General features: G+C 33.2%; 5 protein-coding genes, 2 long non-coding RNA genes and 1 pseudogene across 12 annotated transcripts in view; 6 read left to right on the top strand and 2 right to left on the bottom strand.

Annotated features, from left to right (window-relative positions):
- The window catches only part of LOC112797014 (probable pyridoxal 5'-phosphate synthase subunit PDX2), a 3845-nt gene extending 3609 nt beyond the window's left edge, over nt 1-236 (top strand). Inside the window, exon 7 of the mRNA XM_025839742.3 lies at nt 1-236. This exon is cut by the window's left edge and continues 125 nt beyond it. The gene's annotated coding sequence lies outside the window, so the exon portion shown is untranslated.
- Nucleotides 237-3900: 3664 nt separating this feature from the next.
- On the bottom strand, nt 3901-7775 carry LOC112797013 (HMG1/2-like protein). Of its 2 annotated transcripts, none has more exons than XM_025839740.3 (8): nt 7345-7775; nt 5919-6005; nt 5584-5700; nt 5433-5490; nt 5297-5341; nt 4957-5037; nt 4788-4871; nt 3901-4186 (listed from the first exon to the last, which is right to left on the bottom strand). In XM_025839740.3, exons 2-8 carry the CDS (start codon nt 5978-5980, stop codon nt 4112-4114), a joined length of 522 nt encoding a protein of 173 aa, XP_025695525.1. In that variant the 5' UTR covers nt 5981-6005; nt 7345-7775; the 3' UTR covers nt 3901-4111. The 2 variants fall into 2 exon arrangements, with proteins under 2 accessions (XP_025695525.1, XP_025695526.1); XM_025839741.3 differs by having other exon boundaries at nt 5919-6025; nt 7345-7763.
- An 11571-nt stretch (nt 7776-19346) lies between these two features.
- Nucleotides 19347-25790, top strand: LOC112797012 (uncharacterized). Of its 5 annotated transcripts, none has more exons than XM_025839735.3 (6): nt 19347-19541; nt 21258-21624; nt 23814-24018; nt 24106-24178; nt 24538-24703; nt 25358-25790. In XM_025839735.3, the coding sequence occupies exons 3-6, from the start codon at nt 23853-23855 to the stop codon at nt 25460-25462; spliced, it is 510 nt and encodes a 169-aa protein (XP_025695520.1). In that variant the 5' UTR covers nt 19347-19541; nt 21258-21624; nt 23814-23852; the 3' UTR covers nt 25463-25790. The 5 variants fall into 5 exon arrangements, with proteins under 5 accessions (XP_025695520.1, XP_025695524.1, XP_025695523.1 ...); XM_025839739.3 differs by having other exon boundaries at nt 19354-19541; nt 24538-24731; XM_025839736.3 differs by having other exon boundaries at nt 19378-19541; nt 21209-21624.
- Nucleotides 25791-28773: 2983 nt separating this feature from the next.
- On the top strand, nt 28774-32181 carry LOC112797011 (protein yippee-like). The gene is made up of 5 exons (XM_025839734.3): nt 28774-28895; nt 30477-30520; nt 30913-31021; nt 31361-31416; nt 31821-32181. The coding sequence occupies exons 1-5, from the start codon at nt 28800-28802 to the stop codon at nt 31903-31905; spliced, it is 390 nt and encodes a 129-aa protein (XP_025695519.1). The 5' UTR covers nt 28774-28799; the 3' UTR covers nt 31906-32181.
- Nucleotides 32182-44011: 11830 nt separating this feature from the next.
- Nucleotides 44012-47920, top strand: LOC112797008 (uncharacterized). Its single transcript, XM_025839731.3, has 5 exons — nt 44012-44585; nt 44678-44789; nt 45620-45734; nt 45927-46889; nt 47372-47920. The coding sequence occupies exons 1-5, from the start codon at nt 44459-44461 to the stop codon at nt 47576-47578; spliced, it is 1524 nt and encodes a 507-aa protein (XP_025695516.1). The 5' UTR covers nt 44012-44458; the 3' UTR covers nt 47579-47920.
- Nucleotides 47921-48781: 861 nt separating this feature from the next.
- Nucleotides 48782-51538, top strand: LOC112797009 (homeobox-leucine zipper protein HOX32-like; annotated as a pseudogene).
- A 548-nt stretch (nt 51539-52086) lies between these two features.
- Nucleotides 52087-53427, bottom strand: LOC140184452 (uncharacterized). The gene is made up of 2 exons (XR_011881267.1): nt 52993-53427; nt 52087-52499 (listed from the first exon to the last, which is right to left on the bottom strand). It is a non-coding gene; the product is annotated as an uncharacterized lncRNA (long non-coding RNA).
- Nucleotides 53428-62319: 8892 nt separating this feature from the next.
- Nucleotides 62320-66613, top strand: LOC140184330 (uncharacterized). Its single transcript, XR_011880776.1, has 3 exons — nt 62320-63252; nt 63362-63475; nt 65952-66613. It is a non-coding gene; the product is annotated as an uncharacterized lncRNA (long non-coding RNA).
- The last annotated feature ends 5259 nt before the right edge of the window (nt 66614-71872 follow it).

Below are 71872 nucleotides of genomic sequence, written 5' to 3'. Positions count from 1 at the left end.
GGCAATGATCAAGCTTATCATGGCAACTATGGATGAATATTTGTTTATTTAGTGATGTGCAATTTCCTTTGAAAATGACGTTGGATAAGTTTTATAGTCATGGGATGTCTAATGATTTTTTTAGGCTGTGAATAGCTAAATAATTAGTCTTTAGTCATTTTTTTTTCTTTTTGTTTTTAGACCTATTTGTCTCTTTCTTACCTCTAAAGGATTCACGAAAACTCTCTTTTTACCAAGTTTTTTTTTTTTTAATAAAGTGACAAATAAACTTACACTTCGAATAGATTAGTCCCTTAAAAAAAATACTAATAAAGTTTTTCACGATAACAAATGTGGACACACTATCTTTAAATTAGTCTTTATGATTAGGATAGAAAGTCTTAATTTGAACCAACTTGTTCACATTTGTTATTCTGGAGAATTTTATTGGTATTTTTTTTTAAGGATTAATATGTCTGAAGTGTAAATTTTTAGGGGAATTATTTGTCACTTTACTTTTCTTTTATTATTTTCTTTTATCGGTGGATGTATTGTTAATTTTTTAACTTTTTAATTTATTTATTTTTTATTTTTTTTCATATTGAGTATTGACCATTCATTTACATATATGCGATCACATTTAGAAATGACAACACTATTCAAATTTGCGAGTACCTATCCTATCTCTACCCACTCGGGCAAGTAATTACTTGTCTCGGTGCCGGACGGGATCTTATACCCAATCCTGTCTTACTTTGGTATATATATAATTTTAATATATAATGTATGTAAAATAATTAATAATATTGGATCAATTTTTTAGTTTTTATTTTAATTTATGTTATGTATGTGATGATGATTATATAAATTTTAAAATTTTATTTTATTTTTTTGGATTTTAATAATTATAAGAGACATGTAGAGACAGGGTGGGTTTCATTTTTATCACTTGCAGGTAAGAACAAGATAGGTTCTATGCAAGTTTTTGTAGGGTGAAGCAAAATCGGATATGGTAAAAACCCGTCCCTACATGTCTATTGTTGCCCTTAATCACATCCTAAGACAATGTTAAACAACTTGCAAGTGAAAATATTATAAAATGGCCCAAAGATATAAAAAAAATGTGTCTTAAATTTTATAATATTACATTTAGCAGTATTCGTATAAAAATTAGACAAATTCTAGAGTATTTAAGAATACTCTACATGGTTTTAGAATATTTCTAAAAATCCTAGAAGATCTTAGAAGATTCTAGAAGGTCATAGAATATTTTAGAAAAACGTAAATATATATAAAAACACAGAGTGATTTATAAGAATCTAAAAGAGTTAAGATAAATATAAAAAGTAAGACATTTGTAATGAAGGTTTTAGACACTTGATCTAGACCATTGATTAGATTTAATTCTAATCGTCCATTTAGGAGGAGGATGACTATAAATAAAAGTGAGAGTTTTGGTTTAGACTGTGTAAACTATTTATATAAACACTTGTGTAACGAAGTGTTATTTCTACCAGAGTTTTATTTCTCGTGTTCTCTTGTATTCTTATCTTGTTAAATATTATGGGTTGGACTGACTTGGTCTTAACTCAAGAGGTTGAGTGAGTTTAAATACGTATAGTAGCGTTGGAGTGTATCGAAGGCCTTGACAATTTGGCATTAGAGTAAAGTTTGAGATGGAGCAAGTGGTTTGTGAATATGGCTTCTAGTGTAACCATGAAGCATGTTAAAACTCAAAGAGAAAGAGATATTATTTCTTTTCAATGAAAAAGTAAGAAGGTGCGTTCTTCAAGTGAACAAAAAGGTAAATACTAACTTCTCAAAAAAGAGAGTTTTTTTGTTGGAGAATGTTTTTATCCATTGGGATGTTCACTTCTAAAAGATAGAACATGATAAGAAGATCTTAGAGGCTCATGTGTTGGAAAAATTAGATACTTTTAAGATTGATTTTCTCTTATAATTGTCGGTCGAGATTTTGCCTCTTCAAACCAAACTTGAGTCTTCTCAAATAGGTTCAAGACATTCTCAAATTTCTCTTCTATTTGATACATGCTTTCTTTGAAAGTATCTAATTCTCCCACTACATGAGCCTCTAAGGTTTTCTTATTATGTTCTATCTTTTGGAAGCGGACATTCATATTTGATAGAACATTTTCTAATAAGAAAACTCTCTCTTCTAAGAAGTTAGAGTCTTTACCTCTTGGTTCAATTGTAAATGCACATTCTTACTTCTCCATTGAGAATGAATAACATCTTTTTCCTTTTAGGTCTTAGCATACTCCATAGTCACACCAAAAGTCATTTCCACAAATCACTTGTGTTTCCTCTCAAATATTACTCTTATATCAAATTGTCATGATGTTGGGCACATTCCAATGCAAATAGGTCGGCACTTGGATTCACTCAACCTCTTAAATTAAGACCAAGTCAGCTTAATTCTCAATATTTAACCAAAAAAGCTAAGAACACAAGATAAAGAAAGCTTTATTGAAAATAACACTTTACTAACACAAGTGTTTTTTTACAAATGGTTAACACACCCAAATTCTAACCGTTATCTCCTTTTGTAGTCATCCATCTTTTAAATGGACGATTAAAATTAAATCTAATCAATGGTTTAGATTGAATGTCCAGAATCTTAGTTACAATATCTTACTTATTATATTATCTAAACTCGTCTAGAGTCTTCTAAACTACTTGATATTCTTATATACATGCTCACGTTCTTTTAGAATATTCTATTACCTTCTAAAATTTTCTAAAACCTTCAAAAGTCTCCTGGAACTTTCCGGAATGTTTTAGAACATTTTGAAACTAAAGGATTCGCAAACATTTGTTCAAGGTTGAAACAACGGACAAACAAAGTGATTCCTAATGAAAATAAAAGGATTTTTTTCTTTGTTCGAAAATGCAAGAGAACAATCCAAAATGGCACATAATAGACACTTAACATATCTACATATTTAGGGTGCGTTTGGTTTGCGTTTTTATTTTTAGTGGTTTTTGTTTTCTTAATTTTGTGAAAAAAAATAAAAATAGTGAAAATAATAAAAAAAATTTCTGTTTTTATTTCCTGTTTTCACTTTTTCTTTCATAAAATCTAAAAAATACAAAATACTGAAAATAAAAACAGAAAATGAAAATACAACCTTAATAATCGACATGAATACTTCTCGTTAGGCTTGAATCGAGGGACTGGCTTATCTCAACAGTTTCAGCCTTTAATGACCTCGCAACTAACCAAAAATAAAATGTACAAACTCAAAAGATTAACTTATCTGATATCAAAATCATTGGTGATGCATTTGGGGAGTTTATTCAGTGATTTATTTTAATTTTACTTAAATACAACTAGCTTTTAAAAACATCAGCCACTTGCTGGTAAAGCATTTAAGATTGACTTGTAACATAAAATATTAACTTAAACGTTCGGACAAGGAAGTCTTATTTTTCTCGCTCGTCTCCTTTTTCATGACAAATTCAAACGAGAACAAAGTTTCGTCCTTTGCGGGTATCACGTAACATTAGGTTTTGCTGATAGCTTATGTGCTCCAATAATAATAATGAGCAATACAAGATATAATTCTATCAGCACAAAATGATCATTTTAGTAAATAGAATCCAAGATCCCAGTTAAGATCAATAACCACAAAATCCATGTTTTTCTAAGAATTTTGGTCAAAAAGAGAAAGAAAAACTGATTCTAAGGATGTATTGATGAGTTTGCATTTTAGAAAATTTAGTGAAGGGAAGAAAATCATTCTCCTTTTAAATCAAAACTTAACACAAAACACCATAATCCAATTTGACTCGGACCTTTTCTTAAATCCAAGCACTTCATTAAACAACTAGGGAGACAAGATGGTAAATTTATTCTTAAGTTCGTGGTGAACTCGCTACATACAATTAAGCCAATGGTACTGATCCAAAAGACATTCGTATTACTAAGTCCAGAACAGTTAAGGCTACAATGCACAAAGGTGAACTACAGTACAATAACTAACAACAAGGGAAGCTCAAGTAGCTGGTCCAGCATAAACCAAAAGTAGCCTATCTTATGCACAGTCAACATATTAATTATATAGGCCTCCCCTACCAATGAAATATCACATTTCAAGTCTGCACGCCAATTTCAGTCGTCGTCATCGTCATTCTCATCTTCCCCCTCGTCGTCATCGTCATCCTCATCCTCCTCTTGATGGTCCTCCTGGACAGAGAATAAAATGATTCAAAACCACCTTTCAAATTTTGGAGCTTGTAATCTAGTAAAGGATATACAATCCATGCCAACGGTTAGTTTAACAAAGACATGTAGAGGCTATTAATAGAAAGGGAAAACTAAACTAGCTTCTCCTGAGGTTTTTGAAATTCATTGTTGCTCCCTTCCTTCCTTGAGATTCAGGTAAGTTAACCCGTTACCTTTGTAAAACGTGGCACTAACATCCTTATAAATATAATTCTAACCTCCCTTAAAAGATGAGAGGTGTGGACCAATAGAGGGGATTTTTAGTAAATTTTACCGAACCTTAATATAATTTTCCCTAATGAAAAAGAATCAAACATATTTCAAAGGCAAGAAACAAGACCATATGTCATTTATCCCTTGCGAGAATTTTCCTTCTCATTTTACATTTCAGAATTAGCAGTATAAGCCAAAGAAGCGAAAGCAACTCTATCGAGATTATTATTTATATTCCAAACCCTTCTAATAAAATTATCCTGCTCCCAATCCTACTTAACGGTTCAGAGAATACAAGCCAGTTAACATGATGAAAATTAAAAGAAAAGGACAAAGGGCATAAAACTACCTCTGCACTGCCTTCTTCCTCGTCATCATGCACTTCAGATTTGGACTTGTCTGATTCCTCATCTCCATCATCTGCTGAACTTGCCTGGAAACATTATAGAAAGTGAAGCATGAAAATAGGACCATTAAAAGCGCACACAGAACAGTAAAAAAAATAACGGCATACTCACCTGCTTTTTATTATAAGCATTCATTTGTTTTTCATAATCAGCCTTCCTTTTTTGAGCCTTGGCTTCATAAGTAGCTTTTTCCTTTTCTCCATTCCGATCATAAGTGTTAGAATATTAAACAAAATAAATCCAATATTCAATACAATGATGTCATTACAATAATACGGGTACTTGATATGGTGGATTCAATAGAAGTCGTATTTCTATAGATGACACACCACTACTCACAGAATTACTATTCAAATTATCTCTGAAAGCATCTATAGACATTGCAAATAGTAAACTATTTAACAAGAGTAAGTATTTGCCATTATGTATTGAAAAAGATTGAATCCCTTACAGCTGGACTCATGGACTTCCATTTTTCTCCTCCAGCTTTACCAACCTTCAATCAAAAGAATGCCAAAAAAACTTAGATGCTAATTCAGAAAAGAAACAGCAGCATACAAAATGATGGATTTTAACAAGTAACTTACAGCTGATACAGCCTTCACATGAGGATTTTCTGCCTTGAACGTCTTTCTGAACTCCTCACTATCACAAAGTAGGAGATAAGTCAGATGGTTCTCTAAAGGAGCTATGAGCTACAACTTGAAGTAACAGAGACTCAAAGATTTGGATACAAACAGGAACACAAAGAAAGCACTTGGCGGCCTTTTGGGTTTGTTGGGATCTTTCTTTGCCTTCTTTGACCGTGCGCTACTCTTGTCAGGCTTGGCAGCGGCTTTTCGCTTTCCTACCTTTCTATAAACAACAGAGATATATGTTCCATCACTACACTATTCCTGTAACAGCTGTTTCCACCATGAATTATGCATAATCAGATATTAATGGAGATTTTAAATATAGAAGCAAGTCCCCAGAAAGACCACCCTCATGCACATACACATATATAGAAAGTTATATGAAACATCAAAATACTCCAACAATCCACATTAAACGCGATGGCCACAAGAACTAACCGGTCATCGACAGCCTTCAACACTTCCTTTGGGATCCTCACGGTCCCCTTGCCCTTCGTCATCTTCTAAGTCCTGTACTAAGATGGTCTACAGTCGAAGAGTAAACACTAAACAGAATCAAGAAATACCCAACGAAAAAATTAGCCAAATCCATGGTACAATATGGCTTACAAAGTTTGGTAAATGCATCCAGGAGATGTGTTTGGTTGGGGGATAAAAATGGAACAAAATTTTCACATATAGCTTCGTAATTTTACACGCCAAACTCATTTATGAAAATTTACATCTCACTTTTACCCTCTAACCCACACATACCCTCTCATGGACATGTGTGGTTAGAAGAATATTTTTACATTCTTGAGAATTTTACACCAAAAATATCTTTAAAAATACTATTTGTACACTAAGATTTGGTTTGGTAAAGTTTTTACTTTTTAAAAGTAGCTTATAAAAATTAGCTTTTAAAAGATATAGCATCTATGTTTGGTAAATTAAATTAAAAATGACTTTTAATAAACACAAGCAACAAGAAGTGTGTTTGGTAAAATAACATTTAAAATTTTAAAAATACTATAATAGACATTAATGTAAGAATTAAATTTGGATATTAATTAATGTATGAGGTTATATTTATATTAGACTTTTTAATTTTCATAAGCAAAAGCCAACTTCAAAAAGTTCCTCCTTAGGTGCTTTCAAAATACTCCTAACTTTTAAAAGCTGCAATTCCAAGGACATGAGTTTTTTAATTTACTAAACACAATGAGGTGCTTGTGCTTTTGAAAAGTACATGCACCTCTTCGAAAAGCTTTATTAAACCTAAAATTAGCCACCCAAATCAGCAATCATATATTTTCATACAAATACATGTGTTAGTTTAGCTCATTTTCGATGTGTATTTTGTATTTCAATATATATTCTATACTAATGGCTGATTTTAGTGACTAATTTCAGTATATATGTAGCATAGTTGAAAAATCTTATATTGGAGTAATTTTACGAGGTAAGATTCCAGAAATTTGAAAAAATTTCAGGAACCACATGCCTTCCAAGGGTCATATATGATATATCCACCCTAGCTGCCCACCACACACATCAATTTTACATGTAAAGTGTTTGTAGCCACAGCATAATTCATACAAATACAGAGTCAAACAATTTCAGATAGCTTTCCATTTAAAATTCATACATCAGATATCAGGGTAATCATCATGAAAATTAGGTATGGAAATTAACATCAAAAGCGGATAAACATCATATAATTCTGAATTCATATATATCCTAACTCAAAAATATCTCCTTTTCAAGTCCAAAAATACATAATTGTACCAAAAAAGTTGGGAAAATCATCTGATTTTTCGTTTTCTGAAGTCTGAACTACCAAACAGATATTAAGCAAAGAAAAAAACAAGAAAAAGGGGTTTACCTCACAAGGACCAAATAGATGAACTTCAACACGCGAAGCAGAACCGAACACACAAGCTGAGAATCAAAGCGAGAAAGGCTAAGAACAAAGGAAGAAGGTAAACAAGTACAACCGAGTAATGACCGGAACAGCCGGTGACGGGCAGAGAGAGACTTGCAAGTTTTAGTAACTTGACATGAGTCAACTCATTTGTGGAACCTGCAATAGCCGGTTGTGAAAGGAGGAAGATATTTATGATGAATGAATATCATTAATTATTGTTGTGACTGCTTTTCCAATATTAGTTTAATAATTTTGTAAGACACGACCAGAGTTTGCAGGCACTTGGCATCAGTGTGAGTGGGGGAATAGAGAATAGGAATCCAAATACTGTGGATCCAATGATCCGTGTGAAGTTATGGGTAATGGGAATTCAATCCAATGATCAATGTGAAGTCCAAGATCATAATAAGAGGGAGAGAAACGACAAAGCCATGCAGTGTGGCGGGTCCATTTGAGTTACTACGTTTACCCATAATAATAAAGGATACTGAGTAAGGATTTGACATATCAAATCAACGTTTACATCCAATTTAGATAAATAATTTAATTAAATTATTTAAAAAAAATAATTTAAATAATAAATAATTATATTAAAAATAAATTATAAATAAATTATTTTATAGAAATGTAATAAAAATAGTAGTATTATGAGAGAAATTATTTTTTTATTTTTTATAAATTTTTAAATAATTTTTTAAAAAATTATAATTTAAATTTAAAAATTACACCAGACATTAATACTACTATTTTCTATAATAAAAACTCAAAAAAATATTTTAAAACTTTCTAAACAGACCTTAACATAACAAAAATATTTGGAGCCAACTTAGTCTCATACGTGGTTATAATTTTTTTTCTTATTTTTATTTGTCTTTATTATTTTTTACTAAAACAAATATATAATATAAGATGTAATATATATATATATATATATATAATTATATATATATATAATTATAAATATTAAGTTAAATAAGACAATTTTGAATTATTGTCTTTCTAAAATTATTCTAACCGAATAAATAAGTAAAAATTAAAATAGGTTCTTTTCTTATTTTGTTATATCAAAATTGAAAAGAAAATTATAAAGATTAAAGTACAAAGTAATTATTTTATAAAGAACAAAACTCTATTTAAATCTCTGGTTATAAAATAAAAAAATTTGTAACATAACTTAAGAGAAGTATAACATTATTTTTATCCATTATTCATACTTTAATATTTTTATCGGTTAACAAATCAAATAAATGAATAAAAATGTTAAATAATTTGGTATTATTATTATAGAAATAATTGTTTATATTCTATTTACAAAAATAATGTAACAAACAAGAATTACAGTAAAAATCAATACTAAAAGAAGATATCAATAACAGAAAGTTGCAAAGCCCAAAAAATAATCATAAATTGAATGAGATGTAACGCAAATTGAGAGAAAACGATGAATTGGAGGAGAGGTCGATGAGAGAAGGAGATGATCGAGGAATTCAAGAAGCGGTCGGCGACAGTAGGTATTTGCCTCGTCCCTTCGACTTGGTATGAGGTGGATTTTTGGCGGGACGCGGTCTTTGGCGGGTGGAGTTAGATTTAGGGAATACGCGCCGCGGTATATATATAATTTTAACATACAATATATAATATTCGTAATATATGTAAAACAATTAGTAAACTGATTAATAATGTTGTATTATTTTTAAGGTTTTTTTTTTAAACAAATGAGCTCAACACAATAAAGTGAAGCGAAAAGAAGAACAAAATCACAAAAAAATAACACCCAATGTAACATAAAATAAAAAGTATCCCCCAATGTTATCTCCGATATTGCCATCAATAACAAAAGTGATCCACACTACTCCACGCTTTATAACTGGTAACTGATCTATGAAAAACTTTTTTACATAAAACAGATCAATGCAAATGGGGTCCTGGGAATGTAAATGGGGTCTTGGGCATGGTACTTTGGCTGTTAGGCATGGCACTTGGTGTCTAGGAGTGTAACGCAGCGTTTGGGCCCTCTCCCAAGGTGTTACACGCTAGTTCTGGGCGTGGTACTCCATGCCTATTTTCGCTGTTTTCCAAGCTGAATAGGTGAGCGTCATTCGTGGCCCAAACTAAAAGTCCACTATGGACATATGCATATTGTTTCGAAACTCTAGATGCTAGCTTTCCAATGCCACTAGAACTGCCTCATTTGGACCTACCTAGCTTAAGTTATGATCACTTAAGTATGAAGATGTTAGGATTGATAACATTTATAAATTTGCTCCCAGTGACTTGCCTTCCTTTAAGCGTGACACGCTAGCTTCATAAAGTGGCACGCTAACCCCTTATTTCTTCATGGGCATGGCACGCCTTGCTCTAGGAGTTGCACGCCAGCCTCCGAATGTACCAAGGGCATTTCACACCTACACCATAGTGTGGCATGTCCTGCCTTCTTCCTCCAAGGTTGCTTAGGCGTTACATGCCCCCTACCACGCTTGCCTCACTCTCCAATGCAGGGCATTTCACACCCTATGTATGGTGTTGCACGCCCCTGCTCTTGTGTCCAAGGCGTTTCACACCCTCCTCTGGCATGGCACGCCAGCTCCATTTGACTCCAAGGTGTGGCACGCCCTACCTTCTTCTCTCCAAGGTGTTGCACGCCAGCTTCTTGCATGGCTTGCATGGTTTTGATATTCACGTACTTGTTTTGGCTCTTCTTGCAATGCTTGCCTCTTCATTCATCCTCTCTTTGCCACTTGATTTTTATCTCTTTAATCTTGTATTTCTTTGAAAACACTTTAAAAATACTTAGCAGCAAATGACACCAAAAAGTAACGAGATTAGTGAAAGATTGAGTAATTAAACATATGGAAATAAGAGAAAAACCTAAGAAAAACATGATAAAAACTACTAAAGATGCGAATGCATCAGTGGTCCACCTCTAAATTTAGTATCCTCAACTATTAATGGGCAATGATATAAGAAACCTTTAAATCCACCTTTCAGTCTAATCTCCGGAAACTCCTCAATCCATTACATACTCAATATAACTCTATCAATACGATTGTAAGATCGGCCTCTGAACCATGTAAACATCTGATCATTCAATGGCAAGTCTACTAACTGCATATCTTGAATCCAAAACTTAAAATATTTTGCACCTATCCTGACCTTTCCTCTCTTCCACCTGTACTACCTCATTAAAATCACCTATATAATATACCGAGACCTGACATAAGTCAGCTATATAACTCAATTCCTCCCATACAGCAAGTTTTTCTACTCTAGTATGAGCACCATATAAACAAAAAGCACAATTGAACTTAGTTTTTAGTAAAACTCTTTCAACACATAACCATCTCTCACCTTTGTAGCAATTATTCATTCTAAACAGCATATCATCCTACATTAATAACAGACTCCCAGACGCACCTTCTAATCCTACATACTCCCATTCCATAGCATCATTCCCCCAAATGCGTACTACGTCAAACTTAGTCACAACCTACATCTTAGATCCAATCAATCCTAACATGTTCAATTTATTTTTCTATTTCATGTCTTTCACCATACTCAATTTTTTAGCACCGTGTAACCTCTGACATTCTAAGAGCTAAAAATCATTTTAAAATTTTACAACACATCTTTTTATGATTTTTGGGTCTGCATCTTCGTGTTTTCTCTTTCTGCTTTGCCAATCTCATTTTTTTTATTAATTTCTATATTTTGTGCTTGGAGAATAGCCATTTTTGTCTTCTTCATTATACTGCACCGCTCTTGACTCAACTGCCAATTTCTATGTTCTCCTATTTTCAAGCATTTGATCCTTTCTCTTCCAATGCCTTCTCATCTCTAGTTCTCTATTTTACATCCTCAATATCCACGCCAACCTTTGAGTCAATCTCAACATTTCCATCATCAAATCCTTCATCATCCGAGACCATACAATCTCCATTGATTGCTTTATTTTCACCATCAACAGATCCGACCCTGCAGACTAAGTTATTTTTTTTAGGCTCTGAACAACTCACTTTCGGATCAGTATCAGACCCATCGTCCCTAGAAAAACTGAACCCCTCCATCACCAACGAAGCAAGGTGATCAATTTCAGTCTCAAGCTTCTGATGTTGGCACTCCGTCAGATGTGTTTCCTGTCCAGTGGTAGAGAAGACAACGTCGCCGTCGCCGTCGCCATAAGCACTTTTCTTGAACGCCGGCTCGTTGGTCCATCTCATTGCTATCTTGCACGCCGCCACTTCCTTCTTGCTTCCCATCATGCTTTCCCTGGAGACAACTGCAGAACCCATTATTTAGAATGGAATCAACCCGATCCAGAATCTCGACGCCCAACCCACATGTTGTACTCACTTCTGCATGGTCTGGGCCTTTGGTTAATGTGATGAGGCCCAATTTATTTTCCCTAGTACCGTTGGCACATCCCATATTATTGGGCCAAGCAATAAGTCTATTTGTGTTTATATTTTTTTTGCCTCAAGACCCCTTTGTTCAACTCATTATTCCACCTCAATAATCCCAACTAACAGTTTTTTTCATATTCCACCTTATTCATATCTTTATAACCCACAAAATCTACACTTTTCTCTAAATCTTTCTGATACGTTACCCTATGATTTTTCTTCTGATTTGAATTTCAATTAATCCATTTATTCAAAATATATTCTAGAATTACCAATCTACCCTTATCCGCATCTTCCTCCCTTGGCCTCACCATCACCAACTCAACCGCCAGATCACTGCCCACTATTGTGGAACTATGGATCTTTTACCGCTAACAACCAAATTCTCTGGTGCTCTTGTAAGACTCAATTTCACCTTCCTCTTCCAGCTTGCAATCCAATTTGTAACTCTCATTGCCAACCTCTTTTACTAGAACATCGAATCTACTTTTGCCTATTGTGATGTGGATCTACTCGTTGATTATGTCCATAACACAAGTATTAATTTGTACACGTCCCACACTGAATGATATGCATGATTCTGTGGCTTCGTCACACCCAATTACTTCTCCCTACTTGCCTCCTTTCATCTTGAATGTCTCCGTTAACCACGTATGCAAAAGAACACCAACACACTTTAGCCACACCTTCGAGTTTCACTTTGTTTCTCCTCTTTCCATCTCCACACACTATAGAAAAATTGCAAAAGGCTGTTCAATTTGAATGTGAAGGCTTCTTCTGCATTCAATAAACTATTAAAAGTCAAAAGTGCTTTGTACGCTCCTAGTTTTTGTACTTGCACAACTTGAGAAAAATTCTTCCCAATCATGGCCTTTAAAGAATTATAATCAATGGCCTTCCTCGTATCGTCTATTAAACTCCTTTGTAACCAGCAGTCTAAGTTCTTTTTTGTAATGGGTACTTCTATCTTCTTTGTCCACCCATTGCCATGCGAATCTTCTTCTTTTTTCTCTTTTCTCAGATCTTTCACATTCATCCCTGAATTTCTTTGAGTCTTTCCTTGTTGAGAATGATGCTTTACAATGTTTGGAACTCCATGAACCTCATGATACCTCTTTATATTCTTTACTTCATTCGTTTGTCGATACTTAACTTCTCCTACTGAAACAACCTTTTCTCACAATCACATTCTATCCATTTTCGCAATAGTCTTCATAGCTCCACCCTTCGCAGTATATCGTATGAAAGTAAAAATATAAATATTACCATTTTTTATTTTCGTGATAGATATATATCATTTATACGTTCAGTCTAGTTGAACAAGTGGTACAATTTCTTCTTCGATATATCTTCAGAGAGATAATCTACAAAAATAAAGAATGACTCATTTTCCAGACGACAATACTCATCTCGGTTCCAAACCTTAGGATCTCTATTATGCTACCTAGTTCTACCCCCACCCTATTTTTCTTTTTCTCATCTCTTTGTGTTATATTTCTTCGTTCTTTCCTATTCTTTTTTTTCTCTGTTTTTGTTCTCTTTTTTATTTTCTATTAATAGATGTTGTGATTTTTCCATTTTTGTTCTATTTTTTAAATGGATCATGTGATTTTGATGTTGAGATCATTTTAGGCATGATTGAATTTGAATGTGTTTTGGTATTTTTGTGTTTGTATTCATTGATGTAATTCTAGAAATATTAAAATTGCTTTGTGTTTACGAAAAATTACAATGAGTGTTATAGAGAGAGGGAGAGAGAAGGAGGAAAATAAAGGAGAGAGAGACAAAGAAGAAAGAGAAAATTATTGTTAGTAAAGAATAGGAAAGAATTTGTCATGTCACACTTTTTGTTTGCCACCTCAACGTTTTTTGTTAACAAGAACAGGAGAAATTGATGTCTAGTTACTTTTGTCAAATTTTATAATTTTTTAAGAACTATTTTGTGGTTAACATCTTTTAAGGTCCTTTTTATCAGCACTTGAATATTTAGGGTACCAATTTGGTAGTTACTTCAAAAATATAAATTGCGGCTTTTAGAAAAAAAATTCCAGTGCTTTTACTTTTATTCATAGTTATCAAAACTAAATCGATAATTAAACTGGTTAAAACATTGGATTACTGGGTCAATAGTTTAATTGTTGGATTACTAGTTGAATAGGTTGATCTAATATAATTAACTAATTGTATAAAATTTTATTATTTTTTCTAATTATATAACATTTTATTATTTTTTTCTTTATTATAAGTATTTTCATTTTATTTTTATATTAAAATAACTATTATTTTTAAATTTTAATAATTTATTAATTAATTTATACCTATCATATTATTATACACTATAAATATTTGTTGAAAAATAATATTGATAGATATCATATAATCATGAAAGGAAAAGAAAAAGTAAATTGTGATTAATAAAAAATTTATGTTTATTTTTTAATTTATAAATATTTAATAAAATTTATAGTTAAATAAAAATATATTTAATTTTAAGAATGAGTGAACTTAAAATTAAAATAAATTAAATAAGTATAAACTATCTACTAAAATGTTTATGTATAGAATATAATTAAAACATATAGCATCAAAGAGCTGCATAGCCTAATGGTAGTTAGGGGTAGCAAACGGGTTAGTCCGCCCTGTCCTGCCTAGTGAGGCGACCGCAAATTTCTAACCCACCCCACTTAATGACGGATTGGTGGGCCAAGCCCAGTAATTTTTGTTTTTAACCATTAAATATTAAAAAATATATAATTTCACAAACATTTCAATAAACTTATAATTTCTAAAGACAAAAAAAATATAATTTTTAAATTCACAAACACTAAAGTCTTTATAATTCTAAATATCTAATAAATATAATCATTAACCAAAATTTTTGAAGCGAAATCATAGAATGACGGGCCCCACAGGTAAGCCCGCCTTGTCCCATCGAAATCTGCCAAAACTCGTGGATTAGGCGGTGTGAGTTAAGCGGGATTTTTTATTATGACGGTCTCAAATTTTTAGCCCGGTTTGCCTTTTTTGGCGAGTTACGTAGGTTGGCCTGTTAAATTTCTGCGCATTTTCCACCTCTAATAATAATGCAGGCATGTAGCAAAGCTGAAGACATAGGTTCGAACCAAAAGCAAGAGGTTGGAGTACACATGGACATATGGACTGCTAGAGCACGATAGTTTTTCTCTGTACACAGTGCTGGGTCATGGCCTTAGACCGGATTAGTTTAGGATTTGTTTCTATATATAATATAATTAGGACATATAGTATTAAAGAGCTACATAGTCTAGTTGTAGTGCAGGCATGTAGCAATGCTGAAGACACAGGTTCGAACTAAAAGCAAGGCGTTGGAGTACACGTAGACATGCAGACTACTGGAGCACGATAGTTTTTTGCAGTACACAGTGCTAGACCAGGTGAACACGCGAGCCGATTAAGTTTGACCAGTTTGTACTGATTCTCACTGGTTCTTTAGCAAAAACGGACATGGTCTTGGATCGAATTGTTTTAGGATACGGTTCATTATTTTTCGGTTGAATTGACCGGTCCAAAAAAATTAATTTTTATTAAAATATTTATAATATAATTTTTATTATATAAATTAATTTTACTAAAAAATAAAAAATATATAATAAAATTAATTGAATTTCTAAAATCTTCTAACCTGATACTCTAATGAAACACAACAGACTTTTCCTTTTTCTCTTCTCTGTGCCTCCACTGATGCCACCTTCCTTTTCCACTCTACCTTACTTCTCCAATTATCTTCTCCACACACATAGTCCCAACTCCTCCTTTTCAGTCTTTACTTTGCCACCTTCTTTTTCAAGCTATTAAAAATTGTGTATGATTGACTTGTATTTTGGAAACTTGAGCAAATAATATTGACTGAGAAAATAAAGACAGTGAAAGATTCAAAGTTGGCACTGTATGGAGAAGGAAAAGGGCAAGACAGCTGTAGTTTAGTTGTGCTATAATGCCCAATTTTTTTCTATAAATAGGATCTTCATGAAGCATTAGTTCCTTGTCTAAAAATATAAACAATTAATAGTTTTTGTGAAATAAAGTCTCTTGTAGTGTGTAATATTGTAGAGAGTGTGTAATGTAAAATTGGAGTATTATAAGAAATACATACTTAATTTTAGGTGGACTCTCTAGTACTCATTAGTTATTATAAATTGTGGTATAAGAGTGTCCCATTGTGATTACACTATATTGTAATTATGATTGAATATAGTAGATATTTTTTGTAGTTTGACCTGTGATTTTTTTCCAACATTGTATGGATTTTCCATGTTAAATTGAGGGTGTTTTTCTGTTGCTGACATAGTACGTATTTTACTATTCAATATACAGGTACTATTCACTGTATAGTACTATTTATGGTTAAGTACTTTTGTCGTCTCTAAAGTCTGAAGTTAAAATCAAAATGGTCTCCAACCTTTTTTTTCTTATTAAAATCACCATCAATGTTAAAAAGTGTTATAAAATCGTCCTTTTGTCTATAAATAACATTTTTCAGACAATTTTGATCTTAAACCAAAATAAAAAGAAAACCTGCCCCACCCTTACCACTAACCCCCTGCATCATCAGTCATCGCCACCACCATCACACTACTCTTCATCCATCAATCTAAACCCATCACAACACCATTCCTTCATCTAAACAACACCAACAATGGCAACAACAACTCAATTTTGAAGTGAGAAGAGAGGAAAAAAGCTTAGCAACAACTCAATGGCAACAATAACTTAAAAGTTATATTTTTCATTCCATATTCATAAAAAACACACCAATATCTCATCTCTAGAAAATAACTAGTACTTATCTCTAGTTTTTTTGTCACTTTCAACAAATTTAATTGTAATTTAAAGATCTCAAAATAAAAAATCAAAACTTTTTTATAAAATAATAATAATTCTACAAAAAAACTGATGTATATATTCTTAAAAAAAAGGAAGAACGAAGAATATAATAAGAACATCGAATAAGGAAAGAGAGCAAGGAAAAAAAAGGAACAGGAAACTTGAGGCTGTGAAAAGTGTGGCTGAGTTGGTCTGTCGGTGGAGTAGGAGAACCAAGTCGAGATTCAACTTCAAAATGAGATCTTTGAGCTTGACACTGAAGTAGGAGACCCGAATCGGCAGCCTGAGCTGAAACGACGCTGTTGATGTCGATGCCGATATGATTGTCGTTGAGGTCTAAGGAGGGGCCGAGATCACCGAGGGAGAGGTCGTCATGAGAGATGAAGAAGGTGAGGTCAACGCCAATGGAAGAAGGGTTGAGGTTGGTAATGGAGCGGGAGAAGAAGGTGGTAGAGAAGGAGGCAGCGGCGAAGGTGTTAGGGTGGCAGAAAGGGAGAGAAGAAAAATTGGGAGGGGGGAGTGGGAGGAAGTTCGAAGAGAGACTAGTCGAAGGAAGGGGATAGGGTGGGAAGAGAGTGAAGAAATACCGGGGGTAGGGGTTGTTTTTTTTAATATTATTTTTATTATTGTTAAAGGTAATTTTTTGTCAAAAAATTAAAATTAAGGTAGAAAAATGACGATTTCATAACATTTTTGTAACATTGAGAATGATTTTAATAAGAAACAAAATCGGGGGGCGATTTTGATTTTGACATCAGACCTTAGGGACGAAAAGAGTACTTAACCCTACTATTTACTTATGCGGTTATTGTTCACCTGTACAAAATTACATCACTTATATTTTTGTTTGCTGTATTTACTAGTGATATTCTACATCATTTTTTGGTGCGCTTCCACTTACGCTCATAGTATTTAATATGCTAAGAGTGTACCCGACTCTGATTACCCCTAACACGAGCTGCGTAACTACTCTGCTCCTCTTCAGTCTACCTCCTTCTGCTTCTCGATCTCCTCGATCATCTCCTCTCTCTTGGACCTCTCCTCCAATTCGCTGTTTCTCGTCGATTTCTCCATATCTCATCCTTCTCACCGTTGCTTCTCGGGCTTTGCAACCTTCTGTCGTCGATCTCTTCTCCTAGTACTGGTTTCTGATGTACTTATTGTTTATTATTTTGTTTTTGTTGATGCTATTTAAAGTTTAACACTTCTTGTTGCTGTGTCTTGCATTTTAAACCCTTGTTTACTACATTGTTATTGCTACTGCTGTTTCTTACATAGTACTATTAGTTTTGCAGCTGCAATTTTTTAAACAGCCATTGGTGTTATTGATGCTGTGAAAACCCTCATTGTTGATTCTATTTTATTATTTGCAAAATGATGAAGTTTTACCAATGTTTTGAAAACTAGTTCGAACCGGTCCGATCGGTCAAATTAGAAACCAACATGCATATCGGTTCGGCTAGTAAGCATAATCGCCAGTGTAAAAAACCATTGGACCTCTGAATCGGTTGAAAATTGCCCGGTTTCAACTTTGACATAAAGTGGCGCCATTTCATCATATAATTAATTAAGAAAAACCTAACGTAAACCTAATTTCCCTAACATGCATCTCCTCCTTTTCGAGCTCTCCGCTCCTCCTTCACTCCCTCGGCAAAAGAAAAATAAAAAATCACATCACTTGCTCCGTCCAGCCACTGCCGCCATCGCATATGCTCGAAGCGGACATCCCCACTGCGCTCGTCTTTGCCACTGCTTGAAGCTTCCGTCCCACTGTTCCTCCGTTGCGCAGCCGCTGTTTCACCGCATCGGCTCTATTCCACTGGGCTCCAGCCCTTCTTTGCTCCAATTTTGCTGTGTCAAGCCCTTCGTGCTCCCTAACCTCTGTACTCTAGAAGCTATTTTTTTTACTGTCATTGTTGTTTTAATTGGTTTATGATTATTAATCTGTGATTTTTCTTCTTCAATTATTGTTGTTACTGCGATTTAGGATTGTTGATCATGCTCTTGATTCTGTTATATTGTCATTGTCCTGCTTTTTTATTTTTTTATTTTTACTGATTTTCAGTTTTTGAACTTGTTAAGTTGATAATTTGCTAAATTTTTGGGCTGATGTTGTTTTACTTTGCTAAATTGTTGAGATTCTTGAGATTGAGATTGTCCTTGTTTCTTGTTATTGGGTTGCTTGAATTTTATTCAGGCCTTGTTCTTGTATTTAGACGAGATTATAACATTGTGGTAGATGTGATACTTTTAATTTGGATGATATTTTAAAATTTATGTATTCCTAAAAATCGGACTGGATTGTCCGGTTGAACCAATCTGACCGAAACCAGTGCAAATATTGGTTCGGTCTAATGAGAAAAACCATCCATGGAAAAAGCGTTTCAAAATTGCTGAATTGGCCAGTTCCTGGCCGGTCGAACCGATCCAGGTTCCGACTGGTCGAATCGAATCTAGACTCGACCGGTCGAACCGAACCAGGACCCAGCCGGTTACTCTAAATGACACCGTTTGTTATTAAAAAAAACCAAAAAAGAAAAAGGATTCTGAATTGAGAAACCATTCTCTCTAGCATGGTTCTAAAAATCGGACCGGACCGGCTAGTCGAACCGATAACCGCTCAAAGAAAAACCACTAAAAAACCGTCAAACCGGTTGGATCGGGCCGGTAACCGGCTGGTACCCCCCCCCCCCCCCCAAACAAAAAAAATCATTCATTCATTTAATCATTTGTAATGGAGATTGGAGAACTCTAGCGAAGGAACCCTAACCCTCCATCGCCGCCGCCGTTCCCAGATCGTCAGCGCCGCCGCCGTACCCAGGTCGTCGAACCCTAACCCAGTAACTCGGCTGGTACTCTTCATCTTCGCTGGCTTCTCGGCCCGGAACCCAGGTTAGTGGCTCGTCTTCATCTTCGGTCTTCTTCTTCAATTTTGTTCCATTTTTCTTCAATTCTTCTTCGGCCTTGGTTTGAACTTTGAAGTTTGGTTCTTTAATTCTTCTTCTTCGGTCTTCCGTCTTGGTTTCCAGTTTGGTATTCCCTTGTATTTGCTGGTGGTTAATGGTGGAAATTTTACAAATTTGCAAATTTGTATGTATGGTTCTGATTGCTTTGTCTTGTATTCACTATACTCTGATTGCTCTGTTAGTCAGTAATACTTACTCTGATGGCTCTGATAGTGTTTTACTGGTTTACCAGTTGCTGATGGCTCCTAATTTGTTTGTTGCAATATTGTTGAATGCTGTAGACTGATGGCTCTTAATTTTTTTTTTTGTTCAAATTTACTGATGGCTTTGTTTGTAGTTGCTGGTTTTGCTGGGTGAAGGTTTAGTGTTTTGGAATGTTTCATAATGTGCTAATGTTTGTAATTGCTGGGTGAAGGTTTAGTGTTTTGTGGTTATTGGTTAATGTTTTGGTTTAGTGTTCTCTCTTTTCCAGATTTCCCTTTTCCCTGTATTTCTGCATGTTGCTGAATTGGTAATTAATGAATTTGCCTTTTTGCTGTAAATTGGGACTTTACTAGGATTTGTTAAATTTGTTGCTGTAACTTGAATTTGTTGCTGAATTTGTTGCTTCCCGGTCACAGAATCAGAACAGAATGCTCAGTCAGTGCTTGATTGATTGGCTTTGCTCACTGATTGTATTTGATGATAACTTTTAAATTTTAAATTTGCACTGCCTATGTTACTGATTCACTGTTCTTTTAGTGCTTTTTGTTGTTGTTAATCATTGTGATGAGCTTTGTTAAAATTTGCATTGCCTATATTACTGAGTGTTCCTTCAGCGCTTTTTGTTGTTGTTAATCATTGTGATAAACTTTGTTAAAATTTCCCCTGCCTATGTGACTGATTCACGGATTCATCCCCTCGTCATTATCATTGGCATGAACTCCGAACCAAAACCCCAACTCTCTGGATAAAATTGTAATAATAGCTGATTGGGACATTTTCTTCTACTTAAGGTATGAATCAGAATGATGAGGCCAAGTTGTGAATACACAAGTCTCAACAGACTATAATATATATTGAGTTTGTGACATTAGAAGGGTGTAATAATAACAATAATGGAGTCATGTTATTTGAATATTGAGGTTTAACATTTAAACTCTCAGCTTGTCAGCCCTGTTTGATTCTTCATCTCAGGTAATTGAATCGAATCAACCAGGCCTTCCTTTTCTTTTTCTTTTAGTTGATTCTTAATTTTTCTAATATATGTAGCTATCTGAATCAAGTGGATCAGATTATGTAGTTTTCTTGATTTGGGATATTTTCGGAGACGCATTAGAAGAGCTATTTTATTATTATGTTTGCTATAATAATATTCACATGTTCTGTATGCTTGTGATTGTTTCGGTGTTTACATTTTCTTTCCAAGTCACTTGTTGTGGCTGTTCTTTGAGTTAAGGCTTTGTATGTGTGTGTGAGAATATGTGATAATGTTGAATGCTGTTGCATCTAATAGGAGTTCTTGGAGTACCCTCATCTTTGGTCCTTTATAATTTATTTATTATTTTATTCTAAAACGGTTTTTCCGGTTGAACAACCGATTGGACCGGTTAGACCAATAAACCAATAACTAAAGCGGTTCAATGACCGGTCCGGTTTTCAGAACCTTGCTTTCTAGTCTCCCCTTTCAAGTTCACTGCAGAGCGGCAGAGGTTGTGCCAAAGCTCTTCCCATTCTTCCTTGAAAACCCTAGCTTTCATCGCGCCGCCGGTGGCCTCACCGTCGCCGCCTGGTTCATCGTGGTTGTTCGCCATTCCTCCTGGTTCATCTTGCTCGAAGGCCCTCCCGTTCGACCAACGCCAACGTCTCCAGGTTCTGCTCTGCCGTCTTCCGTCCGTCGTGTTCATCGCCAGCTCGCCAGCATTCGTGGCCAGCTCCCCGTCGTTCGTCGCCAGCTCACCAGTGTTTGTCGCCAGCTTCCCGTCGTCCGTCGCTCTCCCGCAAATCTCTGGTCACTGCCCTCGCCGAAGGTAATGCCTCGGATGCTCAGTTAGTGTTCACTGCTTCTTGATAAATTTCAATTCTGTTACTGGCTTACTAGCTTGTTCTTGCTTGTTCTAGGTTGGTTAACTCTGTTATATTGATGATAAATTGATGCTGATAAATTGTTACTACCTTGTTCTTGCTTTTCTTTTCTGTTGTTAAATTTTGTTAAAATTTCTTGGTGATAAATTTTGTGCTCATTGCCTCATTCAGTATTTTTTCTGTTGTTAATCATTATGCTGAGATTGTTAAAAATTGGGTTAAAAACTTTGTTAATCTTTGTTAAAGCATGTTAATTTTTGTGTTAAAAATTAGAAATCATGGATAACAACATCATAGTAAAACAAAAAAATGGGTATTGAAATGAACTCGCAAGTTATGGCAGGTTCTTGATATTGATGTTTTGGTTATTGCAAGTACTGTGTAATGGATTGTCCCTGCTTTGTCAAGTTGAGTTTCTATGAACTACTTATAAACCAAAAAACAAAACAAATGCCTCCTAAAGGAATACTTGTAATTTAATCACAAAATATAACAAATTGTGTATTGAAATAAACTCTAATTATCGTCTTAATGATATTTTAGCAACTATGTTTTACTGTTTTAGCCATCAGAAACTAGGTAATTATCATCTCTGTCTGTATTAATACCATTGAATACAGAAAAACACAGAAATGATATGTGATTAATCACTATTATGTCAACTTGAAACTTGAAAGTAACTGTGTGTAAAGTTTGAATATTGTTAGTTTTACTTTATTGGTTAAGAAATCACCGTCTAGAATCTTTGGGATTTCATACTTTAAAACTAAACTTGATTAGCCAAACAAAGTGGCAACAAACACACAAAACATGAGCGTATGTATCCTTTGATAGTACATATTGCCATAAGTTGGTGCTTAATACTCTTACTATATCACAAAGCTCTTAAACTTATAATTGAAGAAGTTAACACTTCATTTTTTGTCTGATCTATGCTCTTAGCTAAAGTAACAATAGATACCTTGTTTTAAACTTATAACCAGAAAAGTTAAGATTTTGGTTGATGATATTTTATGTAGATTTGAATGACATTTTAAAGTTTATGTTAGACTATAATTATGTTCTAGTGTGTTTGTTTATATTTTATTTATTATTTTATTATGAAACGGTTATTCTGGTTGAACCATGGTTGAACCGGTTGGTCCAGTGGACCAGTGACTTGAGCAGTTCGATGACCAGTCCGATTTTCAGAACTTTGTAATTATGTTTTAGTGTGTTTATTTATATTTTATTTTTTATTTTAATACAAAACGGTTGAACTGGTTGAATCAATAAACCAGTGAATCAGTAGTTAGAGCAGTTCAATGACTGGTTCAGTATTCAGAACCTCGAATTTTACTAAATGTTTATTTGTTACTTTTTACTCTCCTACTTTATATAAATAAGAATGTACAAGGCTTTTTTCGAATCTTATATATACTGTGTATCATGCTTTTATTATTTTATGTATTATCTATAAATAATAAATGATGTGTTATAAGAGAGGGTGCTTCTGCTCCCAAACTTAATGTTAAGGCTTACTTAGATGTCTTGAGAATACAGAATGAAGATTAATGTTGATGAAAAATTAAATCATGTGGTCAATATTTGTAGTTAAGAAATGTCATTAATGAATAAGCCTCAGCTAGACCTGTTAGATTCTTTAATTTAATTTGTTTTGTTAAGTAAGTATGTTTTAAAGCACTTTGGATTACTGTTCTAGCTTGATTGTATCAGCAATATATTGGAAAGAGGAAATTACTTTTTGTTCTTGGCTTTATCTTTTCAAAATTCCTTAATTAATTAGGCAAACTAGATGTTATATTATTAGAGTTTGTGGATGTTTAGGGCTTGGTGGGGTCTTAATAAATGAGAAGGCTTATAACATGATGAAGTTTTTATTTACAAATTTTTTCATTTCACATATCCACACTCCATTGACAACGGAGAACTAGTTTCATCTGTTTTGCATAAAAGTTTATGTTATTTTTTGTTCTTTTATTTTTTCTTAAAAATTGTAACAGCTTTGCACTAAAAAATCATAAAAAGGAAAATTTTGACTGACTAATGCAATTTATTTAAATGAATGTGCTTTTATCCTTTTACATTCCTCTATTCCCCTGTTCTCATTGCTATTTCGGGAAGTTGGTTGCAGATGGTTTTCATACATTTGGCATAACATGCACTTGAACAAATGGGATCAAGCAGCTTTCTGTGGAATTTTACCAAAAAGTTTGTCACATTTGGGATCATTACTGTTACTGTATCTGATCGTTATGTAACAGTGGTTCCAGTTCGGGGTGGCTCTATGTCTCCCACACTTAATCCAAAAACCAGCTCTTCTGCAGGAAACTTCTCTGGTAATATTCTTGCCAAAGGGGGTTCATAAGAAACATGGTATTTTGGGATTGCAGATTTTGTTATTTGACCATTTGGTTATGCTGCAGATGATTATGTCTTGGTTGAGAAGTTTTGCGTTGACAAATACAGATTTTCACATGGAGATGTTGTGGTCTTCAGGTAATACATTTGTTTCACTCTTGAATATATGTTTGCATTTATATGCCATATTTTACATTGGTATATGATGTCTAGAGAAGTTAAACAACATAGTTACGGAAAATAACCACCTTGGACCCTGTGATTGTTTGACTTCACAAAGGATTTTTTCTTGGACTAATGTTGCACTTCTGTTCAAGTTATTGGTAGTGACTGGTGAATGATTATGCTATTATATTCAACTACTAAGATAATTCATGTTTTATTAGAATGTAGATTAGATCTTAGTTGCTTATTTTGAAATTCTTAATTGGTGATTTTATTTATTTATTTATTTATTTTTTTAAGACTTTAATTAGTGCATCCCAAACCTTTTGTAGCTCTCCATTGAATCACAAGGAGAGACACATAAAGAGAATAGTTGCATTATCTGGTGAATGGTTTGGTAGTCGTCAGAACTATGATGTGTTGAAGGTTCCAGAAGGACATTGTTGGGTTGAGGGAGATAATGCGGCTTTTAGCATGGATTCAAAGTCATTTGGACCTGTAAGGTTCTCTTATCACTTAGTTTAAGGTGTGGTTACTTATATAATATATTGCAAAACTTGACCAGCCAGGCTTCTATTGCCACAAAAAAAGCAATTTATTATCTGTCAATGTCAATTTTGTTGACATCTTTAAAGATAATAGTGTATATGAGCTTTTTTGTTTAATCTAGTAACCTTATGTTCCATGCGTAATGTATTCAATCAAAGTGCTATCCATTGTGGTTTTACAGCTACAGCTGAGCCATCTTACTGATTTATATTTCACATGAATGCTTGCATACATTAATATATCAGTCGTTTAACAAGACTCCTTTTTTGAGTTTTGTATATTGATTTTCATGTGCATTGATGTTGAGATAGATAATAAGGTACCATGCTGTTAGCCTTGACCGAAAATTTTTATTGATTTGGATTTTCATTGTTGTAGACTTTGTCTGTGTTCTTTTCCTTTTATTTTTGGTCATTATCACACACACACACACAAGGGGGAGAGGGGAAAGGATCGATTCCGAGAATCGAACCAGGGTGTGGTTGCTCACGAGTCAAGTGAGTTGCCATTGCGCCAAGGCCTCAGACCACGCGTCATCAGACCACGCGTCATCTATGGTTGCAACCTTTTAACATCTTGGTAACATGTAAATTGTGTTTGCAGATTCCCTTGGGCCTCATACGAGGAAGGGTGACCCATGTTGTGTGGCCTCCACAAAGAATAGGCGCCATCCAGAGTCCTCCACGAGAAAGATTATCTTCTTTATAGTTGGATCCTGATGATGCTGTTGCCAGGCCTCCTCAGTGCAGAATTTTGTGAGTAGAATCCTTCCTGGAGTATTCTTTTCTCTTCCCTAATGTTGTTTTAATCGGACACAGAAACCATTCTTTGCTCCATTTGTTTCGCTTTGCGGAGGAGAATTACTATAATTCATTTGTTAATTGGATTATAGTATAACCGTTTAACCCTTCAATTTTTTTATATTTATTTTTCCCGGAACCGAGCAATTAATCAAAATAGAAATGAGATGCATGATATGTTGCTCGTTTTTTAGCAGAAGAGATTAAGATGGTAATATTCAAAATTGATACTTCTAGTCTCCTTGTCCAAAATTTTCTCCTTGCTCTCTTTTTAGAGATGATTTGGGACATGTATTTAATTAATTTAATATCAAATACGTGAATAACGTATATTTTAGAACCCTTGTACTTTTAGTTGGTGAACCAAATAGGCAAATGTTGGATTTCCGATTTTCACAACCTTGCTTTTCACATGGTCAGTTAATTTGAAATACATTTTATTTATATTTCTTTGTCTGTTGGAGCAATAAAACCATAATAATAAAAAAAACTTGAATAACCATAATACCCATTGAAAAAATATTTATAAAGTAAGGAGATTGATAGTGATAAACTGGAAAATTAATCACTATGAGAAAATATAGGTAACTAACTCTATATGCAGTTAACTGGTTAATCTAAGAGCTAATTTTTCAAAAAAAAAAAAAGGATTTTAAAATTTTGAAAACCTAGGATTGTGCTAAGAAAATATGCACCTTCCCATTCCAGTTTTTCACACTCCAATTCCTCACACTACGATCTCTCCTTTGAATTTCTTTCGCTGCGATGCTGCACCCTCCCCCTCCAACTCTTCTCATTGTGCCGCCGCGCCTTTCCTGGCAAACTCCTTTCGCCGCACCGGCGCGCCCTCTGCATGCAACTCCTCTCGCGGCGACGCCTTTCAATCCTTCAGCGTCCCTCTTCTCTCCTCCAACAACTTGTATACTATTTATTAGATATATTTAATATTCATCATTTAAATTAAGATTTAGTTAACATGTGTTCTAAAGACACATGATAAGTTTATTATTAGTAAAAAATTTTAAATATTTTCATTCAATGAATGAAAATAAATGTATTAAAAATTTAAATTTTTTATATTTTTAATAAAAAATTTTTAATTTATAAACTTAATATGTCTTAAAACATAAGATAAACAAAATTTTTAAATTAATTCAATAACTATAAATACATTCTCATATTTTTATATAAAAATATCATTCTTTGCAGTGATATTATTCGTGCTATTATTAATAGTACAATTTTGGCGTTGTGTTTTGGCTCCCCATATAGTTATAGGGATTAAGTTATCTTCATCAATTAATTTGTATTTAATTGAAAATTAATAATTTTGCATATGTAAATATGTGTATTATATATATTAATAAGGACTCATAATATTACTACGTGATTATTATATATGGTGCCTTATTATTTTATTATTTGTGTTATATATAAATATTTGATTTTGTTACATGAGGAAATTAGTAATAATATAATACCTATTTATTTTATAAAATTTAACTTTATAATAAATTGATTAAATATTATACTACTAAAATAATATTTTTTTGTAAAAATTAATTTATTTTAAAATATAAAAAATATAGTAATATATAATTTATGCGAATATTAGTCAGCCCAAATAGTATATATTTGACTGAATTACATGCTTATATTTACGGTGACTGGGTGATTAAGAATGAATCAATACTTATTATTTATGCGGATAATAATCGGTCTAAAAAAATTTTTTTGTTTGACCAAATAATAATCATTGAATCTTATATTTATTTTCTATTTAATTATGCAGCTACTAATCGGTCTAAAAGAATGTTAGCATTTGACCAATTAATAGAAAATATATACAATAATAAATAGATATAATTCTCAAATTTTCATGGAAATAATGAGTCAATCTAAAGATAAACTTATTATTTGACAGAATTTTTTTGAGAATATTTAGTAAATCGTACTAAATGAATTTATGTGTACGTAATTTATGCGGGTATAGATTAATACAAAAAAAGTTCTGTATTTAGTCAAATTACATACACATATATGATAATAAATATGTGATAATTATTTAGTTTGATGTGAATAATAAATTTGTCCAAAGTTAATTTCTGTAGAAAAAATACCAATAAATAAATAATATTCTTTTAAATCTTAACTGATTATATAATAATTTAATATAATGGGATTAAATTTAATTATTTAATAGAGCCAAATAAATATTATTTTTATGTATTACTAAAAAATATTTTAAATTATAATAAGAGCACTTGTCCTCACAAGTTATAAGTTTTCAAGTAAATTTGTCCCTAGATTTATATATAATGGTTTTTTATTTATTGTAATAATTGCTGAATAAATTATTATTATATATAAAATTTAAAGTTTAATAAATGATATATTTAAATATAAATAATAACTTAAAATTTTTAATTTCTAGCACATCAAAATTACTTCTGTGTGTTTTTTAATTAAAAGAATTATGATTTAGTCTTATTAAAAATACACATAAGACTTTAATAAGGGAAGATAAAAAAAAACTACATTCTTTTTAGTTTTATGCTCTCAAATCTCAATTAAATCGGCGAATTCAGGCGCATTTTCGTATATTCAGTTATATTTTTTAATAATTTAATACGAATGGTTATGCGAAGGAACCGTGGAAGTTGTAACATTTTCAACCTTGTTTAAGGGTTATATTCTGAATTGAGTCTCTAAGAGTGGCTTGCATAACAAGTTATGTTAGGAGCAATCCGGCGCCTTACACAGAAAAAAGACAGAGAGAAGGGTGACATGACATGTATGCATAGAAACAAGGAACGGCAAACTTTTTATTGATTATCATCATCACTCCCACACGCCCCTTCGATTTCATTTCGCGATTCACATTCACATTCTAATTTCCAATTAACAAAACAAACCCACTCCAAATTTCACTTTCACAGAACCCATTCCAATTCCATTCATCACATTCACAATGCGCTACCATTCTGTCTTCTCTCACTGATATAACTCTCTATCTTCTTCATCTTTTCTCGGTAATCATTCTCTCATTAACATTATTATTCCCAGCATTTTCACCGAATTGGTATTTTCCCATTTACATGGCATTATTTTATTCTATTTTTAATTTGTCGTACGGTTCTTTTTGGCTTTCTGATTTCCTTTTCTGTGTTTGTGATTTTTCCTTTTCCTTCTTTCTATGGCTGTGTTTCAAGTTGATAGATTGGTGTTAAGGTAAGGGAGAAGACATGGGAAGGCTATTTTTGGTTAGTCTTGAAGGGAACTTCTATAGCTGCAAGCACTGCCAAACACATTTTGCCCTTGCTCATGATATCATTTCCAAGGTTTATTTTTAATTGTTTATTGTGTTGTTATTATTTTCCTTTTCTTTTTCCTCTCATACATTTGTGTGATGATATCTTTATGCCTGAATGGCTGAATGTACAATTTGATGATATCTTAATGTCTGGGTTTTTGTTGGAGAATTATGTGATATAATAATGCCTTTTGTGATGATCGTTTAAAATAGTGGGTATATTTGCTTTTGTGATTACTGTGATTACCATTAATTGTGCAAGAGTGTTGCTAAGGCAGCAAAATCGTTGTCTATGGTTGCAAACACAATTTTAACCATCATGCCCCATTACTGGTTGATCATGATGATGGGAATCTGATTAACCCAGAGGGGCCAAATAGAATATAGGATCGACATGAAGTGAGAAATTGATGGAGCTTAAGAGGAATTGTTTCTGGAACACATACATATATGAAGCAGTGGCATTTTTAGATAGGATCGTGTTTGGGTTAAACATGTCGATACTAACTTGTGGACTCTACATGATGTTCAACTATTATTGATATTTTGTTTTGGTTGTTAAATGTATAAGATTTTGAATTTCTGTGTGCTGCTATATTTTTGGTGTCAAGTCATTCATACCTCCATAGTTGTGTTTCACTTTTTCGCATTGACATTCTATTCACTATAATTACGTAATTCCTTGGAAAGGTTTTGGACTAGTTACAAATGTGTATGGGAGCACTAAAGTATGGCTTCCTCATTTTTTTTAAGCCATGTTGTAGGCATTGTGGTTCTGTTATATTCACATTGAGTACCTAGTGTTTCTAAGCAAAAATGTTTCTCATCCTGGTGATTCTCTCAATTCAATGACTATATTTTTTTTTAATTCCTGAGACAGATTGTAATGGGGATAGGCATATAAGTAGTGGTGTAGAATATGCATATACAGGACATGGCATTATCCCAATAAGTAAATAAATCAGAAAGTAAAATGGTCCAGTTTGGAGATGAAGTGTTTGAAAGATTTGTTCAAATAGAATATACGTCTTAACAGACTTAAAAAGATGTTTTTTTTCCTTATCAAATTTTATAATTAAAATTTCATCCAGATTTAAATATGCCCACTTCTGGTTAGCTCTGCGAAGCCATTTATGCCTGATGAATTTGTTTGAGAGATCTAAACATAAATGGGTTGACTTTAGAAATAATCCATGACTTGACGCAATGACATCGTTTGATTCATATAGCCAACTCCACCTAGTGAAACAAGACTTTGTTGTTGTTGTATGGGTTTTATCTCTAAAATTGGATTCAAATGTCATCAATATTGAGTCTGTTGGGCCATATTATCTTGATTGGTTATATACTTATATATGAACAAAGCAACATAAAATGTCCTCACTGGAAACTTGTTGACCACTAAAAGTTGGAAGTTTTCTATTCCTTGATCATGGCACCTGATTGACATCAGGTTGGCTATTTTGACATTGACGTGGTTATGTGTTACTAAATAAATAGAGAATTTTGAGTATGATTACCTTCCCTGTGTTGCATTTTGCATATGCATCTTAATTGTACAGTGCAATCTAAACTAACCCGGTTTTCTTGTTTATTATTTATTTTTTAGTCTTTCCAGTCCAGGCATGGGAAAGCTTATCTCTTTGATAAAGTGTAAGTTTCATTTGACCTTCTCATTACAAAATTAAAATAAGCATCTCTAGTGCCATTGCAGAATTTTTTGATACTGTTGCATAAATATTTAACTAAATTAACAATAAACATCAGAATAAAAATAATAATTGTCAAATATATAGCCTAGTACATATCATGCAATTGAGTAAGTTCACTCTTCTAGGTCTAATACAAATTTTCATATCTATCAACGAGTACATTCCTTTAAAAGTGGTGATTTCACAGAGAATAACTTACACTTCAATGCTTTCAATATCTTGAATGCTTTAGTAATGCACTTGGTACTGGATGAAAAATCATGATGAGTACAAGACTTTGTTGTGTAATAGCATTCAGTAATTGAAATAACTTGTTATTCCATCTTATGACAGTGTAAATGTTACCGTTGGAGAGAAAGAAGAACGAAATCTGATTACTGGAGTGCACACTGTTGTTGACATATTCTGTGTTGCATGTGGATCCATTGTTGGATGGAAATATGTAAGGACCAATTTTTATGGCCTGTTGCTCGCGATTTAGTTGTTTAGATGCTGTTGACATTTGCAAATGCTGTTTATAACATAGACTCATCAGATAACACTACTGCTTTTTGCAAGTTGAAAATCACATTGCCTACTTTTTTCTTTATCTGTTTAGATAACTTATTACTCCTCAAAAAGAACCTTTTAAAACATTCAAAGTAAGTACTTCTATTAGTCATCAGTCAGCATTTAAATATAGAATTACTTATTGATATGTTACTTTCTAGAAGTTTCTTTACGAAGGCTTATATAAGTTATTCTTCAAAATAGACTAACTTTCTATCTCATTTCACTTCAGGAGTCTGCTTGTGAGAAATCTCAACAGTATAAAGAAGGAAAGTTTATCCTTGAAAGGTGACTAGTTAGTTAATCTGCATTTATAGCTTTTATGTTTTATCTTTATATTCAGGGTAAATTTCAATAACCTCTCTTGTGCTTAGGCAGTGTTACAGATAACAACTGCTCTATTCATAGAAGTGTACACTAAACTCCTTGAAATTTGGGTTATATTGACACTTGGCACCCTTATAGTGTATAAAATGTGACACTAACCTCCCTTATAAACATGAGAAGAGGTCAATGTCTGCATGACATATCAAGGGATGCCGGGAGTAGAACCACTTAATTTCAGTGGAGATTAATGTAATTTACCATTTAGTTTATTTGTTTTTCAAACGAGAATAAGTGGCAGTGAGGATCTGGTAATGGTCGGTGGCCAGTATTTTTTAACGAGATTTGCGATTTGTTATTGTGAGTAGGTTTAAGGTGTTGGGACCTGATGGCAGCCTCTACATGGAAGCTCCAGAACCAAATGCTGTTGGAAGTGATGTTGATGATGTTTGATTTGCTCATTTAGGATCTAATCTCATTTTGAAACTGTACATTCTCTATGCTTCTTCCTGTTAAAATATGTTATACTTCAGCTATTAGTATACACTTACAATGCACTAAAGGTTACAATAGTTCCCTTATTACAATGCATTAAAGGTTACAATAGTTCCCTTACCCTTAATTCAAAATCAACTAGGCCAAAATGTTGGAATTGTATGAAACTAGTGAACTATTTATATGATTTGATTAATCAGATTCGGTATAGAAAGTAAGCCTTAGTGCAAACACTAACGATGTTTTTCCCTTGAAAAGCCAAAGCTTGAAGTTTCCAATTTTGTTGTAATGCATTTATCAAAGAAAAATATTTGAAATATGTTAGCACAAGCTTTATATTATATTCGGTTTTGCTAAGACACCAACTTATTTTTAACAAAATATTAGCCAACAAAGTAGTGAATGAGCAAGATTAAGAGAAAGAAAAGGAAAGGATGTTGGTTGTCAATCTTTTTCCGTATTCTATAGTCTCTGGTTTTCATGGAGAGGTAATTTTAATGTCCTGGATTGCTACTATAAATGCTAGTTAATATTAAATAATCACTGTTGGATTACAACAAAAACTAGTAGTAATTTTGTAGATTGACAGCAGAGAGAGGATGCAGAAGAAAGTTGTGGTTTATCATTTCCATTTCAAACACAAAACTTGTTCATCACTAGTTGTCTTTTGTCCTTACACCAAACAATTATGATGACGATTTTTCCCTTTTCCTCTAATGATTTTCTTGGAGAAAATATACGCTTCTAGCGTATTACGATAGTTAGAATTGAGCTCTACATAGTTCATCCATCTTCCTTATTTGTGACATAATGCAAAGCACAGAAGATAAACCCAACGCCAGAAAAAGAATAAAAACGAAACATTGGTTGACAGGACCAAGAGCCATTCTCCCTCCAAGAATGTCCGTAGGTAGTTTCTTTTTAGCATGATGACATGGCCATGTGCAAATAAACAGGGGCACATTTTGTATTTTTGTCATTTTAAGCCGGGGCATATTCAATAAAAATAAATATACAGTTAACATTACAGATTACATCAAATTTAATTTTGATGTTCTGATAGTGTAAATTATTTTACATGTATATTTAATTACATAATGACACATCAGTAAAATAATTATATTTTACATTGCAAAAAATACTCTACAACCAAGTGATTTACTCAACCAAGTCCAACTAAGTTGTATAACAGTTTATCGTATTCACACGCACTTCTTCTTCTTGTTCTGTACACTGCTGCTTCGTCTTCTTTTTCTTCTTCTTCCTGTTCTGTACACCGTTACTTCGTCTTCTTCTTTTTCTCTTTTTTTTTTTCATCTTTCTCTTTCATTATCATCGTTGTTGTCACTACCGCCGTTGTCGCCACCTCCTCCTCTTCCTCCTCCTTCCTTTTCCTCCTCCTCCATCATCATTATGTTAGAGAGTAAAATAAAAAGAATTATGAAAAATAAAATAAGAAAAAGATAAAGAAAAAAAGATGAAAAAGAAGAAGTAAGAGCAGAAGATAAGGAGGAGGAAGAGAAAGAGTTTTGAATTATGCATAATTTATCAGAAAAATAACACCAAAATTTCTTAACAATAACATATATATATCTTAGTTTTGACACCGAAGTTTCGATATCTCTTTAAATAAATTTCAATGTTATTTTTATTTCTAGCAAGAATTTAATTCAATAAGTGTGAATCTATTTTCATTCAACTAAATAAGATTATAATACATGTTTATTTAACTCTAATATGAGAAGCAATACTCCTAAAAGATGTAAAAGCAAAAGAAAAGAAAAAAAAGAAGAATAAGAAGCAAAAAAAAAAAAATACAGCATTAAAAAAGAAATTTCTGTGTTTTGTAATAAAAGTTCAATGTTAAAATTATAAAATTTCGGTACTATTTTTGTTTATGGCAATAATTCAATCAAATAAGTGCAATTCAAAAAATTTTTGTCACAGTAAAAAAAATTTCAATTTTATTTTCTGATAAATTTTACATAACTTTAAATTCTTCATCTTCTTCTTCTTTGTTATCATCATCATATTTTTTTGTTTTAATTTCTCATAATTCTTTTGTTTTACCTTTATAACAAGAATAAAAATAAGAAAAAGAGAAAAAAAATCAAACAAAGAAAAAGACATACATAATGCTGCAAAAATCACCAAGAGAAGGAAGAAAAAAAGAATACAACAATAACAAAGCAATAAAAGAATGACGATAATAAGAAAATATATAAAGAAGAAGAAGCACGGAGGAGAAGAAGAAGAGCGCAAAAAAAAAGAAGAACGTGAGGAAGAAATGCGGGATATGAAAAGGTAGCGTGTTTACACGTGCTAATAATAAAGTTGGTTTTTGTTGAGTTTGAACCAATTTGGTTGGATTTAGTTATTAAAAAGACTTGAATGCATAACATTACTATTTATATTGATAGCATAAATAGTCATTTAAAAGAACGGATACGATTCATTGGACGATGTGTAAAAAATACACTTTCTCGATGATTAAAATTAAACTCAATTATATTTATCTTTTCTTTTTTTTTTCTTAATACATTCATTTTATGTAAATACAATATCCTAACTTTTGGTTCCAATAACATGTAAATGAAATTTCAATCTTTAGTTTATATATATGATAAATCTCTAACGGTTTAATTTCTTCTGGTTTTAGACTCCTAAAGAATTAAAACTCAACTATATATTTGTTGTAGCAAAGAAATGGAAAAGGATCAAAACTCAAACTATAAAAAGTTACAAAATTTAGATAAAAAAAGAAAAAATTATGGAACTTTTAAGTATAATACAACTATCAAGACAAAACTTACATAATTACATGGAGCCCTTTTTCTTCTTCTTTATAATATAGTGCTTTAATAGATTGTTTTTCATACACTTTTATATTGTTCTATTTGGCAGTTTATTCTTTACAGGTGTTGGTCATATATTTTGGCTTGGGTTCTTTCATAAACTTTAATGTGCGATTGAGGTTTTGGCGTCGTATCTGAATTTTAAATTTGACTGAGACTCAGTAGTAAATAAAAACTTTTGAAAAATATTGTGTGCAAATAAAGATGGCAATGAGTAAAGTAGGATAGAGTTTAGGTTCAATTCTAATTCTACTCGTGGGTTAATTTTTTCAATGAAACTATTTAAGCCTATTTTATTCGCGGATTTATAAAATGTCAACCTTAATCCTACACGGCCTCAATATAAAATCTAATAAATTAATAAATAATTAACTAATAAATTAATTATGAGTTAAAGAAATTAAGAAATAAATTTTATAATAAGTAAAAGTATTTAAAATACGAATTTAAACACTAATTTTAAATATTTTTTGCCCGAAATTAGGCCAACATGTTAAACTGATTGAACCGGACCCAAGGCTCAACATATATAAGCTAAAATCAGCCACTCCTTCCCCTTTCTTCTTTATGATTCACGCTGAGTTGAAGAAGGAACGGAAGAACCTAACTTCCATTTTCCAATTCAATCTTCTTTTGTCCATAATTTTTAATTCGGAGCTCCAATCGTCGCACTGTTTGCGGCCATGCATTCGTCTCGCTGAGCTCTTCAATTTTATTTGAACAAAGCAGTAAGGCACTTTATTTTTCTTATCCAATTCTCTCTTCCATTCTGTTTTCGCATTTTAGTTATGGGTATTGAGAGATTTTCATGATTTTAATTGTTTAGGTGTAATCTAGTATTGGATAATCATTAGGTTTCATCCCAATCTTCCATGGATAAGGTAAGAAAACTCTAACTCTTGTGAATTAGTGAAGTAGTAAACCCTAGTATTGATTATGATGAAATTGTATGAAATTAGATTGAATACATGTGAATTGAAGTCAAATTGGTGTACTTGAGCGCTTGAATTGGAGCCTTGGTGGTTAGGACTATTAAAAACTCGAAGGCTTGTGGAAAAGAGGTTTTCGGTAGTGTTTGAACTTGGGGAGAAACCAGCCAAAATATGGTTTCGATTTCTTATAGTTAATATATAATGCTGTGTGAACACAGGTCAGTAACCTTTAAAATAGATTTGAATTATATGAATTGGTTAATTTATGAACGAAAATTGTTAAATTTGGTGTTGAATGTGTAACTTATGAAGTTAGTGGTTTTTGTAAGTAAAATTGTTAATTGAAGTTGATAAAGTAAAATTAGATGTGATGAATAATAATTGTGATGTTATTGAATGATGATGAATTTGATTTTTAATGATGATTGATGGAAAATTTTGGTTGGGATTTGAATGGTGGATTGAATTGGTTTGAAAGTGAGAGTTTAGACTTGGGTTTAAATGGGTTGATAATTTGAAAATGATACTTGTTAGGTGTTGAAGGATTGAATTTGGTATGGTTGTGCTGATATTGATTTGGTTGTGAATAATTTTGGTTTGAATTATGAGTTTTGGAAAACTAGAGGGTTTGTAATTTTTGGTAAAAACCAATTTTTGACCAACTTTGATGGGTCATAACTTGGCTTCCGGACTTCTAAATTTGGTGAAACTTATTTTAAATAAAAATTAGATTCGTGAAGTTTATAACTTTCAAAGAACAGACTGAAAATTTTTTTTAACGAAAACGTTATGCGCGTTTGCAGTTTGGTGAAAAAAACTAATTTTTTTAGCTTAACAGCTTTTTGGAACAAACCCATGTTCATGCGTATGCGGAGGCCATGCGTACATGAGAAACTGGCTCTGTCCAGCACTCATGCATATGCAGAGGGCATGCGTATGCGAAAAGGGCAAGTTTTGAACTCTCGCATATGCGGCATATGGCTTGCGTATGTGAGCAAACCTTCCGCCATGAATGGTCGCGTACGCGGAGGTGTCTCGCGTACGCGACTATGAAAAATTTAACAATACATGCGTATGCAGAAGGCATGCATACGCATGACATGCATCTTGTTTTGCAGAAAATGTATTTATGTGTTTTAAAACATTTTTCTAGCATTCTAAACCTCTGTAAACACTATTTAAGATTTTTCTAGCTAGTGATTAGGCTTTGGGATGAGCGAGAGAGTATTGAGTGAAATAAAAATAATATTTTTTGTTATGAATTTAGAACCGATGACTTAGGACTATAGAGTATTGTGGGTGGATTAGCTAGAATGTTTTGTGGAATGTATTTGGTGGATTAAAGAAGACATATCGGAGTATAGTGGAGATAAGTTTAAAGAAGCATATTTTGGTTATGAAAATATATTTTGATTATAAAAAACTAATTTGGGCATGATTATTTCATCTTGAGAACTCTTTCTCGAAAGTGCGACCCCAGTGAGATGGTGGAAGGTCAGGATCCCCTTCTTTGCTCTTCCTGGTATTGTAAAATCGCCTCCAGCGAGATGGTGGGGGTTTAGGATCCCCTCTTTTTGAGTGTGTGACCCAATTGCACTCTACAGGGAGAGGGACGCGGGGCTTGTGTTGAGAGAAGCTGGGCGTGGGTGTCAAGAAGGAAGGCACGTCGGGCTTGTGACTTTGGCCGTTAGGCGTGCAAGATCACATGAGGGGGATGCCGCCATGCCGGACTTGCTTGTGCAGCTATTGGGTGTCCATGTTGGGATGAGGACGACTGCCATACGTTTTTGTTTGAATGCTTGGGCATTCAGTTTGGGTCCAGTTGAACTATCCTTGAATCGTATATGTGTTTTCTTGTCAAAAAGCTTCAATTCTTGCTTATTTTGAGAAAAAAACTCTTGAAAACACAAAAACACTAACCGAACTCCAAATACTTGATTATTTATAAAATTCCATTAGAAAACATAAGAATTTTGATTAAAACCTAAAAAAAACAAATGAAAAAGAACTCTAAAAAATTACTTAAGATGACGTATCCTCAGAAGTGGTCGTAAGGTGGTCGCAAAACTCTCGTATAATAACCTAACTGAACTCAATACTGAAAAATTAGAAAGGTTGTCAAATACCTGGCCATCTATAAACCTAACAAGCCTTTTGTAGCTTAAGATCCGTAGTTCATCTACCCAACTTTTATCTTGAAGAGTCCGAATAAAAACTGACACTAGTTGACCATGCTTCTTAATAAAAAAAGAAAATAACATAAAAAAGTGTTCTTTACCTCATTTTGAATTCATAATTCAAAATGGAGTAACCCGACCATCCCCTTCTCCCTCTCCCCTCTCTTTCCCCCCCCCCCCCAACCCAAAAGAGAAACTAACTAAATAAAATGAACCACTCATATCAATTAATCAATGGAATATATGAGTTAAAATTGTATAAAAATTTACGCGTGCTCCTTATACGACAATAACAATTTCTTATGTATACACAAGACAACAGTCACTGAAACCGATTCAACAATTAACAAAACTCCTGCATATTCATATTTATATTCATAAACTAATTTAGAAAACCAATTCAACATATGAATTCAACCACTACAATATTTATTTTTAATCAGCTTATGAACCAATCAACAATAAAATTCATATCAATAACATCAAGGAATCAATCTTGAAAAAAAAAAAACATAAATTATCACCTATTATTCTAGAGGCAGAATGTGGACGACGAGCAGCACTTCAAGTAGCAAGGGAGGGACGGAAGCGCGGCGCGGCGAGACGCGAGCAATGAAGCACACCAGGCGTTGGGTGCAGTGATGGCAGATGAGCAGAATACGAAGCAGAAGGTGATGAGTACGCGAGGGACAACGAGCACGCAATGGACGCCGAGCGGAGGAGACATAGTGAGATAGGACCGTGCAATGGATCTTGTGGGAGCTTAACAAAGAACTTAGGGATAGGGCTGTGTGAGTGTGGGACAAAATGACAGTTTTTTTGGAATTTTCGAAATATGGAGATGTTCTCAATTAGGTCTCCTACTCTAATGGTGAGAATATTTATTTTTTTAATAGAATATTCTGTTATTTCAAATATTTTTTTCACGGTAGGGACTAAATTGAAAAAAATTATATAGTATAGAAATTCAATTAAAAAAAGTATAGATACTTAATTAAAAATTCGATAAAACTATAAAAATTTGTAGAATAATCAAACTTTTTTTTTTACTTTAAATTATTGATTTTTAAGCATTTGTCTAGAAAATATATAAAAAAATATACTTGACAAAATCACTAAAATGAGAAAATAAAAAAATTTCATTTCCATAATTGGACTGTTCATTTAAGGAAAATAAAAGAAGGAAAATTCATCGATTTATTATGGGTGGGTGTAACCGGGGCCTGGCGGTGTTGATGTGGGTGGGGGGTCAGGGGCGCTATGGTGGATCAGCAGTTAAGCCACCAATCATAAATGCTAAATATTTTGTTCCCAAAGTTTAATCGCCCTCAGAAGTGGGACCCGCACGAATCAGATAGGAGCGTCTTTCCTCCAATCCAAATTTTGAACCGCACGATACACGAGGCCCCATCATCTCTCACTTAATTACAGCCGTTCGATTTTACCCTTTCCTACATCTCGAGGAATCCAACAGCCCACGTTTCATGTTTGAGTGTTTGACTCATCACCCTTTTGGAAATATGCCAATGCCAATTGCTAACTCCTAATTGCACCTCTGCCTTTAAATTTCATTATCAAACATTAACTATGGAAATTGAATGATTCTATTTTATGTTTGTTTGATAATCAAATTAAATTAATGGATGCAATTTGTTTACTCAAATTTTGTTTGGCCATTTCATTGGTTGGTGCTGCATGTGATGTTGTGCAGGTGTATGAATGCTGAGAATGTTTTTCTACATTTAATAATGTAAGAATAATATGGCTGATTTGTTTTTCAATTTCTTTTTCATGTACTACCAATTAAATTAGAATTTTTTTATGAAAAGAATTAAATTAGAGTATTTCTAACAATACTGTTTAAAAAAATTTACAAATGGAAATTATTTAAGTTTTCAATTTAATTCCTCAACTAATATCTTTAAAGTATTAATTAATTAAATAAACCAATTTAGTAATTAATTTCTTAAGTTTTTTAGGTTTAATTTAGATTACTTGTTAATGATTTTATTAATATAAAACTTAACAATTGTTAAATTCTTTGAACATTTTAATGTTCATTTTCTTAACAGATTTTTTTTTTAATTTTGCCAAGGAGTGCTTAAAGAATTAACTATTAAGTCACCTATGTTAGAAAATATTACTATTTTTATACTATATATATATTTAATCGGATAGATTGAATAATTTCCAATCTTAAGCATTAGATAATATATTCTCACACACCACACATTTATACACATATTTAAATGTTCTATCTATTTTTTGGCCACCATCAAGATTCAAATTTAGGTGCTAACATATTAAGAAACACCATATATAACCGCTCAATCAAAATCTCAATTGCATAAATATTTTAACATCTTAATAAATTAACTAAATCCTTATAAGAAAAAAAGATAATGGACCATATGGTGCTCCCATTTTCACCTTTTTTGATCATGGTGAATTGGCAAATCCGAGCACCTAAAAAGGGAATAGAGCTATTAAATCTAGTACTATATGCATTCGAGTTTGAGAGTTACATGGTCAAAAGTGGAAGAATATGATGGGTGATTTGCGTCATGATTGAGCTCATTTGAAATTTATACCGTAAATGCAAACAGGGACAAGAAATAAATGCGATGTAGAGTTTCATACCAAAAGCGTGACCGAGGCTTTTTATATGCATTATTTCCATATCATTATTATTTTTAGGCATAATTTTGTGTTGCAATTCAAAGTTCTTTAAATAGTTATCTTATTCAAAGTTTGAACTTGGATATTTATTTTTCTTTTCTAGATATGTCCTATCTACCATCACAAAGAATTCTTGAAGGTGAGAATTCTAGATATGTCCTATCTACCTCAATATATTAAGAATTTTGAACATTTCAAGTACCTTATATTTCATATTATTTAGGATATCATACTATCTTTTCAAGTATCCATATCTCTATTAATTAATTTACAGTATTGTGTACTAAATAAACATTTAAGGTGAGAGGAGTAAAAGGTAAATTCAGCCTAAATACTTAAATTATGAGGAGTGCTAGGGGTCAGTAATATTTGTGATTTGTTGTTATCAAGTAGTTATTAATGATGTTTTTAATGGTGTGAGATTTTATTCAATGGTGTGGGATTACTCACTTTTCTTTTGATGATTACATACTGACCAAAATTTAATAAAGTTGCTGGCCTTAGACTTTTCCTTTTATATATATATATATATATATAGAGAGAGAGAGAGAGAGAGAGATAGAGATAGATAGATATAGAGAGATAAAAACTATAAAAAAATTATATATACACAAAAATTAACTATTAAATTAATTATTATGTATTTTTATATAAATATATATAGTTTAATTTATTTTTAATATATATATTTAAGGTAAAATACTTAGATCATCCAATTGCATGCAAAAATTACTAACATCACCCAAAGCAAGAAATGATTAGTGGATCACCCAAAGATTTTTTCTATGTAAATCGAATTAGGTAGAATAGATTTATTAGGACAGCTTTAACTATATATAGTTCGAATGGTTAAGTAGATTTAGCACACGATTTTGAAACCCATATTAATTTGAATTAGGCTGATTTGAATTAGTCCATAGTTTTGTGTCCATAGTAGTTCAAAATAGGTGGTTTCGATTTACCCAATAATATATCTAACCAATCTAATTCAATTTATATAAGACCCTCTACTCACACTAAATCTAATTCACCTATTTCGATTTACATAGAGCCTGATTCTATATAATTTGAATCTACTTCATTCGAATTACATTTTACCAACCCATACCCCACCAAACCCAGAGAAAGCAATGCTGCCTAGCATAATGGAAGACGACCCGACTCAGATTTACCGCTTAGATGAAATCGCACATATCGTTGGTAGTGTGCACGCTGATATTAGTACAATGAAACGTTTTATTTTATGTAAGAAAAATCCTATGTGTTAGTTTTGATTAAATCGATTAGATCTTATTTATCAACATGATTAAAAGGTGTAAACTTGTAGTAGTAGTTAGAGGTTTGATTTAGTGGTCACAATGTGTTAGAAGTCATTTACTGATATTAAACTGTTTAGAAGGTGAATATTATAATTAATAGAATCTGTAAATCTCGACGAGGGATAATATAATTAGCTAGAAAGATAGTAGAGTGTTAAAGTATACTAATAAAAAATAGATGTTAGATAAGGGATTCTAAGAATTTAATAGAAGTATATGGTTAAAGTAAAAAGACAATTAAAAAAATCCGTTTTAAATAAGTTATTTTTTTGTAAAATTTTGGGATTATAAGAGTATTTTTTTGATGTCATGCAGTCCATTGCTGCATCTCGAGTATGAGGAGGCAGACGGTATGCCGTTAAATGATAGGATCATGCCATATGTCCAGATAGCTCGGCTGGCCCATCTCATGAGGCTTAATGATCACTGGTTCAAGTTGGATGAGCCGTTAGTCATTGAATTTGTGAGAGATGGTGTCCAAAGACTCATACTTTTCATCTGCCGTTCGGTGAGTGCACAGTTACGTTACAGAATGTGGCCTATCAGCTAGGGCTCCCAATCGACGGTCACTATGTCAGTGGATGTTTGACAGACTTTGAGACATACATCGAGGGAGGACGGCCGGTGTGGGCGAGGTTTCAGGAGTTGTTAGGTGTGATGCCGCCACCTGACTACATCGACAAGTTCATTGTGAAGTGCACTTGGATGCAGCAGACCTTCAGTCACCTTCCAGAGGGGGTAGGCAAGGAAACAGTCCGGAGGTACACTAGAGTGTACATTATGATGCTACTATCAACGCAGATCTTCGACAACAAGTCCGGTACTCGTATGCATATCAGGTGGCTTTCATACATGGTGAGGTTAGAGGACATGGACAGTTATAGTTGAAAATTTACCGCTCTGTATTGGTTATACAGGTGCCTATGCCGTGTAGCCATCAAGAATGCTATTAAGTTGGTAGGACCTTTAAAGCTCCTCCAATTAGAACCTCCTCATTTAGAGACCACATCTACAAGCTTTGTCAACAGCTCAGGGGGTACTTACCTCCGAAAATTACCGATGACAATGGAACAACACTTCCAAATCTTCATCACTGCCTATGACAAACGAATCATACTTCACATCATCCCGCAAAATCAAGATCAGAATTCTGTAAAATAACTTCTCCACCCGTTTCAAGCTTTGTAGACCTAGTTTTTGGATTATATTATCCTTAAACTCGGTGAAACTCGTCGAAACTCTAATGAAAATGCTAAGCGGATCCTTATCCGTAAACTAAATTTTAGAACGCATTTTTTTTCTTAATCGACTCTCTATAGTGCACCAAAACAAAAAATCTCTTATCACTAGCCATTGTGAGGCTCACTATGATGGAGAATTCACATTCCACAACTATTTATACACATTTGCTCCCTTCTAAATCGAATTACTCTGCCTCCATTTAAATATGTTGCTAAAACAATAGCAAATCTACTTGAACTAATTCGATTTATGTGTTTTGATCTCTAACAAGATAAATCGGAATAGCCTAATTCAATTTACTTGGAGTCAAACCACCCATGCATAAATCTGACTAGTCTATTTTGATTTACTTGATTCATCTGTAAATCAAAATTGTCTAATTCGATTTATATGCGGTCTAATAATTCTACTTAGTTTAATTCGATTTACTAATAAAAATTGCAAATCGAATTATTCTAATTCGATATATATATAAATAAGGCTTTTGGGTGATTCAGATACCATTTCTTGCTTTAGATAATATTAGTAATATTTGACTCCCTTTTAATTTATTCAAATATTTTATCCCATATTTTATATTATTAATAGTCAATTTGATGGTTGATTTTTTTGTGTATAGCTCTCACGATTCTAAAAATTATATAAACATACCTTATAATAGGAAAGAGAAAAAAATTTCTACCCGAATAGGGGGCAACTTCATTAAACTTAAAACATGTGGAGCAACTCTAATGCCAATTCAAATTCCAATATTATAGATTTAGGAAGATTAAGAGAAAACCCATTTCGAATTTTTTAATGTAATAAATAATAATGTCAGCAGAACAATTAAATAAACCGCATAAATTGAATTCAAATCTAGTCTAGTGTTGTTTTTTTATCTTTGGTCTATGTCTTCCATTTTCAAACATCTGAATGCCAAACAGTCAACTACGGACAAAGTTGCACGCAGCAATAACCACCACCACCGCAGCTTCCAACATTGTCATAGCAAACATAAGATCAAAATCTTCGAGCACATTCAAAGCACATCACACCAATCTACCTTGTACATGTGATCTGAATGATTGATTGATTGATTGATTCACCTCTCTCTCTTGCTGAGTTTCTTAGCTTATTGGAACTTTGAAGGCAACTTGTGTTGACACCATATCCATTCATTCTTAGATCCTTGTGATACCCTTTTGGCTCATCGTTCTGATTGAAAGAGTTCAACTTTGGAACTTGGTGCTTGAGGGGATAATCAAAGGTGTGATCTTCTGAGTTCTTGTTTTTAACATCAGAAGAGGCTTCTAGAAGCTGAGGTGATGGTGATGAAGGAGAGAGACGAGGAACTTGCCTTGTTCCTTGAGATGAGGAGGAAGGAGAAGGAGAATGAGAAGAACAACCTGCTCTTTCTCCAAGACTCTGAGGAACTTGATTTGTCCAATTTGGGTATGTTTCTTTTTCTTTTATCTTTTTCTTCACGCCCCTTTTCTTTTTTCATGGTGCTTTATTATGTGAGCTTATGCTGTTGTTCACTGCAGAATCCAATAGAGAGAACTCTACCATTTCTAAGATCGTATCTTCAGTGCCTCCTAGGAAGACTGGGGTTGAAGAGTTCTTGAATTCGGAGAATGATAAGTCTGATTATGATTGGTAATTGGGTCTTTTAAACTTTTTGTTAATTGTTTAATTTGAGTCATACTCTTATGAGAGTATCTAGATCTTGTAGATTACTATAATTGGATTCAAAAGGGAATTTTAATTAAACCTTAATTTTCTTGTGGGCCACTATTTTTATAGCTGATCTGGTGTGGAACTGATAGTAAATCAAAATGGTGTGCTAGTTTAGTCGAAAGTAGTTAAGATAATGAGATGAGAAGTATATAAAAATTGCAGATAATTATTTCATAAGTTGGCTTTTAGAATGATAAAAGTGTATGATTGTTTTCTTCTTTTTGTTTTTGTTTTTGAGCAGTCCCCACTTGAGATATCTTTTTATGCTTTGAACCTTAATTGTCTTTGTTCTTATCATTATTCAAGCATGATGAATGGCTCATACATTGTTAAGGAAAGTTAACTACTTTTGTCTACATGAAAATATATGATTGGGTGTTGGTATAACTTGAAATTTCCGATTTCTAATTTTAACATCAAAGTTGATTCTGGTACCTTTTCTGATCCTCCAAAAGAATTAAGTTAGCATCAAGCTTTAGTTTTCAAATATACTCCTTCAAAATATTCATATTGTTGCTGATTTCAAATTGAAACCTTAAGAAGTGGAAAAACAATTGTATTCTCTTTGTGTGCAACACACCAAGTTGCTTCTTATGTAAATTTGGACTTCTCTGCTATGCTGAAATTGTCTAAACTGAATAATATAATCACATATGACTCAGTCATATTTTCTGGATTTTTGTTGCATTATAAGCTTTGTCCATTGCAATGGCATCCATCGTTCTGACGAGAAGTTTGTTCTGTTTTAGGCTTCTTTCGCCGCCAGATGCTCCTCTTTTTCCAACTCTTGAAAAGGAACCACATATATCAGTAAAGAGCGAAGCAGAGATTCATAAAACTCGTCCAACGGCATTAAAGCCTAGGGTGTGTATGAACAATTTAATCTATCTAAATTTGTGTATGCTGCAAAACCAGAACAATTGGTTGGATGCACCAACCTCAAATTCAATTGACAAGTTATCTTTTAAAATTCCACCTATGAATATTTGAGACATTCTGTTTTCTTTCTCTAGTTGATTTGATATGTGCAACTTTCTTGTTATTATCATGTTACAGGTTTCTAATATCCAAGTAGAACCTAGTTCAAGAACCAAGTCCAATATAGTCACTAAGAATAATGTAACAATGCCAGGGCATGGTTCTTCCACCACTAGTAACAAAAAGCCTTCCTCATCTGGGCCTCCATCCTCGGCTTCCTCGAGGTCTTCAACGCCCTCTAGAAGGTCAACATTACCTTCTACTACTAAAACCTCTAGGCCTTCCACACCTTCCTCCAGGCCCACCTTAACATCTGCAAAGCCTGCAGCTCCATCACTGAGATCATCCACGCCTACTACCCGATCCACTTCCAGGGCCTCAACACCTACTTCAAGATCTTCTTCGACAGCTCCTAAGGCTTCTCAAAGATCAGCAACACCTAATCTTAGATCATCAACCCCATCAAGGACACTTGGTGTGTCTGCTCCTCCGACTAGGCCTTCTTCTGCTTCAAAAGCACGCCCTGCAGCTGCAAAGAATCCAGCTCAATCGCGTGGTATCTCACCATCAGTTAAGTCTAGACCTTGGGAGCCTTCACAAATGCCTGGATTTTCTCATGATGCTCCTCCGAATTTGAAAACATCGTTGCCTGAAAGGCCGGCTTCAGTCACGAGGAGTAGGCCTGGAGCACCTAGCTCCAGACCACCATCATCTTCTGGCGAGGCTACCAGCAATGAAAAGCCTAGAAGGCAGTCAAGCGCGCCGTCCAAGGGGCGGCCTTCAACCGGGTCTGCCTATAGTGGTCAGAGCTCCTTGCATGCTTTGAGTAGAGCTCGTTTCACTGATGGCGACGAAGATAGCCCGGTTGTCATTGGGACAAAAATGGTTGAAAGAGTTGTGAACATGAGAAAATTGGCACCTCCTAAGCATGTTGATCATCACTCTGCCAACAACAATTCTAATGGAAAATCTTCCTCTGGTAGCTCTGGATTTGGAACTACACTCTCAAAGAAATCTTTGGATATGGCAATGAGGCACATGGTATGTTCATAACTTTATGCATTCTGTTTCATATGTGTCGTTGAATAACTGCCTTGAAGTAAATTAGTACATTGAGAGTTTTTGCTGTAAACGAAATAGGATCTTGAAGGTTGTGATTTTCATACCCGGGAACTTCACGATTGGTTTCTCTCTCTTTCCCCTTTCAGATATTCATCATGATGGAAGTTTTTCTCGTCTGTTAGAGAGAAATTGAAAAATGTCGTTATCAATGGGCATAGAGAGGACAATCTCTATAGGTGTCTTTTCTTTTAATTACAATTAGACAAGAGTAGAAGTTTATATTATAATAAATTTCCAACATTTGCCACTCTTTAGAAGTAACTCACTCCTACATGGCAAGAAAATATGGTAATCATGTGTTGCTAAAATACACGAGTAAATAAGATTACTTGAGTTATGTCTGTTTCATATTAGGCAAGGCAGTTACCAAGTTATCTCCGGTTTCTTTTCTTTTTTGGCAGGATATAAGACGAAGCTTTCAGGGAAATATACGGCCACACGTGACAAACATTCCAGCCTCTTCCATGTACAGCGTGAGATCCGGTGGTTCCTTGAAGAGCAAGGCAGCTGGTGTTTCTGATTCTCCCCTTGCCACAAGCAGCACAGCGAGCTCTGAACCGATATCTTGTGACGGAAGCGAGGTTGAAGAGAGCAATTTTGGAAGCTAGAGGTGAAATTCGCCAAGTGCTCTTGCCATCTTATTTTCTTTGCTGTAGAACAAGCGCCAGCGCATTTTGTGGAATCATGTTCCTGGCCAAATGTACTAATGGTTGAGCCTCTCTTCTCTGTGGCACGAGGATTGTTTGTACAAGACATTTTACTTCAAAGTTTAAATTGATGAGCTCGTTCAATTGTTTTATTGAACACTAAATCTGCTGAAAGGTTCACAGTTGGAATCTAAAACAGGTTTAGGCTTAAATAAGTGCAACAGATCAAATTTACTTGAACATGGTTTCTTTGATTTTTAACAAAATAATATCTCTTGTTTTCAAGATTTTGTAAAAACAAAAGTTGAAATCATTAAATCTGTTTTTATTATGCTTTTCTAAATCTTGTAAAAGTAAGAAACATTAAGAAGAAATCAAGAGATTATAACAGAAAGAAAGCAAATCCTAAAGTTTCTTATGGCTGGTTTCTGTCTTTGAAGGCTTTTCTTTTTAAGTTACTTAACTGTTTAGTCTTGCCTGTTATGTAAAAAAAAGAGATGAATGATTATTGATATTTCATCTAATGAGATTTTATTTTGTTGGATTTCAAATCATGTAACTTTAGTATATTGGATTTCAATTCACGTAATATAATAAAACATATAAATAATAATTGATATTTTGTCATTATTAAATAATAAATTAGAATAAAAAATAACATTAAAAAGGAGTAAAAATATTTATCGTTAGAATTTGTGCATATTTACAGATTAAAAAAACTAAAGAATAGATCGACATGAGTATAAATATTTTAGACTTATTATCCAATTATATTGCAAGAGTATCCGTATTGTATGTTTTAGACGTGTCTGTACTTCCTAGAGTTTATCACAATTAGTAAATATTGTAAAAGCTAATTAATCATATGATCATTTGGTAAAGACAAATTTCGTATATAAGTATAGTTTTAGCTAATGCCAAAAGCAAGGATATTGTAATTGTTTTTTTGGACATGGTGAAATATTTTCAGAATTTGTTCCCTGCATTTAATAAGAGCTTCTTACATTAAAATTGAGAATTACATTAAAATTGAGAAAGTACGACGAGCCAATATATTTAATATATAATGTGTATAATAAAATTAAAAAAAATTAAAATGATATAATAATTAACTTAATTAATTTTTAATAATTAGTAATTTTGAATTCAAATATTAGGGTCAGTATTTTTCAACATTAACCCTAATTCTAATTCTCTCTCAGCGCCATTCTTCTTTTTCTTTTTTCTCAACACAGACGTTCTCTCTTTCTCCCTCGCATTGCCATCATCCACCGCACCAATCCCCTCTCGTGTTGCCCTCTTCAATCGCGCCTCAGCGGGCGCGTCCTCCCTCATGTCGCCCTCCATCATGCTGCAGCGACACCGGCCATCGTTAGCGTGGCCGTTGAAGTTCGCCACCTCATGTTGCCTGACGGCCTCCCCCTGCTCACGCACCAAACTTGTTGCGATCCTGCTCCCCCCGATTGACGCCCACCAACACGATAATCTCCTCTTTGTAGTGCTGCTTCAATTTTTATGTTTCTCGTATCATTAATTTTTTAAGTTTGAATAAAAGTGTGTTGGATATTTTGTGTGTTTTTTTCTATATTTTGGAGTTTTTTTCTCATAAGGTTGGATGTTTAATTTACTCATATTGAATTTTTTTTTCATGGATGAAGTTTACAGAAACTATTATTTTGTAACTTTCAGAAGACCAAAGCTTTTGAAATGATATTGAAGAAGAACCAAGGTCTTTGGGTCCTCTTGGTCTCCAACAGGTATCGAATCAAGATTGTTTGCTTATTTTGTGGATGAATATTCATTAATGAAGTGATTAACTAAACATTAAAATACCTATTGCAAACTGAACAGAAATCGATGTTTTATATAAGCACCTTAATTCTGGGAAATATGCGAGGTACACTGCTGAACAGGTTGAAGCTCCTGAAAGGGTCTATGCTGAGTGTCCAAAACCAAGTTTTCTCAGGTGGCAACAACTGATCCGAGAGTGCGCCTTCATTCTAACATTGAACCAAAGCAAATCAAGGTTTGGTTCCAGAATAAAAGGTTTGCCTCAAACTTTTAGTTTAAACATCTCACTTTTTTTTTTGGTTGATTGTGGGGTGTTGTCATCTAACAATCTTAATTTTGTTGTATTTTTGGCTTCAAAGATTGCAACTTTTTTGTTATGTGAATTGTGGGGTGTTGTTGAAATAGAATCATAATGGTGCAGGTGTAGGGAGAAGCAGAGAAAAAAAGCTTCGCAGCTTCAAATTGTGAACCGGAAGCTTACAGCAATGAATAAGTTTTTGATGGAAGAGAATGATCGGTTGCAGAAACAAGTGTCACAGCTTGTGTGTGAGAATGGTTACATGAGGCAGCAATTGCAAATTGTAAGTATATATGAAACACGTGCTTGTGTGATTAACAAATTTTCACCTACTTTTCAAAAGAAGTTATAACGCTCAAAATGTATTTTTTGATGCACTACTGTATATGTGTCATGGTTTAGATTGAATTAAGTTTTGTTTATTATATCAACATGTGATGAGAATATAATCAATATATATATTATTTTTGTGTTTTGGTCTTTTGAAGGGTTATTTAAGTAATTTTTGTCCTTAAACACTGCAGACATCAGCTGCAACTACTGATGTTAGTTATGATTTGGTGGTTACTACTCCTCAGCATTCCATGGTTGAAAATTAGCTGCAATAGAATGAGAACGATTCATTACTGCTGGATGTTCATTTTACTAGATATGCGGATTCTTATTTTTATTTTTAAGTGGATGTTTAATTGATTGGATTGAATTTTAAGTAGATACAATTTATTCAATCTTAAATTCCTAATGAATGATAAGGTTTTTGGTGACAAATTATTGAAGAATTTCAATCTTAGGTACAAACACATTCCCTTAACTCTGCACATCAAATTTAAGGCTCATAATAGAATGAATGTTATGAGTTGTTGTAGATTGTGTGGATGAAAATGATGCACAACTAGTCTTTGGCTATGCCCTTTACAAAGATGGAAAAAATACCAAGCTCTTTTATCTCTTGGAAAAGTTTAGTTCTGATATTTCCGGTAAAAGCTTTCACAATGGCCATTTCATCCAAAGAATGCGAGCGAAGGCTTCTTCTCTTCTCAAGTACAATTTTCTCACCAAGTTCACAATTTGATTCTTGAATAAATATCTATACATGAAGACATAAAGTTCATATGATCTTGCTTTTGTACTACTATGTTTTGCAGTGCAAAGTTATAACAAGGAACTGTCACATCTCTATTAGAAGAAAATGGAATTGTCAAAGGAGTTCACTACAAAACTAAGAGTGGAGAAGAGCTTACAGCAAAGGCTCCTCTCACCATAGTTTGTGATAGTTGTTTTCCAACTTAAGACGTTCTCTCTGCAATCCTAAGGTATGAATTCTATCATGTTAAATTTATATCTTTTTATTATATTGTAGAATAGAATAATGGTTCATAGTTCAAAGTGATTCAAGAGATTTTTTTAACTTTCTTCAGGTTGATCTACCATCTTATTTTGTTGGTCTAATCCTGTAGAATTGTAATCTTCCATATGCAATCCATGGACATGTTATCTTAGTTGATCCTTCACCAATCTTGTTTTATCCAATCAGCAACACTGAAATTCGGTGATTTGGACAAGTAATTAATGATAACAAAATTGATGAATTCTCAATTCCTCGATTACAATGTTATTGATCTCAAGTAACATTTTTTTGCTTTTGGTATTTACTTTGGTTGTGCTTTCTTTGTAGGCAGCTAAAACAAGAAGAAAAGCATTGTATGGAAGAGCTACATTGAAACATTGTTGTCATGAAACAATCTCAACTAAAAGTGTTTCGGTTGAATTTGAATGTTTGTAGCAGAGATTTTGAATTTTTTTATGATTTAATAGATGTTTTTTATTAGAAATATTAGAGGTTTTTACCAACTTGAAAACTTACGCGCCATTTGCATCACTACATGAATTAACGACCTTGTGTCCTTAGCGTTGCGGACAAAAGCAGAATGTCTCACATTGGTGTGCAATACTTTTCCATAACTCTCAAACCACATAACAAAAGAAATTAGTAGAGTATGTGCATGCAGAATCTAGCAACTTAAGCAAAAGACCAATGTTATAACCAAAATAAACATCCACTTTTTGAGTTACATTCAGTCTAATCAAATAAACATCTACTTTAACATAAAAAATAATTATCCTCCTACCTAATGAATTGAACATCTGACGTGTTTTAATTGTATTTACTTAAATCCAATCCAATCAAATAAACGTCTACTTAAGAATAAATATAACCATCCGCATACCTAATGAATTGAATATCTGACATATTTTAATTTTATCTGCTTAAAATTTAATCTAATTAACTAAACATCTACTTAAAAATAAAAATAAGCATCTACATACCTAGTAAAATGAACATCCAGCATATTATGGATTGATCACAATTTCTAATATGTACATTAAATTTCTCATTCATAGACTCAGAATAATATTGTCATATGTTTTCTCTGCAAATAGTAGCATTCCCATTAAAAGAAGAGACATGGCAATAAGTAACAAATATGTACTTAACTCGTCATTTACCAAAATCATTCACTGACAAACTAAAATGCACTTGTCTCGTTAAATTAGTGAACAAGTATGGGATTAAGATCATGAACACGAAAAGGACAATAGGTAAAAAGTATTGTCTAAGCTTGTGGAATTTGGAATCTTTATTAATTTTCATAAAATTGGCAAAGTAATCAACCAACATTTCTTGAGCTCCTTGTCAATTGCTATTTAAGCTTTCAAATTTGTTCAAGTGTCTGGTTTCTGTATCCTCTCTTGGGAATTATTTGTGAGATGATCTCCTCAATTTTCATGCACCTTCATAAAAGACCAAGTCATTATCAATAAATGTAGGGATTCTATGTGCTACAGTAATCACTATGCATTCACTAGTTTCTTTTCTAATAGTCTTTTGAATTAAATTGTACAAAATTTTCGCACTAAAATAAAATCTAATGCAGCCATCAACAGCAACAACTTGTTCGATATGCTCCAATACATTCAAATTTCAACCATGGTGTTCTTAATTATGAACAATCAAATAACTCAGCAAGTTTCATTGCATGAACATCTAGTTTAGATAACGCAACAAAATGGCAGCCCCAAAAAAGCAATGTTTACAACACTAACATTAAATCAGTTGCAACCATCTACACCACCAACAACTTATTCTACACATTTTAATATACTGAAATTGCAACAATGGAGTTCTTCACTATGAACAGTCAAACATCTCAACAACATTAAACTGTATCTACGATTAGCAGCAACAGAAACAGCAATCATGAAAATAAGAAATTAACCCACTAACCGTAGATCGTCGACGACGGCAACTGTTAGGGAGCCTTAACACCAATGAAGTCGTGACCCGTCCAATGGTCACGCTCTCAACTGGCTGATGCAGGAGGCAGGACCCAGGCCACAGGGGGTTACAAGGGCGCGCACACCTTGCACGTTACTGGCGCTGAGACAGGCCAGCGGCGGAAGATGAGCTTGCGCAATGGGTGAGCGGTGCAGGACCAGGGCCGACCGATATAGCTGTTGCCAGCTAGGGAAGACACGCGCGAAGGAGGTTGGGCACTGCAGTTCTGATCGGTGCTGTTGGAGGTTCCAGGTCACGCGACGCCACGGTGGTGGGATGTTCAGCAGCGACCGTGCAGGGTTTTGGGGGTAAGGTTACCGTCGGTGCAGAAAAGGGGAACGAAGGAAAATTTGAATTAAGGATTATGTGGTGGTGGTTAACACAAAACTAAATAGAACTTTTGGAATTAGGGTAAATATGAGTAATTTTTATTTTTAACTCATATTGGATCAAATAAACAGCCCATTGTATACATTGTACAGATACCTCATTGGCTCCCTAATGGGATTCAAATGTATTTTTCGTTTTAGAATTTAATTTCAGTAAACAACATTGCCTTTTTTAAGTAAAGACTCAGTTCGGTCTTTGTAAAAAAAAAATATATTTCCACCATCAATTTTTTTATTTTAGGATAATACGATTATTCTATTAAAAAATCTATTAAATGGAATAAAAACTAGTTTGGTGAAAATTTTATTTATAATTTGTAAAGTTTTAAACTCACATAAACTATTAATGAATTTATTTTTAAAAACTTTTTTCATTGGTGGTCAAATGGAGCAAGACCATTGCTAGAAATATTGTCTCAAGAAAAAAAATAATTATAGTACAAAAATCTTTTAAAAAAAATTACATTAAACAAAAAAAATAAAAGACCTGTGCAACGTACGGATAAAAATTTTCTATTGGTAAGATTTATCTCTTTAATCTACTAACTCATAAAACATAAGACAAAAAAGATACCACATCAAATGAGACAAAAGAAGTTTTTTATTCTTTTATATTTGCATTATTTGTTAATTTTACGATGGCTATGGTATTTATATATTTGTAGCGATTCATGCGAAAAAACATCGGAGGTGGTTAGTGTGACCAGCTGCGTCCACTGTAGAATTTATAATTAAATATCACACAGCTTTCTTTTTCTCCTAAAAAAAATTGTCCATGTCTTAAATTTCTTCCTTAAATAAATATTGAAATGAATAATTTTAGATAGACTACTTTAATATGTAATAAATTTTTATTATAAAATTTATATAATTCTCCTTCTTAGACAAATTAATTCTTTCGTTCTTCTAACAAAATTTTTAATATATACATTAAAAATTAAGTCTTTCATAAATTAAATATAAGTTGAAACTAATAATTTTCAAACAATTATTAGTTAACAATTTTCTTTTTTATTTGTAGTTACAACTCAAATTTTCAATTATAATCTTGGTAGCTAATTATTGTTTAAAAGAACTATTTTACCAAGAAAATCATAAATTTATTATAAAATGCTTAACTTTACAAAAATATTATTATACCATACACTAATTCTATTTATATTCCACTTACTCTGTTTTAATTTTTTTAAAATTCTCTAAAAGAACAAAAATTTATCCGGACAAAAAAGTTTAATTTATATTTTTAATATTAAATTGGTTAAATTACTTTTTTTTTTCAAATAAATTTGAAATATATTAAAAAAAACAAATTAAATTATATTAAATACTACAAAAAAAATTTCATTTATTGGAGTGAAAAAAAAGTAAACTTCAACCAATTATGATCAATGTTACATTAATCTAATTAATACACAAATTGAAGTATTATATACTTAATAAAAGAATTTACGATAAAAAATTATTTATTTTAACCAAATAAGTATCACAGAATAATTAAATTTTTTTATAATACTTAAAATTAATTCATAAATATTAATGTACTGTCAAATGATTATTAGATTTTTGAGAATTTTTGATTTTTTATTACACAACCATGTAATAAAATTCGTTTTTTTATATGAGCATTAACACGGTTAATATAAAAAGATAATTATTTTTATTGATTTAACATTACATAACTAAATAGATGTATAAAATTATTTTATACTGAAAGAGAATCTCATTTTATCACAAATTTGGTCCAATTTTTTTAACCACACTTTTTCACCTATTTTAAATAACTTTTAGAATTTTCAACCGCAAAATAAAAAGTCCAAAGAATACACCAAAACTCAGAACAGAATGGTAAGGGATGAACTTGGGTATTAATGTGAAATTGACAACCTTAACTTATTGCATGTGAGTTAGGAAACTAACTAAAGAAACATAAAATACCAAATACAAAATTGAAAGAGAATGAGAATTTAAGTAAGTGAAGCTCATAGCCTTGTAACTTTCAAGTTCAATACATTCTAATTAGAAATCAATGGCTTCATATGTATGGACAAAAAACGGTCATGAACTACATACATTTGGCATAAATGCAATAATGAGAATGAGTAATAGTAGTATAGAAATATTTATATGCATATGTATGTATATATTATTTTAATTTATGGTTTCTCACCATCCAACTGATTGAAAATGGTCAGTGTCTCAAACACATTAATTTCTTCTCATGCACCACTCAAGCTTAAAATTAAATCTAAATAAGATGATTCTATCTATTTTTTGTCACCATATGCATTCAACCATAAATCATAAGCTGAATATAACACAATTTAAAATTACAAATTTATTTTAACAATCCAAACACGTTGTAAGTCAGTATAGGCATATATACATGCATTATTAATGTAGTTCGATGCTGCTTAATGCTGTCATAGTTTGGTAGGTGGTGATGTTCCCTTCCAAAATACACATTTTTTGCTCTACTTCATACTCAAGAATCTCTCTAAAAAATTTCAACATAGCTTAAATGTGATATTAGACCATATATATATATATATATATATATATATATATATATATATATCAGAAACTCTAAGAGAAGCATTTTTTAGTAAATTTGGTTATTCCTTTGTCTTGAATCAATGTTCTTGTAGAGAAAAAAACATAAAATAGTTGATATCAACATTTCAAACATTGTCATACTCTAGAGAGACACAAGTTAAAAGAAAATTCAGCATAAAAAACAAAAATGATTTTGAGAACTTTTAATGAGACTAAATAAGTGTTATTCAACTTAAGTGCCATTCCAAACGACTAAAACTTTTTAAAATTGGTTTTACCGTACAAAACAACAAACAAAAAAGAACAAAATAAAAATAGAAAATAAAGGACAAAGAACAAAATGAAATGTCAGCCCTCTATAAATCAGTTGTGATGAGATATTGTTCAACTTCATGTATCATGTGACAATATATAAAATATAAAGTTATAAACAACATAGTCTAAAACATAAACCTTGGTTAGCAATTGAGATTTTTATAAGACTTGTTATATTCAACTACTTTTAAGAAAGTGCACACAAATTGATTAAATTAAAATCACACTTGTTAATGACAAAATATAGAAAATTGAAATTTGAAAGCATGCCACTTCACTGAATAGACAACATCTAATTCAAGTGACAAATTGAAGCAACTAAATTTTTGTTAGTAAACAATAAGCAAATTCTCTAGTACACTTCTTTAATTATTATACAAATTAAAAAATAAAATCTTTCAAAATATTACTATTTTTTCATAAAGAGAAGAACCAAATGAGAGTAACGTATTCAAGAAGCGTCTTATAGTCATAAAAAGATAAAAGAATATAACTTCTAAATATTCAGCACTTGGTTCTGTACAAACATGCCTCATCACGAAAAGTTATTGTCTTCCTCAAGCATATGATGTAAGTCATAAATGGTGTGCCAAATAGATAACAACTAAGTGCATATAAAAGGCATATAGCTCAAAAATATTTTTTGTAAACTTACAAAGGCATGTAGCTGAAAATCAAGAATATCAAAGGCAATAATACAATCTGAAATTTAAACAAAAAAAACACACAAGCAAAACAAAATTTGAAGCCAAGACTACCAAGTACAATTTAAGTACAATTCAAAGAAATAACACATTTTGTCTAAGCACAATTCATGCAGTGTACAATTATATAATAGGAACATAAAACATATCATAGCTCTATCACTATTAACATTATAGCTCCACCTTTCCTTAATCATGTATACATCTAGGGGTTGTAGACTTAGATAATGACACTATTTAGTATAGGTATCATTATTTTATTAGGTTTTATATATAATTAGATTTCCAATAAAAAATATGTCATATTCCCAATGAAGATACACACAAGCTAATTATCTATGTAGTTAAATGCCCAAAAAGAAAGAGGCCATCAATAAAGTTTAAAATTGTGCTTGAAAAAAATACAATCAAAAAATGAAGATATAAATAAAAGAGAATAATAAATAAGGATAAATTTTTTACTAATTTTATTTAAAAAAATATAGCAACATAATCAAATAATCAAACTTCTCAGAAAAGAAGCAATATAAGCTGGATAGCTAAATAGAGCAACTGTTTATACCACAAAGAATAATGAAAAAAAAGGTTTGAATTAATCTTTTCCCAACTGTAACAACATTTCCAACCAAAATTATTTATGGCTAAAAATCAATACAATAAAAGGTAATAATACAAACAGAAATCAAAACAAAACACATTTCATCAATAAACATAACCATCTACTAAAAGACTACAACTAAAATAACAGTAAATTGATGTAGATTTAGAAGAAAATGAAAAGGCACCTATAAAGCAGATGGATAATAACGATGACCCAACAAAAAAATACACGTTTAACACATTACAGATGAAAAATAGCTAATTTAATCCAAAAAAATTCATCAAGTCAGTTCAGAATCTCAAAAAATTATTCTTCATTTTTTCAAACCAAGCAGTAAAAGATTTTTATTTTAAAGACAAAATCCTTAACCAAAGCAAAGCTAAAATCAATTATACACGAGAATTGATAAAACTAATAACATTTGTCAGATCTTAAAGCCTAATTTATCTTGCAATTTTAATATTAAGGAAAGCATAAGAAATCCTAGTAGCTTAAAGTGTGAAATCGAGAAAAAAAAGAGGAACACTAAAAATTGTACGTTTCATAAAAGAATATAAAAGAGATACTAAAAAAGGAGATACTGAACCATGTCTCCAAAAGAATCAAGAGTTAATAAATATCAGTCAATAATTTATTCAAAATATATGTTTCACAGAAGTTATGTGAAAATTAAAACCAAGATTTAAAAAAACATATCTTGAAAAATATAATAGTAAAGTCACTCAAATTAAAAGAATATAAAACCAATAATAGAAAAATTTAAAATACATAAGACAATAGTCCATCAATAAAATGTCAATTTCAAAAAGACAAGAAAAAGACCGAAACAAAAAGGATTGCAAAAAAGAAAGCAGTAGAATTAGGGATTGCAAGAGGTTTGAGTACCACAAACCTAAATGGGAAATCGGAGGTACAATCAATTTGGCTCTTAAAACAAAATGTCTCTATAAACCAAGTATAACTGCCAAATCTTGGACTTCGAGAGCTGAACCTACCTATCGAGCGTCCACAAACTTCCGGTGGCCAATGTGATTTGATGTCAAATACCGCTAATCCAGTATTACAGAGCGAGATCAAGAGAGGCACTCTGGGTCCAGTGTGATCAGACCCTAATATAAAAGGAAAAAAAAAACAAAAAACAATTAGTTCATGTGTATTTACTCAAAAGACATCAAATAAAATCCTAAGAAAAAACAACAGATCAATAAGCATAACCATATATCAAAAGATAATGATACAGATTTATCATGACATCAGTTTATTTTTTTCTCAGGTTATGATAACAATATAAATCTGAAGAGATCACATAAACAATTCAAGTTAATCCAAAATTTAACACCTCACAGATGACAAAACAGTAAAATTAATCCAAAACATCTCATCAAATGAGTTTAGAATTTTAAAAAAATAAACTTGCTTTTTTTTAACCCAAGCAGCAATATATTTTTATTTTTAAGAAAAAAAAATTCTTAAGAAAACCAAAGCTAAAGTTAATTATACACAAGATAGTCTCCAAAAAAATAAGAACTACTAAATCTCTGTCAATAATTTATTAAAAATATAAGTTCCAAAAAAGTTATGTAAAAAGTTAAATCAAGATTTTAAAACATGCCAAAAATACATTTTGAAAAATATAATAGCAATACTCTCAAATTTAAAGGATATAAAACCACTGTTAAAAAAATTAAAATAAATAAGACAATAACCCATCAATGAAATGCCAGCTTCAAAAAGATAGCAAGAGATCAATAAGCATAACTATATGCCAAAAGCATTAGAGATAAAACAACAGAAAATTCATATAGATTTAGAAGAAAGTGAAAACACACCTGTAAGACAAAAAAAAGCACAATGACACCAACAAAAATTACACGTTTAACACATCACATATGGAAAAACAGTAAACTTAATTCAAAGATGCTCATCAAGTCAGTTCACATTTAAAAATTATAATTCTCCATTTTTTTTCAAATCAAGCAGCAAGGTATTTTTATTTTTAAGATAAAATTCTTAAGCAAAGCAAAGATGAAGTCAATTATACACAAGATAATGATACAAATCTGTCATGACATTAGTTTATTTTTTTCTCAAGTTATGACAATAATACATATCTGAAAATATCACATAAACAGTTAAAGTTAATCCAAAATTTAACACCTCACAGATGAAAAAACAGTAAAATTAATCAGAAATATCTCATCAAATGAGTTCAAAATAAAAAAATTTAACTTCCTTTTTTAAACCCAAGCAGCAATATATTTTTATTTTTAACAAAAAATTCTTAAGAAAACCAAGGCTAAAGTCAATTATACAGGAGATATTCTCCAAAAAAAATAAGAGCTACTAAATCTTTATCAATAATTTATTGAAAATATAAGTTCTAGAGAAGTTATGTAAAAATTAAAATCAAGATTTTAAAACATGCCGACAACACACATTGAAAAATATAATAGTAAATTTAATCCAAAATTTCTTATCAAATCGGCTCAGAATTCAAAACAATTAAACTTCCTTTTTTTTAAACCCAAGCAGCAATATATTTTTATTTTTTAAGAAAAAATCCTTAAGGAAACCAAAGCTAAAGTGAATTATACACAAGATAATGATATAAATCTGTCATGACATCAATTTTTTTTCTCAGGTTATGATAATGATACAGATCCGAGGAGATCTCACAAACAATTAAAATCAAGACCTTAACCAAAGTAGAGGATTTACCATCTCAGCCCTTCCAATTCTCGTAGAGAATATCATCCAACAAACTAATGTGTTAAACAAACAAATAATAATAAAAAAAATTAGAAATAAAAAAGAAATATTTCTGCTAAACACCTAGTGAGTGCCATTTCATATTAGTGAGATAAACTTACATCAGCCATTGTCAACACCTTTCAATCATCTCAATGAAGATTTCTCTGAGATCTTCATTCACAGTCCTTTTATGAAAATACTATTCTTATAATCTTGCCCCTTCTTGAATCTGTCACTCCTCACCATCTGCGGCCAACAACAAACCTTAATAAAAACCATACGAACATCATGCTCAGAAATAAAAGAACAAACAGCAATAATAGATTCCAAAAAAAACTTAAATTAAATGAACCCAAAACCCTCACATACCTACTTCCATGATATATTCATGGATTGGCAAGTCAAAACTTTTTCTTTCTATAAAACTCAGAATATTGATCTTGTAAAATCTGGTTAATTAATGACTAATTAGCCCATAAATGAGAATTTATTCTAGAAAGCCAAAAATATAATTTTTATGGCTTAATGTGATAGAGAAAATTGAGACGAGAATTTCGATACCAATTTTGTAGAAATCGGACCAAGATTGAACCGAACGGGCCAAACTGGACCAACCAGACCCATATTGGGCCTTTTTGGCCCAACCTGGCAACCTAACTAAATCTAATACACTCATTTTATCACTTTCTCTCCTCACATAACACTCTTACATGCTGAAATGGAAGGGAAAGGGGGAAGAACACTCTCTCAAGTTCTAACATTTGGTTGATCTTCAAACCACCAAAACTTTTGATCTAGAGCTCCAATTGCTGCACCATTTGCGGCCACGCATTCACCGCAAAGAGCTCTAACCACTTTATTCTTGAGGTAAGCCACAAAATCATTTCAGTTCTTCATCCCTAAATTTCAAGTTTCATGGAGAAATGGATTGAGATTTTGAACTCTTTGATGTTATAGGACCCAACTCTCTTGAAGGAGAAGAGTAATCTTGTCTCCTTGAACCTTGGGTGTGGTAATATTCTCAATCTTAGTATAATTTGTTGATTTATGATGCTTGGGTATTGAGTTGTGGTGTTTGGGTATGATAATTGTGACTTAGGTAGTGTGTTTGTGAATATTGGAGCTTGATTGAGGTTTTGGAAAGCTTAGAAGAGGGTTTTGGTGATAAAGATCTGTTCTTGGAGGTGTTAAAGCCTTGAAAACTTGTGGACAAGTGATTTGGAAGTGCTCCGGTTTAGCGTGGGGAAATCGACTAAGGTATGGTCTTGGTTTTCTGTATCTAAAATCTAATGTGGTATAAAAACTTAGGCTAGAGGCCCTAAGATAGACATTGAATTGTTGATGTTGTTAAATGGTTGAGATATATGATGTGATCATATATGTGATTATGAATATTGATGCCTTGATGGTGTGATGTATGAGGAAAATGCATGTTATGATATATGCTTGATGAATGATTGAGGTGGATTTGTGGGTGAAACCATGTTGATGGTGGGTATTGTAAGACCCAAAACTTTTGAAAAGTCTTATTATGATCAAGTCTCAAATCATAGTTATTTATAGCCTTAATTTCAGAAATTATTTTATTAAAGATAAGTAAGGCAAGTTTTGATTTATTGAATTTGAGATGAGTTATGATTATTATCCAATTTTATAATTATTGGATTATTTTCTATATTTGAATTATAAAGTTGATAGTTATGAAATAATAAGAATTTTGTATGATTTGGATTAGATAAGTAATATTTTAAATATTAATACTACTATTTTGGAAAATGAAGAAATTAAGTATATTATTTCTAATTATTTGATTTGGGCATTTTATTAAAAGTAATTTGTAAAAATGGATGATCAAATAGTATTTTCTATATACAATTAGTGTTGGATTTAATTTGGATTTCAATTACTATATTATTTTCAATTTTTATTTGAAATTACCAATTTGCTCCTAGCCCTAATTTTCTAAAAAAAAACCTAACCCATAACCCGATTTCCTTCCCACCCTACCTAGCAGCAGCAACGCAATTTCCTTCTCCTTTCCTCCAACCAATGCTACTACAGCAGCAGCTGCAAGATGAAGGAAGAAACGAATTTGAGGGTGAAGGGAGAAAGGTTCGCCGGCGTGGAGGGGGAAGGAGGCTCACCGTGCCGCTAATAGTCCTCACCGCACCTCACCACGAGCTGCGTTCCACAGCTGCCCGTCGCATCCTCGCTGCGCCGTCCTTGTCGCCGATGATGGAGAACCGAGAGAGAGAGAGAGAAGCGTGTGAGGAGAGGAAGGGGCCGTGTCTGGAGTCTGCCATTGTCGTCCTCACTGCTGTGCCACCGTCGGGCCCGCAATCATGGAGGAAGCACAACGCCGCTGTGGGTCCATTTCCGTCGAACTCGAAGGAGGAGGAAGGCCGAGACTGGGCAACGCTGGGAGAGAAGGAAACGCGAGCTGGAGGAGCTGCGTCTAGTCGCCGCTGACGCGCCACCGACCGCCGTCGTTCCGCCACGCCGAGAGTCCCTTTCCTGCTAGGTCTGCCGCCGTCAAGCATGAAGGGAGGAGGAAATGGCGTCGTGAGTTGGGGTTGATCCTTGTACGGTCGTTGGATCTGACTGGAGAAGGGAGCTGCATCTCTGTGATTCTGGCCGCCAGGAGTGGTTCTGTGACTTCCGGGATCACCGTCGGAGCTTCTGGCCAAGCCTCAATCGCCGGGAATGCCGCTGTCGCCACTGAGCTCCACTGTTGGTAAGGCTTTTAAGTTGAGTTTCCCTTCAGTTGAGTTTCCTGGAACTTTATCGTTGCTGCGTGTGGTTCAGATCGCCGCTGCTGCTTGGGGCTGACTGCCGGGATGCCGCCGAACCGGTTCGGAGACCGCCGCTGTTTCGGTTCAGCTGCTCCTTCGGTTCGGTAAGTGTTTCGATTTGAAAGTCCTTTAGTTACCGTTCTGTTATCATACAGTGAGGTTGTGGCGTTAATTGCTATGAGATTGAGTTCGATTGTTATATGTTGCGATTAGAGTTGTTGAGACTGTTGCGAAAGTAGCTTAGAGCTGAGGTTTTGGTTGTCGTCAGTCCGGTTTGAGACGGAAAGGACTTGGTGAGGCATTTGGGTTATGGAATTGCATTTTGAGGTAGGGGCGCTTTCCAAAAACTATATTTTATATGTCGGAATTATTATATATGGATACTAATGTGCGATAATGTATTTGGTGATTATATAAGCCTTATGTGATGTTGATTATCTTGGATGAATGTAATTATATGTTTGAATGGATTATTATTTGGTTTTGATGAACGGATTGTTGTGTGATTTTGTGAAATAGAATGCTTTTCAAGTTGATTCTTAAAGATTTGAAATATGAGTTTAATTCGTTGAGGATTGGTTTGGATTGAGTCAATTATTTTGATGATGTGAAAGATAGAATACTCTTGAAATTCAGCCTGGGTTGCTTTAATTAATTTGATCTTTGATAAATGATTTATTGCTGAACCGATTCTTTTAAACTTTGGAAATGAGTTAAATCAGTTGATATTGAGTTGATTTTGAAATGGTTTCCTTGAGATATGCCACTGAGGTGACTGTTGGATTTAGCTTGCTTTTGAATTGATTTCTGGTTTTGAGCTGTTGGAAAGGAATGAGAAACGGTTTAGTTGGGACCCAAACCGGGTGGCAAAGTCCAAGTCTTAGGGGAGGTGCTGCCGAAATTTCTATAAAATCTGAGTCTTTATTGAAATGTTGTTTGGAAAAATGACGGGTTAAAGACTTCTACTATTTTATTTGAATTATCAAGAAAAGGATGATTCATGCTTTTGAAATGAATTATTAAAGAGGAAATTGTGATTTAGTCTTGCTTCTTAAGAAAGGCATTGTATCTCTTTCAGGAGAAAGTTATTTATGCAAAACTTATGTTTTAAAGCTGCTTTAAATGTGACAAGGGCAATGCCTTTGAATTTGACTTGAGAGTTTCAATTAGAGGAGTTTCAATGACTTTGAAAGATCTTGAATGTCTCTTGACATGTTTCATTTTGAAATGTTTTGAGAAAGGTTTTAAGTACTCTTTGAATTCTGAATTCTTGCAAGACTAAAACAATTTTGAACAGTTGAAATGCTTTAGAATTTATCATGGGGGTTGGAGTTGGTTTTGCCTAAGTAAAGGAAATGGTTTTGAAAGAAGTAAATGATTACGTGACTCGGTTTGGCTTAGATCCTATTTTAATACTCAAATCGAAAAGCCAAGGTTTTGATGATTTTAAATGAATTTGGCGAAAAGAGTTATGTTATTCTCCCCTAAAGACTTGGGACTCTGCCGAGAAACTTTTGTTATAAAATCCCCTTATTGGATGAATGATTTTGAATGTTTCAAAATGAATCTTTAACTTGCCATGGTTATGGAAGTTGTGGAAAGAAGATGCCGAGAGTGGCATTATTTTTTTAAAAGGAGAACTTACTTTGAGAAAAAGTGGCTTATGAGCCTGAGATGATTTGAGAAATGAGATATTTAAAGTCAAGGCTGAAAAGAGTTGAAACTTGATTTCAAAGTGAATGAATCGAGAAAAGTGATTTATGGCTTGAATGCCGATTTATGAATTTGATGATATTGAATGGTGGAGGTGCTATTTTGTTATGAGTCGGAATGGCTGTGTATGATATTGAATTATGGCTGATTGCCGAATGAATTATGGGCCGTATGGCTGACTATGAATTACGAATTTAAGCCGGATGGCTGAGATGGATGTTAATCCATGGCTGAGACTGAATGAATATATGCTTGAGATACATGGGTAGTAGCAAGGGTTGTGGTTCGTCCCACTTGCTCCAGGTCAGAGACTGTGACGCCTGGGTAGTAGCGGTAGTAGTGGTGATTCCACTCGCTCCAGGTTGAGCTTTTAAACACCCGCCTGGGTAGTAGCCGCAGTAGTGGTTATTCCACTGGCTCTGGGTTGAGCGGGTAGTAGCAATGGGGTTGTAGCTCAAACCTACTTGCTCCGCGATGGGTGTTTCTGTCCATGGTTAGCTACCAGGACGTGTCGGGTTGGCTATATAACCGACAGATGATATCATTAGCCACTAGGGACAGGCATGCATCATATGCATCTGTGTGACATTGTTTGGGTGTGCATACTGTACTTGGTTTGCCTATGTGATTAACTGCATCATATGCATCTATGCATCATTTGCAATAACTGTTTGTTTGTGCTTGTATCTTCCTATTTGTGATTGCTACTGAGACTCTGTTGGTTTGTGGTGATGGGTTGTCGGATTGGATTGTTTGGGCCTAGGGCTGTGGTTGAATTGAGATGGACCAATAATTGGTTTCGGTTTGGTGTTTCTGGTTTGAAAAAGTATGAAATGCTAATTTGGTTCAGCATGGTTAAACCTTTTTGAGAGGCTTTTGAGTTTTTAAGAATTGAACGGTTCTTCTTTCAGAAAAGATTTCTGACTTTACTTTTATCGAAAAACCGTTGTTTTTGAAAAGAGGCATAAGACAGTCATTAATCACTGGTGCGGTTATCTTCACGTATCCTATTACAGTAATTTTCAAAAACCCTCTACTGAGAACCCTTTCAAGGATGTTGTTCTCACCCCCTACATTTTTCCCCTTTCAGGATATGGGCGCAGAAGTTACGAAGGGTTCATTTAGTTGTTGTTAAAATGCTCTGTATGCTTTAGATTATTATTTGTTGTACCCTCGCCTTTATCTTGATATCTTCTGTAAGAGGGATAGGGATTGTATTGGATAATGCTTGTAATATTATTTATATATATGTATGTATGTATATGGATGTACCCTTTATGAGTTTCTACAAGTTGTATGGTATGTATGGATGTACGTTGTATAGCAAAAGTATCTTTGGGAGCGGTATTACGGTTTAAAGTTTTAAACAGGCTCATATTTTAGTATTAAATAGTATAGGTGTCGTTGTAATGTCCAAGCTATCAAAGTCGCGCAGCCGGAAGCGTGAGCTTTGGTAGTTAGGGTGTTACAAGTATGATATTGATTATGTATAATGATGGTTGATTGGAAATGGTATTGTTGGAATTTGGGATGAGGAGATATATATAATGTGATATTGTGTTCGAAATTGAGGTAATTGATTGAGATTGGATAAAATAGTGGATTGATGGTTTGTGTTTTGATGAAAACATTAATGTATAAGTGGAGGAAGCTTGAGGTTGATTTTTGGTATATTTTGATTGATTTCAAAAAGGATTGAAATCGGTATGTTTTAGTTGATTTTGAAAAGGGATGAAATTGGTTTGTTTTGAAAAGGGCACTTTGTAGTTTTGTATGAAAATATGGTTTTTGGGCATACTTTGATGGGGTATAACTTGGACTCCGGATCCCAGTTTTGTGCTAAACTTGTTGAGAAATGAAATTGGATCCAGGATGTTCATGCCGTTCGAAGAATGGGCAAAAAATGATTTGAAATGAAGAAGTTATGTCCGTTGGAAGATTGGGGATTTAATATGTGAATTCTGCAGCTTTTAACTTAGAAAAAAATTTTAGCAGAATACCCCCCACACCTAGGCATTCCTGACGCGTACGCGTCATTTTTCAAAAAGGCACCATCCACGCGTGCGCGTTGATGCGCTGCACCAAATGCCCAGCCATTTTCCCGAGAGTGTGCCAGAATTGTGCCAGTTTTGTGCGTGGGGCACGAACGTACCCAAACGTATGCGTCATTGGCTGTTTTTCCATCCACGTGTGCGCGTGGGTGACGCATATGTGTCGAAGAACTTCGTGGCCATCCACGTGTGCGCATGGAGAATGCATATGCGTGGCCCTGTTTTCATCCCAAAGTTGATTTTTGAGTGTTAAAAGCCAAATTTCATACTTCTAAGCCTCCGATCTCACCCCTTATGTCTTAAATCATTTTGATATGCCTAACAATGAGAAAGGAGCTAGGGGATGTGGTAACTTGTGAATGAAGCAAGGGGAAAGTTATGATCAATGATGATCAAAGATGATTATATGAGATACGGAGGATGGCGGTGGAAGTTCTGTGTATGCCATGAGCCGAAGGGCTGTATTCCTTGACAAATTGGCTGGTTCTGGATTGAACTATGAGGTGGATGGCTTAGTTATTGTCGAGTTTTGGCAGAGCCATTGTTGATTATGGCCGAGTATAAATGCATATATGCTATTGAATGAAATGTGAATGTTGCACTTCCACTATCTGAGATACGAGTTTCCCTGGATAAAAGTAGTGGCTAGCCACCACATGCTCCAGGTGGAGACTCGATACTCTGCTGACCCTATGTCGTAAGTGTGGCCGGACAGTGTGAAAGTTCCGGATGAGCTTGCCCTCGTGAATATACACCAGTGAGGGTGTTGGATATGGATTATGATTATGATCATGATGATGATCGAGGATAACTCGAGTTGGGGATGCACGACAGAGGGACAGTCCAATGGTTAGCTACAAGGACTTGTCAGGTTGGCTATGTAACTGACAGATGATATCATCAGCCATTAGGACAGGCATACATCATATGCATACTATGTAAATTGTTTGAGATTGCCTATTTAACTGCATATTACTTGTTAATTGTCTAAATGTCTTATCTATTCCTATTTGTATATCTCTTGTTTGATATAGCTGTGTTTGCCATATTATACTCCTACTGGTGGTTGAGAGGTTTGAAGGAATTGGAAAGAAAACTATTAGTTAGTTTGAAGAATCCTTATTCAGTTGCCATTTATGGTTTAGCCTGTTTATAAGCTTTGAATTATCTGTTGGAAGTTCTAGGATTGCCTTTGGCTTTTCCAGGATATTACATGTTAGATATGTGGGCACTGTTACCATATTGAGAACCTCTGGTTCTGACCCATGCAGATTTTGTGGTTTTCAGATGCAGGACGTGAGACTTCTCGCTGAAGCATGCTGGAGACTTCTGGATTTGCAAAGAGCCTTTGTTCTCGGGACTCTATTTTGGTTTATATGTTTTGCTTAGACACTTTTATCTCCACTGAATAATACGAACTGTTATGACTCCTCTTAGAGGGGATTTTGGAGATTAGGTTTCCTATATTCATGTCCCTTTGGGTTTCCTTGGGGTTTCTTATTTTATTTACATGCATATATTGCTATGCTCGGACCGGTTATCTTCGCAACCAGATGTTGAGTTCTGATATTCCTGTTTTTGACACTCCTTGTATATATATAATCTTGCAATAGTTCTTTCCTTTGTTCGTTACGTTTTTGATCGGAGTGTTGCGCTTTCGAGTTACGATTTTATTTTACCCCTTTTCCTTCAAAGGCTCCTAGTTATAATCATTATTCACACTACTATATGTACTAAATTTTAATTTTTAGAGGTCGTAATACCTTGCCATCTCTGAATTATGACTTAAGCATAAGACTCTGTATGGTTGGGTATTACAGATCTTGCATGCCAATCAAGTTACCAATCATTGGCTTCGAATATGAGACACAAATAGCTAGATTCAGATGAATAACAATTAAGGCCTTAAAAGTTAGAATAGTAGAGGCAGAAGACAAGGAACAAACCCCTTTATTATCGGAGAAATGGCTTTTTTTTTGTCAACTAAGACATAATATAAGTAGGCAGAAGATAAGACCCAATTTTAAAAATTCCTATGTGGATAATAGTTTTAAGGGATACATAAAGAAATTTCTAACACACAAGATATCCTTATAAAATCATGCAAGGCAAAAGAATTTTCACCAAAGCACGATGCTTCCAAAGGTACCACAGACGTTGTGTAACCTAAAACACCAGTATTGCAAACTCCAAAGAGTCCCGATATCTGATTCTTATTTGTATAGTATTGTAAAGGCAAAACATCATTTGAAGAAGGATATGATTTCACGGAATGGGAATAAACATTTTCAGAATTAACACATTCATTACATTCTAAAATCTCCCACTGCAGTCGCAAAGACACAAACAATAACTACCAATAAAAAATCACATTCCAAAATTAACACATTCATTACATTCTAATTCTAAAACTGTTAGTAATTTGTAGTTCATGCCAACCCATCATTCACCTCCAAATAAAAAAAAGAAATCTCAATCAGTTGGCAGAGATACGGTGTAAATGTATCTAGATTTGCGATTTTTAGAAGTGGCTAGAAATCTAAATGGAGTACCCGTGATTATGCTCATCAGGGGCTCCACTGCATACAAACTCTGGCGCAACTTTGCATAGATTGGGAGGATCCAAAAATGAGAAAACCTGTATTTACCGGATTGGCATGAGTGGATAATTTTAAAACCATTAACATCTCAAATTGACTTAAAAATTGGGGGCATACTATTTGCAATAAATCCTCAATGAGATCCATTTTGACCCTTTGATCTACTTTTGCTACGTCAGATTCATCACATTCACCTTCGGTCTCTACCTCACAGTTAGAATCAAATCCATCCTCTTGGACCAAAATATTCCATCAGCAAGCCAATAATCATACCAAAATACAACTTGAGCTTATAATTTCCAACAATGTTAACTTTAAAAACAAAAAAGATAACAGAAATCTCACTTGAATGATGGAGAAATTTGGTGCGCTTGCGGTGAGAGGAATCGGAGCTACTGCTAGCTTCTCCGGTGGGGCGCCGGCTAGCAAAGGGTACGGGTTTCACGGTATCATCACTCGACATGAGGCATTGGTTCTTGGTCCCAAAATGACTTCGTGGGTGATACCTGAAACAAAATAAAAAAACCCTTAAGAAGAAATCGGCCACAGAGAGAGAGAACACATCGGCCAGAGGTCACACTCACCGCATCAGAGGAAGAACTCCCTTCCCATCGAGCCCTCCTCCACTCCGTTATAGTCCATCTCGCCTCTTTGACTCCTCATCGCCCTCTTACTGTAATCATTCTGCCGTTGCTGCGTTTGGGAGGGAGAGTCACTGGCTCAGAAGGAGAAGTCTCGAGCCGTCCTCCGCCCCATTTAGGGTTTCAAAAGAAAAAGAGAGAGGAAGACACGCGTTAAAGCGAAAGAGAGATAAAGAGGGAGAAGATGAGTGGAGAGGAGAATGTAACGTGTTTACCTTACTCACCGTTTCTATTTTTTTATTTTAGATTATTGAGGGACTGACGCGTGGCTTCAGGAGCCACGGTCATTATGGCATTAGAGGAGATAACGATAGTGATAAAGTATGGTTAGACAATAGAAATAGAAATAATAGAGGTAAAAATGATAACGATAAAAATGAAAAAAAGTGGTAATAGTAATGATCATAATTAGTTATATTGTTGAAAAGAATTTTATAAAATTTAAAATTCTTTTAAATTACAAATAAAATTGACACAAAACTATTTTTTGTTACTATTTAAAAATGAAAAAGTTGAAAAGTGAAGTTTTTTTTTTTTAGATAAAAAACACTTGACAGGAGTTAGATTAGATCTTTACTCTTTTTTTTTCCCTCTCAAATCTTGAATTCCTTTGTCCGCTGTCTTAGTTTCTACCAAGAGCCTCTCGCAGATTAATCCACTAGTCTCGAACACGGGATCCCAGCCTTATAGCAATCTTGGACAAAGATGAAACAATGAAGCCACTTTTACTATTATTAGAAAAGTTTGTTGGATACGTTTTTATTTGAGGAAGAGGTACACGATAAATTACATCTAAAATATTTTACGTAAAAAATATAATTACGTAGCTTCGATATGTACGTAAATAAATTATAAATCAATACATGTTAGGTCATTTAGTTGGTGAATTATATTTAACTATGGTTTGTTGATGATATCGACATCATCCCCTGTAGCAACATGCTCCATATAAGAGTACACAACGTTTCAACGTATCAATTTTGAGTTGTATGAAAAATCTTTGTTAACGTAATCCATTCCCATCAATACATATTTCCATACATGATTATCACTATACCTTGTATGGAGGTGAAAAAATTTTCACTAATGGAATCGAGTGAAAAAGGATTACGTACGGTAACAACAATACCAAGAGACTTGTACAATATTTTTTTAAAAAGATGGAGCGCAATAATCCCTAAAAGGTGCACAAAAATTCTCTATTACTCGCTCACGAGTACATTAAGATTGTGTTTAAAAAGGAGATTGAGATTGAGAGATTAAAAAATAAAGACAAAAATTATATTAAATTTTTATATTGTATTTAGTATAAAATATATTTGACTGAATTATGTCTCAGTATAATATTTAATATAAAATAAATATAAAAATTAAAAGATAAATTTAAAATTTAAAAAATTAAATAAATTTTTAAAAAAAATATTATTAAATTTCAGTCATGATCTCTAAAAATTTTAATTTTTTTATATTTTTATTTTTTAAAAATATAAAAAGATACCAATTTTATATTTTAACACTAAAATTTTAATTTATCAAACACAATATTCAATTCCATTCCTCCGCCTCCCACTCCATCCTAAACCCAACAACGCAGCCTAACTAGCTCATTATGAAAACAATTGAGAGCGCCGGGGATTACATGAACTTCAGAAGCGTAATTGTTTTGCGGAGCGTGTGCATTCTCTTTTTCTTGAACTTGAAAATACTATTTTTCTTAAT

The sequence above is a fragment of the Arachis hypogaea genome, chromosome 4 (genome assembly GCF_003086295.3).
Source record: "Arachis hypogaea cultivar Tifrunner chromosome 4, arahy.Tifrunner.gnm2.J5K5, whole genome shotgun sequence".
NCBI lineage: Eukaryota > Viridiplantae > Streptophyta > Magnoliopsida > Fabales > Fabaceae > Arachis > Arachis hypogaea.
This window is presented reverse-complemented; position numbering and strand designations above follow the sequence as displayed.

Excerpts from the sequence above, each read along its gene's own strand:
- LOC112797008 (XM_025839731.3), top strand. The coding sequence starts at position 44,459 with ATGGTGATGAAGGAGAGAGACGAGGAACTTGCCTTGTTCCTTGAGATG. Across the intron at positions 44,586-44,677 it reads ACTTGATTTGTCCAATTTGG|AATCCAATAGAGAGAACTCT; the intron begins GTATGTTTCTTT and ends TGTTCACTGCAG. Across the intron at positions 45,735-45,926 it reads CAACGGCATTAAAGCCTAGG|GTTTCTAATATCCAAGTAGA; the intron begins GTGTGTATGAAC and ends ATCATGTTACAG.
- LOC112797011 (XM_025839734.3), top strand. The coding sequence starts at position 28,800 with ATGGGAAGGCTATTTTTGGTTAGTCTTGAAGGGAACTTCTATAGCTGC. Across the intron at positions 28,896-30,476 it reads CTCATGATATCATTTCCAAG|TCTTTCCAGTCCAGGCATGG; the intron begins GTTTATTTTTAA and ends TTTATTTTTTAG. Across the intron at positions 31,022-31,360 it reads CCATTGTTGGATGGAAATAT|GAGTCTGCTTGTGAGAAATC; the intron begins GTAAGGACCAAT and ends ATTTCACTTCAG.
- LOC112797012 (XM_025839735.3), top strand. The coding sequence starts at position 23,853 with ATGGGATCAAGCAGCTTTCTGTGGAATTTTACCAAAAAGTTTGTCACA. Across the intron at positions 24,019-24,105 it reads TTCTGCAGGAAACTTCTCTG|ATGATTATGTCTTGGTTGAG; the intron begins GTAATATTCTTG and ends GTTATGCTGCAG. Across the intron at positions 24,704-25,357 it reads ATTCAAAGTCATTTGGACCT|ATTCCCTTGGGCCTCATACG; the intron begins GTAAGGTTCTCT and ends TTGTGTTTGCAG.
- LOC112797013 (XM_025839740.3), bottom strand. The coding sequence starts at position 5,980 with ATGACGAAGGGCAAGGGGACCGTGAGGATCCCAAAGGAAGTGTTGAAG. Across the intron at positions 5,701-5,918 it reads TTGAAGGCTGTCGATGACCG|AAAGGTAGGAAAGCGAAAAG; the intron begins GTTAGTTCTTGT and ends TGTTGTTTATAG. Across the intron at positions 5,491-5,583 it reads AGTGCTTTCTTTGTGTTCCT|TGAGGAGTTCAGAAAGACGT; the intron begins GTTTGTATCCAA and ends ACTTTGTGATAG.